Source organism: Akebia trifoliata, chromosome 3 (genome assembly GCF_017979445.1).
Source record: "Akebia trifoliata isolate Shusen 1 chromosome 3, ASM1797944v1, whole genome shotgun sequence".
NCBI lineage: Eukaryota > Viridiplantae > Streptophyta > Magnoliopsida > Ranunculales > Lardizabalaceae > Akebia > Akebia trifoliata.
Genome location: NC_141377.1, coordinates 42,290,101 through 42,362,189, shown reverse-complemented (window position 1 = coordinate 42,362,189; position 72,089 = coordinate 42,290,101). Strand labels below are relative to the sequence as shown.

At 33.5% G+C, this 72,089-nt stretch overlaps 3 protein-coding genes, 1 long non-coding RNA gene, 1 other non-coding gene and 1 pseudogene across 5 annotated transcripts in view; 2 read left to right on the top strand and 4 right to left on the bottom strand.

The window, feature by feature from the left end:
* Window positions 1-8,994: 8,994 nt before the first annotated feature.
* Window positions 8,995-10,353, top strand: LOC147407089 (transcription factor MYB44 pseudogene; annotated as a pseudogene).
* A 29,157-nt stretch (window positions 10,354-39,510) lies between these two features.
* LOC147407088 (uncharacterized) lies at window positions 39,511-41,123 on the top strand. The gene is made up of 2 exons (XR_015176703.1): window positions 39,511-39,900; window positions 40,365-41,123. It is a non-coding gene; the product is annotated as an uncharacterized LOC147407088 (long non-coding RNA).
* A 4,030-nt stretch (window positions 41,124-45,153) lies between these two features.
* Window positions 45,154-49,005, bottom strand: LOC147407087 (putative cinnamyl alcohol dehydrogenase 1). The gene is made up of 5 exons (XM_086435478.1): window positions 48,812-49,005; window positions 48,604-48,717; window positions 48,255-48,482; window positions 47,730-48,169; window positions 45,154-45,573 (listed from the first exon to the last, which is right to left on the bottom strand). Exons 1-5 carry the CDS (start codon window positions 48,898-48,900, stop codon window positions 45,368-45,370), a joined length of 1,077 nt encoding a protein of 358 aa, XP_086291604.1. The 5' UTR covers window positions 48,901-49,005; the 3' UTR covers window positions 45,154-45,367.
* A 4,243-nt stretch (window positions 49,006-53,248) lies between these two features.
* Window positions 53,249-55,988, bottom strand: LOC147407086 (putative cinnamyl alcohol dehydrogenase 1). The gene is made up of 5 exons (XM_086435477.1): window positions 55,822-55,988; window positions 55,621-55,734; window positions 55,270-55,497; window positions 54,733-55,172; window positions 53,249-53,673 (listed from the first exon to the last, which is right to left on the bottom strand). The coding sequence occupies exons 1-5, from the start codon at window positions 55,908-55,910 to the stop codon at window positions 53,468-53,470; spliced, it is 1,077 nt and encodes a 358-aa protein (XP_086291603.1). The 5' UTR covers window positions 55,911-55,988; the 3' UTR covers window positions 53,249-53,467.
* Window positions 55,989-61,851: 5,863 nt separating this feature from the next.
* Window positions 61,852-61,976, bottom strand: LOC147407085 (U6atac minor spliceosomal RNA). The gene has a single exon (XR_015177133.1). It is a non-coding gene; the product is annotated as a U6atac minor spliceosomal RNA (small nuclear RNA).
* Window positions 61,977-66,472: 4,496 nt separating this feature from the next.
* The window catches only part of LOC147407084 (Pseudouridine synthase family protein), an 11,201-nt gene continuing 5,584 nt past the window's right edge, over window positions 66,473-72,089 (bottom strand). Inside the window, exons 9-10 of the mRNA XM_086435476.1 lie at window positions 67,331-67,377; window positions 66,473-67,205 (exon numbers count right to left, since the gene is read on the bottom strand). Coding sequence (XP_086291602.1) covers window positions 66,852-67,205; window positions 67,331-67,377 — 401 coding nt within the window. The 3' untranslated portion in view covers window positions 66,473-66,851. The remainder of the gene's footprint in view (window positions 67,206-67,330; window positions 67,378-72,089) is intronic.

The window sequence follows — 72,089 nt, the reverse complement described above, 5'->3', positions numbered from 1 at the left end:
GCGAGAGGTTATAACTTTTCACAAGTTGGGATGCACCTTACCTGAATCAAACCACTACAACAAGGATCTCAATTCCAAGTTACATCCTACGTCCCAGAGTAGAACTTAGACTCACGATCCAAGATATCTGTCACCGATAACACTACCCACTCAAGGGCCTTGATTCCTGACCTATTAATACTAGAAAGGGTTGAAGGATAGAGGATTAAAAGCTAGGCCATAACAATCACCATTGTTTTCTAGAGGTGATACCACCTCTCATGGTCAACCAAAGAGAAAATTGTTATTAGGGAGAATATGATCTACTAAGTTGATACCACTAAACACGTGTTATAAAAGAAAGAAAATCATTCTTGAGACGTGATGTTACAATTCATGACAAAGCTTCAAAGACCTGTAACAACAAAACGTATAAATTAAAAGAAATGCCATTTGGCAAGAATTGCACAAAAACGCTCATGGAGATTCACCTCCATTAAGTTTCAAACAAAACTAAATCGATCGACACATGTAGACATGCGAAAAGACAATTCTGAAACGTGGCATCAAATACATATGTAGTCAAAGATCACGATATGAGTAAGAAAATAAATGATTCAACCAAGGACCAACAAAAATCTATAAATATAATTTCCATCATAAAAATATAAAATATTTATCTTTTTTGGTTTGTTAACTTCTAATTTTTTTAATTTATCCAAACAGTATACCTTTTAATGCACTTTTTTAAAGTATTAATTTTAAAATATTTTAAATTTTTTTAAAAAAATTGCAAAACTGTCGAAATGAAGATAATAAAAAGAGGGATACAGGGAAAAAAATCGCAGTTGGAAACCGACTTGAGATAGAGTCATATTATTGTACGAGCAATAAAGACAAAGAAGTTGATGCTCCAACATTTAATCTCAATATAAAAAATGAAAATACGAATAAAACACATAGAAGTCCGAGTGACGAGATAGGGACTTGGACGATCGAGAAATAAGAGAGAGAAAGAGTGAGTGGTTAGTGGGCAGTATCACAGCTACATTTCTTTATCTTTATCAACTTTATTAAAAACAGCCTCTCTTGTCTTGTCTCGATGTTATGTGGTAGACAGTTAGGGAGATGGCAGTTTCGAAACACCACTTGGCTTTCCTATTATTTAAACTAGAGGTGGCATGTACTTAAAAAATAATTGGATTTATGCATGATTAAACTTTGTTATAATTAATTTAAAAAATTTCAAATCAATAGTATAATTTTATATAATATTTTATTATTTAATATATTATAAATATCCTTTTTATAATTTAAAATATTAAGTAATATATTGAGGTAATTTTGAAGATAACATAATAAAAAGATATAATGTAATTCTAAATATCCTAATGCTGCCATTTAGGGTTATGTGCGCACCTCCACGTCAGAATTGTAAGAATCACAGGAAATACTGTGTCGCCTCGACTCTTCTAGAAAACTAAGAAACATGATTATAGGGATTGTGAAAATGTAATATTATATTATATATAAAGATTTCTTTGTAATTTAAAGTATTACTAAGACGATTTTAAAAATTAAATAATAAAAGATTTTTTTTGTAATTTTAGAAAACTTAACTATCATGATTATTATTTTATTCATCTGGACAAAAATGACCTTGATGATAATAAAGTTAAATGTAAATGTGGGGTTTTTTGGTCTTCCAAATTTTAGCGTTGAACCATTGCAAGTTTCTGTAGATTTGATTATGATACACTTGTAACAATTCTAGCCTCTCCAAGCATTGGATCCTAAGATACTCCATCAAACTTTCATTTGTGGTCCAAGTTAGGCTCCTAAATGCCTAGTAGGAGTAACTCAAAAAGAACTTACTCCATTCAAAAGTAACGTTGAATAAATAATGGAAAATGTGGTATCAAATTCTCTCTCCGTTTGGGCCATCAATCTTCAAATTTCCCCATTCTTCTCCTCCAACTCTCCACCTAGTGAACCTCGTAATCACACTTCAACAATTAAGTAACATTTTTGGTAGAATAATGGGGCCATGATTAAGGATGCGAATAGGTGCCAATTTACTTGATGTATTCCAAACCGATTGATTAGTTTAAGATCTACCATCATGGACTCCATCATTTTAGGGTAGTCATGTTAAGGACTAAATAATATTCAGCTCTTTTTTGGGTACCCAACTAGTAAATTTATTGTACTTAAAATATTTGTAATAAAATTAATAGTTAATTTAATTATATAACAATCAATGGATATCTTGTAGTTATTTAAAAGTAAAATATTAAGAGAATGTGAAGTCTTTATTTTTTAGCATCCATCTATGTAAACATCCATTCATTTTCCATATTCTCATTCAATTTCAACAACAAATATCCATACCATAATTTCTTAGATTTTCTTCTCAAAAGTTTGATTTACTTGAAGAATTCATTGTTGATCTTAACTTTCAATTGAGGAATTCAAGTTAGATTATTTACATTTATAAATAATTATCGATTTTATTAGATACTCATCTTTTTTTCTCATTAAAAAAAATTGTCTTTCTTAATGGGTATTTAATGGTTATTGAGTATTTGTAGGTTGGATTTTAGTTTAGAGGATCTCATACCCATACTTGAAATTGATGAGAAACAAAACTGAGATTTTATTTAGGTTTCGCTAGCTTATGGATATATGAGGAACCTACCCAAAATTGACGTATTGACACCCCTACCCATGATAGAAATTCGCATGCTTCTAACTTTGAAAATGATTCCCTATTGCTACAACTAAAATAATGTAGATTAATAATCCCAAGTGTAGAGTGTGTAAGGGAGTAAACAAAAAAAAAAAAAAAAAACTCGAGAGTTCTAAATCAATCCACAATAATTGTGTCAAAATAAAATGAAAGCACGTAAATTAAAAGAGATTTGACCTAAACTACTAAAAATGATAAATTTTTCATACTTTTGTATGAAGTAAAAAAATAAATAAATTTAAAACAAAAAATACAAAAGTGTTTAGGCAATCAAGGATCCACTTTTCTGGTTAGTTTCGAATAAAAATTCTCCATAACCAAATGATATGTCAATTAAACAAAAAAAAAAAAAAAGAATTGCTGAAATATTTTGAAGTTGCACGTGTAATACATTCATATATCACAAAGATTTAAAAAAAAAAATCAATGTAACAATTATCCACAATAAATCAATTTTTTTTCTCAAACATTCAATGTGGTGATTATAAACAAAAATTCAAAAAGAATTTATAGATATGAAATTAATTAAAAGAAATAATTCACCTTTAAATTAATTCAAAAATATAAAATTATACATGATTGTTAAACAAAATAAAATTGTAGATCTTTAAGCTTCGCCCTTAGCCTTAGTTAGGGTTTTCAACAATAATTTTTAAAGAAAAATTCATCAAAATTATTTAATAAAAATTTAGAAATAAATTTAATATAAAACTAAAAGATAGACTAGAAAAGAAGAGGGATTAAAAAAGAAAAAAAAGTGAAAAGTAGAAAAGATGAAGTATTTTCTAGAACATAAATAAAAAATTAAGAGAATAAATAAAATTAAAAATAGAAAGAGAAGGATATGGAAGGAAAGAGAAATTGACATGTGGATGAAAGAGATAGAAATAAAAATGTGTGAGAGAGATGTTAAGAATATTTTAGACAAAACATAAAATAGAAGGATGGGGGAATATGTGTAGTATACAAGAACGAGTTTTTCTTCTTTTTGGAAACATTTTTTTTATTCTTTAACCATTCCTTATATATTTATCTTATATTACTCATCCACCATTTTGCAAGTTTTCTTCACCAAAAGTCATTTTCTAGGTCTTCTCTCATATTTCATGCCTTTAACACCTACAAAAATAAAATTAAATCAAATAAGCTCAAATGACCAAATTAACATTAATTAATCACCATAATTGGGGTAAAAATTAGTATTTTATGCATTAATAACTTGTGTAGTTGATTCCTAGTTCTAAGAACATTTTAATTGCATACAATACTATCTAAAACTCATGTATTACCTAAATGGACTATCTTAATTTAGGCTTCAAAACTCAAAAAACTTGAATCTAACTCGAATGCCAATAGAGTCTTGTCAACTCAACTATTGGTGCATTGACTGGGATAAGTCCTTAATCTAATGTACCCTTATCTATTTTATGGGTTTATATCACTTTAAACCCCAATTTAACAATTATCTTATGGTACCATTCTCTTACCTTCTTTCATGATCTATAGGATCTATAAATATCTATTTTCAAATTTTTTGTTGTTAGTTAAACTTTTGGATTGTTACCTTAAATTGAGGATAAAGGGATAAAAATGAAAAATAACAAAATGGGTTAAAGGGGGTAGGGAATATAGTAAAATTAGGACGGTGAAGAGGAAAGACAATTAAGTGGATCCCACAAAAATGTAGTTCAATGGCATATTTATCCTTACAAAACTGTAGTTGGGATGAGAAATTTATTCTTAATAATTATGGGTCCTACAGTTGTGTTTTATTATATAGACTAGAATTAGTTCGTGCCTACAACACAGGCATCCACTTAAAGGGTTTAGAGGGTAAAAGAGGGAAAATAATAGAATTTGAGGGGGATTATTAAAAAATCGTTGGGTTTAAAAGGGTAAAAGAGGAAAAATAATAAAATTAAATGGGTATTGTTGAAAAATGGAAGGAGTGGGGGAGGAGAGTAAAGATAATAAAGTTTAAGGGGTAGGAGAAAAGTAATAAAGTGGGTCATTGTAGTTGAATGAGAGGTTTATCCCCACAAGTGAATCTTACCGTTGTATTTTATTATATAGAACAATTGTGGGTTCTATAGCTGTGTTTTATTATATAGATGAATGCATAATATATAAATTTAAAATATATTTGCAAACGGTGCAAATTATGTCAAACTAGTTTGGTTATTATTAACCCCTAATCTTATCAAAATTTACTAAATTAAAAAGGAAAAGTGCTACTACCACATGTTAATTATACAAATTGATGATATTTACTCCCAAATTGGATGGGTTAATTGACGTTCATTTGGTTAAGTGAGTCTAATTAATTGAATTTTCATTTTTATAGCTGTTAGAGGTTCAAAATAGGAGAAATTGCTAAAAATGAATATTTAATGAAGAAAGTATGCAAAATGGCGGATGAGCAATTATGAGACAAGTTAAAGGAATGGCTAAAGAAAAAAAGAAATTTTTTCACAAAGTGCTTCACACATTCTCTTATGTATCATACAAAGTATTTCCATTTCTATTTTGTATTATTGTAAAAAGTCTCATACATATCTCTCATATCTTTTTTTATTTCTATTTATTTATTTATTTTTTCCCCACATGTTAAATTCTTTCACCTTCTATTTAGTACTTATTATATTTTATTATTTGTTTCTATTTTGTTTATTCTCACACCATTATTTATTTTCTCTAGACCTCTCATTGTTGTTACGGTTGTTCTTTCTCTAATCTCTTTCTAGTTTTCTTTAAAAAAAATTAGTTTATTTTTCTAATATTTTTTATTCAATCATTTTGATGGGTCCGTATATGAAGACTGTTGGCTAAAATCCTAGTTAGGGTTAAGGGTGAAACTCAAAGATTTGTAATTTTATTTCGATCAACATTGATTGATTAAGTTTCATATTTTTGGATTGATCCAAAATGAGTTAATTAATTGATTTGATTCAATATCTATAAATTCTTTTTAAGGTTTTGTTTATTACTATCACATTGAATGTTTAAATTTTTTTTCTTAATTCACAATAGATGAATGTACACTAATTGCTTACAGAATCATTGTAATATGTAAATGTGTTACACGCAGGGGTACACATTGGATTGGGTAAATCCGAGAACCGAACTAATTCGAAGTCTTTTGGATTAGATTGGTTCGGATTGAACATGGTTTGGCTCGGGTGTGGATTGTATATAAAGAAATCCGATTGATTTTGTTCGATTCCCGATTAGGGGTATAATAGAACCGAACTAATCCGAAGTATATATATATATATATATATATATATATATTTAAAAATAAAATTATTTTTTAGTTTCGTTCTTATATTATATATTTCTCTCACTCTCAATTGTGTTAGTATGTTACGATGAGGTAACTCATCAAAATCTTCAACTTCATCTCCTCTATTTTTTTTTAAAAACAAAAACTCATAAAAAAATGTACACAAATCACTCTCTCAACTCTCAAATAGATCAACTCATTTATGAAAAAACTTTTTCAAAAGTATGATTCCTTATTTTTTTATGAGAACCCTTTATGTCGTGTTTGTTAGATGAAATACACTATACAAACCTAGATTTGGATTAGTTAATCTACCATTTATGGATTAATTTCCTCACTAATCCATCCAAAATACCAATTTAAAATTGTAATTTTTTTTTTAGTCTCATTGAGCTTCCTCTAAGTTTTAATTTATACAGATTTCAGTCAAAATTTAATTATAAAATCATTTTCATTTTAAAAATAGGTATTATTTATGATCTGATCTAAATGGTTTCTCTTTTGAAAGAAAAAATACTAGTTTTTCTATTTTGAAAGTATGAGAACCAAGAACCGATCCGAACCAATGTTAGTTTGGATTGGTTCGATTTTATAGGGTAATTGGATTGGTTCAGTTCCAAATTTGTTGAATCGATCATATTTTGTTCGATTCTAATTTTGCCAAAATCCGAATCAATTCAAACAATGTGCACCTCTAGTTACATATGTTTTCTTTCAATTTTTACATAATGCTCGTGAATTTATCTCAGACCTTCAGGATTTTATTACTTCCTTATAACCTTGCACATGGGGTATTTAATCTATGTTATTTTAGTTGTAGCATCACACCAACGTTTGCTAATGCCATCGAATTCCTATGTAAAATACTAAAGAATTGGACATAGTTGAGTGGCGTTGGCAAAAATTGGTGGGCGCAATGACAACTCTCTAAAAGAATGTGAGTGCTAATATTCCAACTAGAATGTTTTCACTCGATCAATACTCGACTGATGTATTACGAAGACGAAACATATATATATTTTCTTGCGATACACAAATGCACATAACACGTTCACGGAGTTTTGTACGAGTGAAAGACTTCCTAGTTAAGAAATTATTATTAAAACAAATATTGAGTCCGACTTTATTTTTAGATGATCGAGTTTTTTTCTTTTAACCAAAAAAATATATATATATTGTAAGGTGACTTATTGGCAGTGTCTCGGGAAAGCAATCTTTGGTTTCTATTATTGTTTTCTCCCAATTCGAAGTAAATGGATTTTAAAATTCACGGTGCCGATTGTAAGGAAATGTCCTCGATCTTTCTACATCACGTGCGTTTATTCATCTTATTTACCTAATTAGCCCTATAAAAACTTTCGCTATTCGCAAAGGATGTAGCAAATAGATGGGGCAAAATTGTAAATTTAAAAACTCAAGTCAAGACGGTTGAGTCGTCTCAATCTGTTACCAAAAGACAATGCATGCCACACGTGTCTCTCTCCTGAGACGTTTTTCTCTCTATGCTAGTCGTCTTTATACGACGATGAGTACATCTTTCCTACGTGTTACATCCGCACGTGCCATCAATAGGACAAAAGAGGTTAAAGTTAGTGTCATGCGAGTAAGCCAGCTGTTCAAGTGTGACGGCTACACGCTGAAAGTACGATTCTCCATATCTCTTTTTTTTTTTTTTTCTTAAACTTTTCTTTTTCACTTTTCGTTTTTACAGTTTTGCTATTTATTTTGAAAATCAATTTTAAAAAAGAAAAAAGAAAAAAAGAAAAAAAGAAAAAAAAGAAAGGTGCAGTTCACATCCTTCAATGCAATACTTTATTAATGCTTTAATAAAAAACTAAAACGAGAAAATCAAAAGCCGCGTTGTTTATATATATATTATTTTCTGACTGTTAAAAATATAGTTAAAGTCGACTAATTTATTAAATTGTTATTGCCTCCCTAGAAAGAGGAGTAAAATAAAATAAAGTCTAAAATGGAAATAAGTAGGAAGTTTCTTACACCACGCGTGTAAGTTTTCTATTTGTTCAACGTTATAGGCGAGAAAATCTCGCGCGAGATTTAGTTAGCAGTTATCACCGACCGAAAGGGAAGTTACTGTGAAGATGGGAGCATGGGAGGTTTAATACATCATGTCAGTCAAAGTTGCAATATTTTTCAAAAATCAAAACCTACCCAATAATATCACTAACAGGGGGCGTTAGGTAGTAGGTACAGTGTACGATAAACAGATAGATACGGATCAATTCAAACCAATCTTTTCCATTTATTTATCCTCCCTCCACACTTAATTAATTATTCTTTAGTCCCTTATTTTAAACATTAATGTTAAAAAAGCAAGTCGGCAAAGCTTGAAACACGAGAGAAAAGAGAGCTGGGTAGGGGTCCGTACAGGTAACGAAAAAGAAAGTCGGTTTTGGCAGTTTCGAAAACGAGGGTTAGTAACTGGCAAGTGCCGGTTAAGAGAAGGCCGTTAAGGTACCTTTCAGAGTGGCAGGTTTACAGGCTGGATTGATAGAATGCAGTAACGGTCCGCTGTGACCAAATTTGTCGTTATTGACAGCTCAGCAGTTCCGTGCGTTCGTTCAGATAAAGAAATACCTCACAAAATGCTCTCCAGCCTGGCTTAGTCAAACTCATCTGTTACTCTCTCTCTCTCAACAGTATTCGTTGTTACCCTATAATTTCAAATTTTCGTGATATTTTCGATAACTTCCTCTAATTTTGTATCTCTACTCTTTTATCTCTCTTTGTCAAGTTAAAAAACCTACCCTAACTTCCAAAATAGATTTCTTCGAGAAATTAACGAGATCTATGTAAATATCTACGATATAGAAGTGACGCGTGTTGCAATTACAGCTGTATGCAAGAAACCGCTTGCCTGGAAGAAGCGGTGCTCTCTTGTTGCCCATGACTAGTAATGCAACCGGCTCATCCGGTCCTCTCTGTCCTTCCGTTATAAACCCTCTCTCGATCGCGTCTCTCTTCGCAAGAATATAAGGGAGAGAGTCTCCCCCATCTCTATAGTTCTCTTTCTTTATAACACAAGTCAGTCTCTTTTTTTTTTTTAATTTTTTTTTTTTGGTGCCTTCTTTGGATCATTTTAGGTTCTAGGGTTTTGAATTTCGATCGATTAACTTGAATCCATGGCTTCATCAAGGAAAGATCTGGATCGAATCACAGGTCCATGGAGTCCTGAAGAAGACGATACGTTGCAGAAACTCGTACAGAAACATGGACCAAGGAACTGGTCTCTGATAAGCAAATCGATTCCTGGTAGATCGGGCAAGTCATGCCGTCTCCGATGGTGTAACCAGTTGTCTCCACAGGTAGAGCATCGAGCCTTTACTCCTGAAGAGGACGATATGATCATCCGTGCTCATGCGAAGTTCGGGAACAAATGGGCGACGATCGCTAGACTTCTGTCTGGTCGTACAGACAACGCGATCAAGAACCATTGGAATTCGACTCTCAAGAGAAAATGTTCTTCATCAACGATGGATGATAGATCCATGGAAGGACATCCGCATCAACGGTTGAAGAGATCTGTGAGCGATGGCGCGGCTGCGCCTGTTTCTGGATTGTATTTTAGCCCTAATAGCCCGTCTGGATCTGATGTAAGCAATTCTAGTCTTCCTGCTTCGTCTTCGTCTCATGTCCATCGACATGTGGGAGGCGGAATCATGACTTCTTCTTCTTCACAGCTTGAAACGTCTGCTTCGATCAAAGATCCACCGACTTCACTCACTTTATCACTCCCTGGATTTGATTCATGTGAGGTTTCGAATCGCATTTCAGTATCTAATCATGCAACGGCAATCCCATTAAATCTTACTCAAAATCGGTTTCAATCTTCGGAGCCACCGCAAATGCCGTTACAACAATTTGTTTCAGAACAGATCCATCTACAACATAACTATCATCATCAGTATTATGAATCAGGATCATCAAATGAAAAATCATTTATGCCTTTTATTCCAGATGGATCATTGAAGGAAAAAGCATTTCTGCCTTTTAGTCCGGATTTCTTATCTGTGATGCAAGAGATGATTAAGAAGGAAGTTAGAAACTACATGTCCGGTTTGAACAGAACGGATTGTGCTTGATGGAAGGGATTGGTATAAGAATTGAGAATTGAGAAGTTCGAAAAGTTAATCGAACAGAATCGAAGAAGTAAATAGATGGAGAATAGGAAAAAAAATAATCATGTTTTTTTTTTTTTTTTTTCTTTTCGTTTTATTGTACATAAACTGAGATCGATGAACGATGAGGATATGAGACAAGATTATCAGGACAAAGAAAGTTCGCCTGATTTTAATGGAACACAAACTGAAGTTTCTCTTTCTTTGCCTCAGAATCCGATCACTTAAATAAATAAATAAAAACGTTTTTCTGTTAAAACTTTTTATTTTTTATATTAATTATGTGGATGTTTTTCTTAAAAAAAAAAAAAAAAAAAATTTAAATTCTTAGTAAATAATGAGGGGGATAAATGACCCGTTTTGTCGCATGAGAGTTCGTTTTTCGTTTTGTTCTAACAAAGAATCAAATTAGCGTTTTGAGCTTTTCTTAATAAGCTGGATATATGTAGTTCTAGGATCCCCACAGCACCAATAACAATGACCATAAGAACCAAATTCTCCTCATACTCATACTCGAGTGGGGTGTGATAGGGTAAAAACAATAGGATCCCCTCTAAAGCAATCTTCCAATTAATCATTCAAATCCTCTACGTGAAAGTACGTATAATCCTTCAGTCTCCCTTTGTTGCGGTGTGAGATACTCGATACATAATTCTTGTTTTTTGAGTTAGAATTGACCTTGTTTTTGACATTGAAGCTGTGGTTCTTGGTTTCAATAGCTATTTGTAACTTCTTACCCAGGTCAACACTGGGTCGGTCAGCCTCACAGCTTATGAGCCCTTTGTTTCCTCCCCTTCCTTTTGGTAGTAGTTTAGGGAGGCGGGGCTCTATGGCTGTGAGCAGACCTCTATCTAGAGAGAATTCAAGTTTGCTTTTGTTTTGTTGCTTCATTACCCCCAGAAACTAAATCTAGATGAGGATGATACATCAATCACACTTTTTTTCTTTTTTAAGAAATTGTGAAATTTTAAAAAAATCAAATCAAATAGGGATTGCCTTGATCATAAGAAGAAAGTTGCTCAAGTTTTTTTGTATCAGGCTTGAGGGGCCTAGTTGGGAGGTTCTGGCTGGTCGTACAATAGCTCATATGCAGCTCAACTGAAGATCATAGGCCCAATAAAAAAAAGGACTTGGACTGGATCTTTTGTCGCCAGTGAAATTAATCTGCTATTTAAAATCTGTTATCCGAATGGCTGTCAAATGGATTATTCTTACGAGGAGTTCAACTCCTATCCAAGTCAGGTAAATGCTTCGTCAAGGAGTACAATTTGACACTAAAATTATGTTACAATCCAATGTTTTATTTTTTCTAAAACTTGGAGAGAATGCTATTTGGGTTATATTTAAAATGTAAACAACAGATTAGATGATGATTGATGTAACAACTAGTCAAGCAACCAGCAAGTAGTTTCACACCAGGCCAACTGAAAATAACAAGTAACTCAATAGAATATACGGTGATCATCCAATACATACATGACCGAGCTGATATTGTGTATGCTTGTAAATTTAAGAAGAGCAGCAACACAATTAACATAAAGGAAAATGTAGAAAAAACTTAATTGGTACATGGGCAGAGGCACATGCTCTTCATGTTGACCTCTACTGTGGTCGAAATCACATCGCTTACGAGACTCTTGTTGTGTCACCTCCTACTACATGACAGCCATTCTCCCTACAGACTATCACAATTCATAGAGTCAAACACGGTAGTAATAGTCATAGATAACCACCCTTGTAAAATAGACAAGATTTGATAGAGGTGGAAAAGGAGGTCTGGTTCTCTGTTATAGTCCTCCATGCATCTCAGGCATAGTAAAGTCATCTAGTTATAGGGAAAGCTCGAAGAGGCATCTATTCTAATTAAGAAGTATTATTCCAACTTAGACAAATGATTGAGAAAAGAAAAAATCTCCACGTTGTTTTTTTTTACTTATCTAAGCATGAGATGTCAGTAAACCAGTTTATACTTTACGGAGCTGAATGTTTGGAAATCAAGAAGCAACATGTGCATAAATTGATGATAGCGTAGATGAGGATGCAAAGATGGATGAGCGGACAAACTGGGAAAGATAAAACATGAAAAAAAGCATTTAGTAAAATATGAGTAACCTCAATAGATAATAAATTAAGGGAAAGTCAATTGAGATGGTTTGGTAATGTGCAACTAAAGCTGATTACAGCCCCTGTTAAAAGGAATGTGCAATTGCAAGGTTCTAAAAGAGCAAGAGGAAAACCAAAGGAAGCAATGATCGAGGTGGTAAGAGTGGATATGAACATTAGACTTAATAGGGATGGTGTGGGGGCGACGCTATCTTCTCCTCAAGACTCACCCCGCAAGGGTTCGAAACCCAAATCAATGACAACGTCCACATGTATCATGTATATTACATGTTGGCTCTTCTAACCAACTCCCAAGATACCCAAAATCCCATCCCTTCACCCCCCAAACCCCCCATTATCCTCTAGAGATTTTCTCTCTTTTTATAGTTCAGTCTGGTAAGTGAGATGTCACATCAACATGCCATGTTTAGGTAAGTTAAGGTTGCCAGCCTCACCCTAGCAGTCACCGTAATCTCCACATTTCTTAGGATCTATTTGATAGATGCATCTTAAGATGCCATGTGTTCGAGCTACATAGAGTGTAATTTTTTACACACATAGTGTCAGACATGACTGAATGTAAGAACACTAAATCTGTTCAACCAACCCAAATTTTAGACTAAGGCTTTGATGGCGATGAATATTCTCTTAAAATGGTAAAAAGAAACACACACATACATATCTGTGTGTGTGGTCCTGCGAAATATTGTAGGTAGAAAATCAACCACTCACTTATTTATATTCCAGTACTCCATAAACTATTCTTAATGATTAAGAAGTCTATTTTGACAGTTACTCATGCATGATATTTCACACTTCATTGATAAGAATTGCTTTTATGCTATTCATGGTTGGCAAACAGGTTAATGTTTGCTTTGGATTTTGATAAAAATATTGTGGTTGGTTTTTTCCCAAGTGACAAAATTCTCCGATTTTTTGAAAAAGTCACAATTAATTCACACTTCTTTCAATCAATTCAATCCTGACTAATTCACAAAACTCTGAAAAATATATTTTTATATTATATTTTATTAAGAAATTTTGTAATTTTTTTAAATATTGTATTAAGTAATAATATTTTTTTCTAGACTTTTACTGAATTTTGCCGATTTTTTTCTTCAAAATTTTCCTTTGCCGAATTTTTCCAAATCCCGACTTTGTCACTATGGTTTGTTCAGAAATTGCTTGCACGTTAATACAGGCTATACAACAATCCTCACAATGTTGATGAATGGACAATAGTGAGTGAAAAAAAATGTAAACTAGACTGTTTATGTTTGGGTTTCTGCAGAAAACTCAAGAAAATATATAGGAATAATCTCTAATAGTAAAAGAATGAGGAAAAAAAAAAAGCTCATTTAATGTGATTAAATAAAATCAAAACAGGCATAAGTGATCAGCTCACATAAGTTAGTTTATAAAACTTGAAAACTTATCATTTAGACTAGATCAAGCTTAAAAGGGATTAAAATAAATGTAGTCAGTGTAAATTATCACACAGACACACACACACACGCTGGGCAGCTTCAACACCAATTTTTTCATTCAAAAATGGTTTAAGGGATACAAAAGGAAATGGAAATCCTGTCCACATATGTCTGGATGATGGATCCACAAATAAAGCTAACATGTTCAACCTCCAACCAACTAAATTAAGGGTTCCTTAGAGTGTAAAAAAAAATACATAGATCTCTAGCTCTGACCCTAGCTTCGGGAGCAATGTGGATCCGGCTTCTGCTTTTGGAAGGGAAGGTTCGGCTGCTGCTGCTGCTCCGGCACATGGAGAATTAGAAGCAGCAGAAGGGAAAACATAAGAAAAGGATTGAGCGAGAGGAAGGTTCATCGGTTCGGTCGGGTAGGAAGATTAGATCTCTAGCTCTGACCCTGGCTTCGGGTCGTTATCTACAGCTACCGTCAAAGGAAGGAAAGAAGGTGTTATGCCCAGGCCACCACCCCCTATCTCTAAAGGGGGCTTCGACTTGATCTTATCTGGCTGGTAGTATATCCACCCTTAACGAAAGCTTTGGGTAATAGAGATTCAAGAAAGGAAGGGACATAGGTAGGTGAATTACTGGGGATCCTTGCACCAACCTATAGTTTTAGATCCTTTTGGTAGATCCACAAGTTTCCAAGTGTTATTTGCCATAATGGATCCCATTTCATCATCAATGACTTCCTTCCAAAAGACACTATCCAAAGATCTCATTGCATCATCATAGGTTATAGGATCATCTTTAATATTCAAACATACATAATATTTCATAATTTCATTCATTCTATCTCCTAAAAGATAAAGGTAATTGTAAGGAATTCAACCCGAAATTCCCAACCTGTGAGAAACAAGAAATAGAGAAAAACACACACGTCGAAAAAAAAAAAAAAAAAAACAATCACACGCACAAGACAGTATTTACGTGGTTCGGCAATTTGCCTACGTCCACGGAGTTGTAGAGATTTCACTATTTCGAGAAGAATTACAAAGTGCAGCTCAAGTCTCAAAGACGACAACCAAAAACTTAAAAAACCCTAATCACCAAAAACGACTTCTATGTACTGCGCACAAGATACACAATGGGTTACAAAACGGGCCCAAAAAAACCTATCGGCCCAAGCCTCCACTCCATGGACTAAGCCTCAGAAAATATCCCATCAAAATACCACGCAAACATTATTTGGGTCGGGTCGGGTCGTCAACCGGATCAAAATATAACTAGGCTCCACAAAGCCCAACAGTAATAATCTTTGCTAAGATTAGTTTCTCTTTTTTGATGCTTACTATAAATCAATTTCATTATCATTAAATGATATATCAATTTCTTTAGATTTAGAAAACACATTGTCTTGACTAGGTTCATTATCATTTTCATTAGTCAAATGATTAGATAATGTATTAAAAGAAGTTTCATAAAATATAGCACATCTAGATTCAATAATTACACCTTTACCAATATCATTATTATGTTCCATTACTAGAAACCTATAAGCTTTACTATTTTCAGCATAACCAATACATGCACATTCAACAACTTTCAATCTTAGTTTGGGTCTTTTAGGGTCCATTACTCTAACTAATGCTCTACACCCCACACTTTAAAATAATTTAAATTAGGTTTTTACCTTTCCAATATTCATATGGAGTAATACTTGAATTCTTATAAGGTATTCTATTTAATATGTGGTGTTGTTAATAAAGCTTCTCCCACAAATTAATATTTAAATTTGAATTTACTAACATAACATTTATCATATCCTTTAATGTCCTATTTTTTTTTCCACCACTCCATTTTGTAGTGGACTATAAGAGGCCGTTTCTTCGTGTCTAATTTCATGGATTTCACAAAATTCAGATAATTCATTTAAATGATATTCTCCACCACTATCAGATCTTAAAGCTTTAATCTTTCTATTTAATTGATTTTCTACTAATGCCTTATAAGTTTTAAAATTTTCAAAAACTTCATCTTTTGTTTTTAATAAATATGCTTGAACATACCTAGAATGATCATTTATAAAAGTTACAAAATATCTTTTTCCTCCTCTACTTATCATATTATTAAAATCACAAACATCACTACGAAATTGTTCCATCTTTGTGGTTAACCCTTACTTAGACATATGCTCACGCTAGGAATGACTCACGGATCTATGAGTTTTACCAAGACATTGCCTAGGATACCCAAGGAACACAGAATGTAGCCGATAAATTTGAGTTTTTCCAGTTCCGTTGGGAGTAGCTTTCTCATTATGAGTCTATGACTGAGTTATCTGCAGAAGCAGCCGGGTTTGTGGTTAAGAGGATTGCTCGACATCAGACATAACAGTTTCTCATGGGTTTACGCCCTGAGTTTGAGGCACTTCGGACCCAGATCCTTAATACCACTCCTTTACCTCCTTTATTTGAGATATTTGCGACCATTAACATTGATGAGTGTCATCGTCGTATTGTTCCTTCTCAGACTCAAGTCCCTGGCATTCTTTTTGCTTCAACTACAGATCAGATGGCTCTAGCAACCAACTCGAGTTTTCCCAACTCTCGTACCCCGGGATCTGGGAATCATGGCCATGGTAAAGCGAGTGGTCTTACTTGTAGTCATTGTGGGAAGGATGATCATGAAAAGGCCCATTGCTTTCAACTCTATCCCCATATGTTGCAATCTCCTGCCACTCCATCTTAGAGACAGTCTGCTCCCCGTACTGCTACAGTGGAGTCATCATCTATTTCTCTCATTGATCCTCTATCTTTACTTGCTACTATTGATTTGCAACAGCTACAGACTCAGATTGCCGCTATTGTTCGGGATCAGATTTATGCTCACTCATTCATCTTTGACAATGGCCTCAGTTACTGTACCTCTAGGTACATCTTTTGCTTTCCATGCCACTTAGTCTGGCTCTGATCATCTGACATGGGTTATTGATTTTAGTGCTTCTAATCACATGATTGGTGAGTCTAGCCATTTTACTTCTACTTTTCCTATAACCCATAGGATGGTTTGCCTTGCTGATGGATCTCTTACCCCTATCCACAACAAGGTTATCATCCCCTTATCCTCTAGGATTTCCCTAGATTATGTACTTCACGACCCTTACCTATCTCTTAATCTTTTGCCTGTGAGTAGTATTAGTATATCTCAAAATTACTCAGTTATTTTTTTCCTACTCGCTATATTTTTTAGGACTTAACTTCGAGGAGGATTTTTGGCAAGGGGTATGAGAGGGATGGACTATACTTGTTTGGATCTCAGCCTACTGATATCCCGGCCTCTGTGCTTCCGTCTTCTAGAAGCCACACGTTTTCATCTCAAACTCTAGATTTATGGCATGTTCGCTAAGGACATGTCAATTTTTAGCACTTATATTCTTTATTTCCTACTTTAAAAACTACTTGTACTGGACACAAATTTCAGTGTTCTTTGTGCGAACTTTCTAAACACATATGCACTTCTTATATTCTTCATATGAATTGCATTACTGCAATATTTGATTTACTTCATTCTGATGTATGGGGGCCTTCTCTTGTTACTGCTTTTAATGATTCTAGATATTATGTTGTATTTATAGATGACTATTCTCGTTGCACTTGGGTTTATCTAATGCGTTCTCGTTCTGAGGTGCTCCCTATTTTGTTAACTTTCTTAAAAGAATTCAGACTTAGTACAATATCACTGTTAAATCCCTTAGGTCTGATAATGAAGGGGAATATATATCTAATAGGATTCGTTCCCATCTTCATGAGCATGGTATGCTTCACCAATTGACTTGTCCTTATATTCCTGAGCAGAACTGGGTGGCAGAACGCAAAATCGCCACCTCATGAATATTGTCCACTGCTATCTTCGCGGAATGCATGTTCCTAGGGCATATTGCAATATGACAGTTCTCACTGTGGCTTTTCTTCTTAATCACATTTCGAGTTGCACCTTAGAGAGACATGTGCCTCTTCATATCCTTCAACCTGATAGTTTTTTCTTCCCCGTTACACCTCGAGTCTTTGGGTGTACGTGCTTTGTTTAGGACAATATGGGGGAGTCTTCTATGTCAAAGGGGTATTGGTATTATAATCCAGTTTCTCACCGTGTCATACACTCTCTTGATGTTATTTTTTTTGAAAATGTTTCGTACTTCTATCCCACATCTACTTTGCAGAAATCGACTCCTATAGTGCTACCGTCTCCAGTTTTTTCCTCCACTTAAGGTTTACACTCGTTACCCTTGCCCTTCTACACACCCTTACCAACCTCCTCCTTAGATTCAGGTATATCATCTCCTACCTCTACATATATACCTATTCTTATCCCTTCTATTTCTGACTCTCACTTACCTATTGCCCTTCTCAAAGGTAAGCAGGTGTATGTTACTGATCATCTTATTGCCAAGTTTGTTTCCTATCAGGGTATTTCTTCCTCTTATTAGGCTTACCTTGCAGTTACTGATTCTATTCGAGTTCTTCGGTCTGTATCAGAGGTTTTGCTAGACTCTCAATGGACTAAAGCTATGACTATTGAGATTGATGCTTTATAGAAAAATAATACCTGAGAACTAGTTACTCTTCCATCTGGAGAACGAACCGTTGGTTGTAAATGGGTCTTCACTGTGAAATATCTTGCTGATGGCATTGTTAATCGGTGTAAGGCCCGCCTAATTGGTGCCACGTTTGCTCTTGCTGCCAAACTCTCCACTGTTTGACTTCCTTTTTAGCTGCGTGTAACTCCTGGCCACTTCACCAACTTGATGTGAATAACGTATTTCTAAATGATGATTTGACTGAGGTTATTTATATGGACTCTCTTCCTGGGTTTCGTCTTTAGGGGGAGTATTTTGGAAATGCATACCACCTTAAATCCATGTATGACCTGAAGCAGTCCCCACAAGCCTGATTTCAATGATTTTCTGAAGTTTTCTAGATGCCACTCAGATCATACTTGTTTTGTTTGTCGAGAAGTGAATAGTCGTTGCAACATTGTCTTGGTTTATGTTGATGATATTATCATGATTAGAAATGATGCACAGTGCATTGACAGACTTAAAGTGCTATTGGGTCATGTTTTTGAAGTTAAAGACTGTGGTCCACTCAAGTACTTCTTGGGGGTAGAAGTGGCTCGCTTTCGTCGTGGTATTATGCTATCTCAGCGTAAATACACGTTTGATTTTCTTCAAGACACTAGGATGCTTGGTTGTCGTCCTGCTTCCTCTCATCTTGATGTCGTTTATCGTATTCTTCACTACATAGTATTCGATTGCTCAGTCGCATTTGTCTTGTTTTACAGATGCTGATTATGCTGGTTCTCTCACAGATAAGAGATCTACCTCTGATTTCTGTATTTTTTTATAGTAATAACCTTATCTTGTGAAAAAAATAAGAAATAAAATGTGGTTTCTCATTCTTCTGCTGAAGCTGAGTATTGTGCTATGGCCCTTGGCACATGTGAGCTAATTTAACTTCGATATTTGCTGACAGAGTTGAGATTTCTTGTTTCTGGTTCTTTTACTTCGTTCTATGACAACAAGTCTGCTATCATACTTGCTTTTGATTCAGTTCTTCACGGAAGAACAAAGCATATTGAGGTTGATATTCAATTTCTCAAGGAGAAAGTTTGATTTGGTGATCTTCAAACAGTTTTCGTACACTGACATACTTACGAAGTCTGCTAGTCTTTCTATCACTAATTCTCACCTTGTCAAGCTAGGTTTAGTTAATATATTTGCCCCAACTTGAGGGGGAGTATTGGAAATAAGCAAATTGTCTAGTCGTTATTTTAGTCTTAATTATTATTTTAACTTTCATTTATTTATTCTTTGTAAGGGCAGTTTTGTCTTTTGACTCTATTATTATAAATTCCTGCCAAGCTCTCAGATTGAGACTTGACTATTATTCTTCTAAAATAAGTTCAACAATTTAGAAAAAGGAAAGGATAAAAGCTTTTTTAAAAGTAAAGAACAAGAATCATTGACAATTTAAAAAAATGCTGGAACTAGAATAGAGAATCTATCATTTTTAAAAATCTAAAAGGAGAAAATCAAATGCTTTTAAAAGGGAAATAACAAAGCATATGTTGAGACATAATAAAACATAATTTTTACAATTCTAAAAATGTTGTGTCTCAAAAGAAGAACTCGAATGCTTTAAAATGAGAAATACCATAACTTTTGAAAAATAAAACTTGGAGAAACACTAAAGCTCTTGAAAAAATGTTACAACTTAAAAAGACAAATCTTCAATTTTTGAAAATCTTAAGAGGAATTTGATCGAATTTAAAAAAAATAAAAAATAAATAAAGTTTCTTAAAACAAAGAAATGGTAACACTAACAATTCCGAAAGAAAATTGGACTATAGAGAAGTCTACCTTTTCAAAAATCATATAAGAAGAAAATCATTTCCTTTTAAAAGAGAAACAACTAATTTTTTGAAATATAACGAATGGGTATTTTTTAAACTTAAAAAAAAAAACATTGGAACTTAAAAAGAGAAATCGTTCTTTTTTGAAAATCTTAGAAAGAGAAACTTTAATGCCTTCAAAAGGAAACAAAAAAGTTTTGGAAAAATAAGATAAAAAGGGAACATTGGGACATCTGAAAAAGCGTTACGACTCGAAACAATAAATTTAACATTTTGAAAAATTTGAGAGGGAGAAATTTGAATATTTTCCATTGGGAAATAAACATTCTTTAGAAAAATAAAGAAAGGGTTTTAAAAAATATTTCTTGAAAACTTTTAGAAATCCAAAGGAGAACTCAACCCATTTAGAAAATATCAAAAAGAGAAAATCCAATGTTTTCAATTGGGAAATAGGAGAGCATTTGAAAAAAGAGTAAGGGTAAAATTGACTTTTCGGAAAGAACGATTTACAACTTAAAAAGAGAGATTGGCCATTTCAAAAATCTTATATGGAACAACTTTAACGAATGAAAAAGGAATGACGAAGCTTTTTAAATGTAAAAAAAGGGTATCATTTAAACTTTTGAAAAATGTTAAAACCATAATAGAGAATCTACCATTTTTGAAAATCTTAGAAAGAGAAAAGTGTATGCTTTCAAAAGGGAGATGAAAAAGCGTTTGAAAGATAATGAAACATATCTTTGACAATTTAATAACAAAACATTGTGCTCAAGAGGAGGGACAAAATAACTTTTGAAAAATGGAGTTGGGTAAGATAGAAAATTTTGGAAGAACGTTGAAACTCGAAAATTAGGTGGAATTTCAATGAATTTAAAAAAGACGCAACAAAGCTTACTAAAACCAAAGAAATGGTAACACTAACACTTCAAAAACGAAGTTGGACTATAAAAGAGAAATTTACCATTTCGAAAATTTTGCAAAAAGAAACTCAATTTCTTTCAAAATAGAAATAACAAAAACTTTTAAGATATCAATAATGGGTATTTTCAAAACTTGTGATGAACATTGGAATACAAAAGGAGTACTCTTTCTATTTAGAAAATCATAAAAAGAGAAACTTCTACGTTTTCCTAAGGGAAACAACAAAGTTTTGGATAAATAAGAAAAAGTAACGCCAACACTTTTGAAAGAACATTAGACTAGAAAAAGCAAATCTAACAAGTATGGACATTTGAGACGAGGAAACCTTACTGCTATTAATTGGAGAAAACAAAATATTTTGAAAAGTAAAGTAAGGTTGACAAAAAACATTTTGAAAGATTGTTAGAAAATCAAAGGAGAACTATACCATTTAAAAAAATATTATACGAGAAATTCAAATGTTTTCAATGGGGAAATAAGCAAACTTTTAAAATAAAGAAAGGGTAAAAAATTTAAAATTCCTAAAAGAGATTAGAACTAGAATGGAGAAATCGGCCAATTTTGAAAATCTGAAATAGAAAAAAGTTCAACAATTTGGAAAAAGCAAAGGACGAAGGATTTTTAAAAGTAAAGAACGGGAAACATTGACACGTTTAAAAAATGCTAGAACTCGAACAGAGAATATACCATTTTCGAAAATCTTAGAAAAAGAAAATTAAATGCTCTTAAAAGGGAAAAAACAAAGCATTTGTTAAAAGATAATAAAACATAATTTTTGTAATTCTAAAAAGCATTGTGACTAAGAAGGAGAACTCGAATGCTTTTAAATAAGAAATACCATAACTTTTGAAAAATGAAACTTGGATAAACACTAAAACCGTTGACAAAACGGTTTTTACTAGAAAAAGCGAATCTTCAATTTTCAAACATCTTCGGGGGAACTTTAACAATTTTAAAACAGAAAAAACAAAGTTTTCTTAAAACAAAGAAATGGTAACACTAACACTTCTAAAAGAATGTTGGTCTATAAAGGAGAAATTTACCATTTCAAAAATCAAACATGAAGAAAATAATTTCCTTTTAAAACAAAAACAACTAAAATTTTGAAATATAAAGAATGGGTATTTTTTAAACTTTTTTAAAAATGTTGGATCTCGAAAGAGCATTAAGACTTGAAATGATAAATCTAACATTTTGGAAAATTTGAGAAGGAGAAATTCAAATATTTTCAATTGGGACAAAAATTCTTTAGAAAAATAAAGAAAGGGTTTTAAAAAATATTTCTTGAAGACTTTAAAACTCCAAAGAGAACTCAACCTATCCAGAAAAATTGAAAAGAGAATCGAACGTTTTCAACTAGGAAATAGGAGAGAATTTGAAAATAAAGAAAGGGTAAAATTGACTTTTCTGAAAGAACAATTTATAACGTAAAAAAAGAGATTGACCAATTTCAAAAATCTTATATGGAAAAACTTTAACGAATTAAAAAAAGGAAATGACGAAGCTTTTTAAAAGTAAAAAAAGGGTTAGATTCAAACTTTTGAAAAATGTTAAAACCATATAGAGAATCTACCATCTTTGAAAATCCTAGAAGGAGAAAAGTGTATTCTTTCAAAGGGGAGATGAAAAAGCGTTTGAAAGATAATGAAACATATCTTTGACAATTTAAAAAAACAATGTGAGTAAACGAAGGACAAAATAACTTTTGAAAAATGGAAATTTGATAAGAAAAGGTAACGCCGACACTTTTGAAAGAGCGTTAGACCAAAAAACGGCAAATCTAACAAATGTGGAAATTTGAGAAGAAGAAACATGAATGCCATTAATTGGAAAACAAAACTAATTTTGAAATTTAAAGAAAGAGTGACGAAAAGATTGTTAGAACATCAAAGGAGAACCCTACTATTTTAGAAAATATCAATAAGAGAAATTCAAATGTTTTCAATGGGGAAATATGCCAACTTTTAAAATAAAGAAAGGGTAAAAAAAATTGAAATCTCTAAAAGGTATTACAACTAGAATTGAGAAATCGACCAATTTCGAAAATCTCAAAAGGAAAAGAGTTCAACAATTTAGAAAAAGGAAAGGACAAAGCTTTTTTAAAAGTAAATAACGGCACTTTTTAAAAATGCTGGAAATCAAATAGAGAATCTACCATTTTCGAAAATCTAATGCCTTTAAAAGGGAAATACAAAGCATTTGTTGAAAGATAATATAACATAATTTTTAAAATTCTAAAAAATGTTGTGACTCAGACTCAGAAGGAAAATTCAAATGCTTTAAAATTAGAAATACCATAACTTTTGAAAAATGAAACTTAGATAAACACTAAAACTCTTGAAAGAATTTTAGAACTAGAAAAGGAAAATCTTCAATTTTCGAAAATTTTAGGAGGAAATTGAAAGAAATTTAAAACAGAAAAAAAAAAAAATGTACTTGAAACAAATCAATGGTAACACTACCACTTCAAAAAAAACATTGGACTATAAAGGAGAAATAAATTCCTTTTAAAGGATAAAGAACGAGAAACATTGACACCTTTAAAAAATGCTGGAACTCGAATAGAGAATCTACCATTTTCGAAAATCTAAAAGGAGAAAATCGAATGCTTTTAAAATGGAAATAACAAAGCATTTGTTCAAATATAATAAAACATAATTTTTATGATTGTAAAAAACGTTGTGATTCAGAAGGAGAACTCGAATGCTTTAAAATAAGAAATGTCATAACTTTTGAAAAATGAAACTTGGATTAAAACTAAAACTCTTGAGAAAACGTTAAAACAAGAAAAGACAAATCTTCAATTTTCGAAAATCTTAGGGGGAACTTGAACAAATTTAAAACAGAAAAAAACAAAGTTTTCTTAGAACAAAGAAATGAAAATACTAACACTTCTAAAAGAACGTTGGACTATAGAGGAGAAATCTACCATTTCAAAAATCACACAGGAAGAAATCATTTCCTTTTAATAGAGAATGGTTATTTTTTAATCTCTTTAAAAACCGTTGGAACTTGAAAGGAGAGATTGTACTTTTTCGAAAATCCTAGAATGAGAAACTTGAATGTTTTTAAAAAGGTAAAACTAAGTTTTGGAAATATAAGAAAAATAGAAACATTGAAACTTCTGAAAGAGCGTTAAGACTCGAAACAATAAATCTAACATTTTGGAAATTTTGAGAGAGAAATCATAAAATTTTCCATTGGGAAATAAAAATTCTTTACAAAAAAAAAGAAGAAAGGGCTTAAAAAATATTTCTTGAAGAAAGAAAGGGAAACATTGACACTTCTAAGAAATGTTGGAACTCAAATATAAGATCTACCATTTTCAAAAATCTTAGAAGGAAAAAATCGAATGCTTACAAAAGGGAAATAACAAAGCATTTGAAAGATAATGAAATATAAGTTTGAAAATTTTAAAAAACTTTGAGTTAGAAGATCAATCTCAAAAGGAGAAACTCGATTGCTTTGAAGATGAGATATACATAAATTTTGAAAAAAGGAAATTGGGTAACACTAAATTTTTTTGAAAGATATAACTTCAATTTTCGAAAATTTTTGGTGGAACATCAAATGAATTTAAAAGAGAAACAACAAAGTTATCTAAAAACAAAGAAATGGTAACACTAACACTTCTAAAAGAACATTGGACTATAAAGGAGAAATATACCATTTCAAAAATCACACTAGGAGAAACTCATTTCTTTTAAAAGAGAAACAACAAAACTTTTGAATATAAGAGTGGGTATTTTAAAACCTTTTGAACGAACGTTGGAACTCAAAAGGAGAATTCATCCTTTATCAAAAATCTTAGAACGAGAAATTTGAATACCTCTAAAATAGAAACAACAAAGTTTTGAAAAAAGAAAAAAAGGGAACATTGATACTTCTGAAAGAATGTTAGAACTTCAAATATTTTCGATTGAAAAAGAAAGGGTTTTAAAAAAAAATTCTTCAAGACTTTTAGAACTTCAAAGGAGAATCTACCACTTTAGAAAATATCAAAAAGAGAAAATCAAATCTTATCAATTCGGAAATAAGAGAGCTTTTGAAAAAATAAATGGTAAAACTAACATTTCTAAAAGAACGTTCCGTTTAGTAAGAAGAAATATACCGATTTCGAAAATCTCAAAACGAAAAAACACTAATATTCAAAACAAAGAAAGGACTAAGCTTTTTAAAACTAAAGGAAGGGATAACAATGACACTTTTGCAAAATGAAGGAACTCGAATAGACTACCTACAAGTTTTGAAAATCTTAGAATGAGAAAACCGAATACTTTCAAAAGGGCAAGAACAAGGCATTTGAAATATAAGTAAAAGATAACTTCGACAATTTTAAATAAACATTGGAACTAGGAAGGTGAAACTCCAGTGCTTTAAAATGATACACAACAAAACTTTTGAAAAATAGCAAATGGGAAACATTGAAACTTTTGAAAGGATATTCAAATTCACAAGAAAAACTCTTTAATTTTAAAATTTCTTAAGAGGAAGAACTTGAATGCATTTAAAGAGAAAAAAAAAAGAAAAGGTAACATTGACGCTTTTTAATGAATGTTGGACCCTAAGAGTCGGAGCTTCAAAGGAAAAGTTCAACTTCATGAAAATCCTAGAATGAGAAACTTGAACGCTTTTCAAAGTGAAATAACAAAGTTTATAAAAGTAAGGAAAGGTAACATTGACACTTCTAAAAGAATGTTAAGACTCGAAAGGAGAAATCAAAATATTTTGGAACTCTAAGATGGAGAAACTCGAAAACTTTCATTTGGAGAATAACAATGCTTTAAAAAAGAACGGAGAAAAAACACTTCTGAAAGACCGTTAAAACCTCAAAAGAAAACAATACCATTTTAGAAAATACGAAAGAGTGAAAATCGAATGTTTTCAAAAGGGAAATACACAAGCTTTCAAAAATTAAAAGAAGGGTAAAACTAGCATTATTGAAAGAAAGTTTAACTAGAAAGGAGAAATCTACCAATTTCGAAAATTTAAAATGGAAAATTTTCAATGATTTCAGAAAAGAAAAGGACAGTTTTTTAAAAGTGAAGAAACGGTACAATTGACACTTATTAAAAATGTTGGAACATGAATGGGGAATCTACTATTTTCGAAAATCTTAGTAGGACAATACTAAATAGTTTAAAAAGTGAAATAATAAAACGTTTGAAAAACAAATAAAAAACAACTTTGACAATTCTAAATAAATGTTGGGACTAAGTAGGAGATACATTCGACAATCTTAGAAGGAAAAGCTTAGTTCTTTAAAACGAAAAATGACTTTTAACTTATAAAAAATAGAAAATGGTTAACATTGAAAGTTTTGAAAGAACATTAGAACTCGAAAAGACAACTTTTCTTTTTTCAAAAATCTTAGGAAGAGAAACTTAAATGAATTTAAAAGAGAAACAACAAAGTTAAAAATAAAGAAAAGGTAACACGAACAATTCTAAAAGAATGTGGAACTGTAAAGGAGAACGCTACCATTTCCAACATCTTAAAAGGAGACACTCATAAGCTTTCAAAAGAGAAAGAATAAAACTTTCGAAATATAAAGAATTGGTAACTTTTGTAAAACGTTGGAACTCGAAAGGAGAACTTTTCCTTTTTCAAAAAACTTAGAATGAGAAACTTCAATGTTTTTTTAAGGGAAACAAGGATTTGGAAAAATAAGAAAAAAGTAACACCAACACATCTGAAAGAACATTTGACCTGAAAGGGTAAACCTATCATTTTTAAAAGTTTGAAAAGGAGAAATTTAAATGATTTTTATTATAAAATAAAATTTCTTTTGAAATATAAAGAGGGTGACAAAAAAACAATTTTAAAAGATTGTTAGAACTTCGAAGGAGAACTCTACCATTGTAGAAAATATCAAAAAGAGAAAATAGAATGTTTTCAAAAGGGAAATATGCGAACTTTAAAAAAATAAATAATAGGTAAAACTGAAATTCCTAAAAAAAATGTTTTAACAAGAAAGGAGAAATCAATCAATTTCAAAAATCTTAGAAGTAAAAACTTTAACGATTTCAAAAAAAGAAAAAGAAAACTTTTTAATAGTAAAGAAGGGGTAACATTGACAAAATAGAGAATTTATTACTTAAAAAAATCTTAGAAGAAGAAAACAAAATTCTTTCTTCAAAAGGGAAATAACAAAGCGTTTAAAGATTAAAAAATATGACTTTCACAGTTTTAAATAAATCATTGTGACTCAAAAGAAGATCTATACCATTTTCGAAACTCAATTTCTTTAAAAAGAGAAACGACATAACTTTTGAAAAATAAAAAAATGGGTAGCAATGAAGCTTTTGAAAGAACGTTTGAACTTGAAAAAACAACTCTTCCATTTTTTAAAATCTTAGGAGGAACGTGAATGGATTTAAAAAAAAATTTCTAAAAACAAAGAAATAATTACACTAACACTTTTAAAAGAATGTTGGATTGTAAAGGGGAAGTCTACCATTTCAAAAATCTCATAAGAAGAAACTCAATTGTTTTCAAAAGGGAAACAATAGAACTTTTGAAATATAAAGAATGGATATTTTTTAACCTTTTTAAAGAATATTGGAACTCAAAAGGAGAACTCTTCCTTTTCTCCGAAAATCTTAGAATGAGAAGCTTGAATGTTTTTAGAAGGGAAACAACAAAGTTCTAAAAAAATAGGAAAAGGTAACACCGAGACTTCTTAAGAACGTAAGACTCAAAACAGTAAATCTAACATTTTTGAAATTTTGAGATGGAGATTTTCGAATGCTTTCAATTGGAAAATAAAAATTCTTGTGAAAAATAACGAAAGGGTGAAAAAACAATTTTGAAAGATTGTTAGAACCTCAAAGGAGAATACTACCATGTTATAAATATCAAAAAGAGAAAATCAAATGTTTCCAAAAGGGAAACAAGCGAGCTTCTAAAAAAAATAAAGAAAGGTTAAAATTGTTTTTTTTTTCCAAAAGAATGCTTTAACTAGAATGCAGAAATTGACCAATTTCGAAAATATCAGAAGGAAAAATCTTAATGATTTCAAAAAAGAAAAGAACCCATGTTTTTAAAAGTAAAGAAATGGCAACATTGACACTTCTAAAAAATGCTAGGAGAAAACCGAATACTTTCGATAACAAAACCTTTGAAAAATAGAGAATGGGTAACTTTTAAAGTTTTGTAAGAATATTGGAACTCAAATGGAGGACTTTTCAAAAATCTTAGAATGAGAAACTTGAATGCTTGTCAAAGTGAAGTAACAAAAATTTTGAAAAATAAGGAAATGGTAACACCAACAGCACTGAAAGAACTTTAGACTAAAGAGGAGAAATCTAACATTTTTGAAAAATCTGAGAAGGATAAACTTGAATACTTTCAATTGGAAAGTAACAATGCCTTTGAAAACTAAAGAAATGGTGCCAAAAAACACTTCCAAAATATCATTAGAATTTGAAATGAGAACTCTACCATTTTAGAAAATCTCAAAAATTAGAAAATTGAATACTTCAAAAAGGAAATAAGCAAGCTTTTGAAAACATTAGGATGTCATTATAACACTAAATATGGTGAAAACATTAGAGAGGTATGCACTTGCACTCAATATCACCCGTTACAAATAACATTGTAATATTTGGAAACACGAAAGAAACTAATATAGGATTCTTTAAAAAATATGGAGCCCAATGCTAAAAAAGTAACTGATGCACTTCAATTAAGTTATGAATGTCACCAAGAGAAACTCAGTGATTTGTGAACATGATGTAACAAATCATACATGCCTTGCAAATGAACCAAATCAAAGGCCAATTCTTAACTACACTACATATCATTGAGAAGAATAGAAGACAAGATCATATTAAAGGAGAAAAAATTAGAGCTTCTCATTAAACTACAAACAACAGATAGATGCACAAACACACAAGAATAGGTGAAAGTAAAGTGAAATACCTGTGATTAGATAATGCACCAATGATACACAATCCATAACTACTACAAGTGCTTTCAACATTTTTTAGTGCAGCAATATATCTTAGTATCTCTACTGCCACTGCAATCACATCAAGAAATAGTTCTCAATAATTTTCCCTTGGAAATGCTACAAACCTTAGATAAGTTACATCACATTATATAGATAGTAAGAGCTATAATAAAGACATGGTAACTAATAAAACCCAAAATATCATACAAATATTTGAAGAAATCAGCATAAGAGAACCAATGAAAGGGACAACTAGATCTATCAAATATAAAATGAGGTGCTACAACGCAATACAACAGTCCAATTCACAAGCAAGGAAATTATGAAACAAATGATTGATTCTGGCTGCAAAATGACCATGCATCTGAAAGTAATATCATGTTCAATGTAGAAATCCCAGATTTTAGATAACTACTAGTTAGAAATCAGTGTGTTGAGCTATTTTCCAGATTATGTTATTAATATATGTCAAGCACATGTGTATACTCGTTACAAGATAATCAATGTCACTTCAAACAAACTCTCTAAATGGCCTTCATTCGATCGCACTCTCGAGAAAGCGGTTCAAGTACTATTCGTATAATCCAAGGCTCATGATATTCCTCAATTAGAAAAATAACTAAATTAAAATTAATCTGTCAGCGATAAAACTTCATCCAACATAATGTACTATAAAGTTATCAATGCTATATAAATTATTGCACCCCAATTCCCTAAATTATTTATCACCCCAATTAAAGATTAAAGCACACCATTCAAACATTACAAAGGTTTGGCTCAAACTATTATCTCAACATTATAACACTTGTTTATAAAATTCCAGTAGTTGTTTACAATTATGATCAGGCTCATATAAAATCTTAAACCCAAAAACCAGAAATCTAGAGCAAAAAAAAAAAAAAAAATACAAGCGAGAGCTTCTATTGGCACCCCAACTTTTTTATTTATTCTCAACCATTTATTAATTATATTTATTTTTAATGGGGGTGTAATAAGTAAATTTTGGAGTGCCAGTAGCAGCTCTCTCTATATATCAACCCGATTTTTACCAATTTCCCAGACATCGATGAATAAGAAACTCAATAGTATACCAAAGTCTTCAATTAATAATGATTAAGTTAGGTCCAACTGCAGCCCACTACACAAAATCCGACTGAACAGAATCAAAATAGTCAAAAGAACAGAGAAAAGCAGATCAAACAATTATACAAATCCAAGTTCTTTCTGTTCTGTTCTATAATATCTACTAGATATTGTTCAATGCTGTCAATTTAAAACTAACCAAATATCATGGGTTTGTTCAACTTGAGATTTTTCCACTCTCAAAAGTTCTGAAGAAGTTGGAAACTTCTAAAAAGGTTCAAAGTGTGTTTGAGCAGTATGAACTACTCTGGAAAAATCTAGATGGTCAAATAATATTTATGTTTAAGTCTAGATAGTTATATTGAGAATTCTAAAGTTTTCTGACTGCAAAATGACTATGTGCTGCTGAAAGTAATATCATGTTCGATGCAATTTCTTTCTGTTCTGTTCTATAATATCTACAAGATCTAGAGAAGAGATTTCTGTATAAAAAAAAAATCAATGGAAAAGAGGGGGTACCTTAGTAATTTGGAAAATTGATGGGGCCCAGAAGAAATTGAGCTTCCCCACATATAGGAAGAACAACTGACGCCAACTTTCACTATTTTAATGGTTTCTGGACGAAAGATTAGATTAAATTGGATTAGAGATTTGATTTCAGGTTTAATTTGGATCAATAAATTACAATAACAAGGTGGCTTACAGACTACATGGATATAAAGAGAAATGGGGAAAGATCAAGAATGTTCCGTACATTTTTACCGCCCAAACCCTCGTACACAGGCTTGTATCTCCCGAAACAACCCATAAATCACTTATTTCAAGGATGGTGGAGACGAAGGCTTCTTTTTAGTTGTACATATTTGTAAATAGCTCTTTCAACTCACACCTATCCTCCTTGCAGCCCGGTTGGTTGATATTAGTTGTACATATTTGTAAATAGCTCTTTCAACTAAAACTTCTTCTCGTAAGGAGTAGAAGGAGAACGAATAGTGATCTTGAAGGTTCTCCATTATCTTCTCCACCAACGACCGACTTGGAAATCCAATCTTTGGTGCGTTCCACCATTGTTGGCTAGCAGAAGCTCAATTCGAAACCCTAACTCTCGCCAAAAAGACTGATAACGATGCCAAAAATGCCTCAAAACTGACGCCAACTTTCACTATTTCCTCTCTACTCTAGTGGTTTCTGGACGAAGGATTAGATTAAATTGGCTTAGGGATTTGATTTCAGGTTTAATTTGGATCAATGAATTACAATAACAAGGTGGCTTACATACTACATATATACAGAGAAATTGAGGATAATCGAAGAGGGTTCCGTACATTTTCCTCCGCTTAAAACCTTGCTTCTGTCTCCCGAACAGCCCATAAATCACTTATTTCGCAGATGATGGAGATGAAGGCTTCTTCTAGTAATCCGAATCGAAGGAGTATAAGAAGAACGAATCGTGATCTTGAAGGTTCTCTCCATTACCTTCTCCATCAACGACACCGAATTGGAAATCGAATCTTCTGTGCGCTCCACCATTATTGGCTAGCAGAAGCACGATATTCGAAACACTAACTCTCACGAAAGTGACTCTAATAAAGATGTCAAATGCCTCGAAACTGCTCCTTCTCTCTCTCTCCTTTTCTCGCTCGTTCGCTCTCTCTCTCTCTCTCTCTTTCTCTCGTTACAGACTTACTGTGAGTTTGGCTGGAGTACCTATTTGGGCATTTTATGGCAAGAAAAAAGAGTCTTGGTTCGGAGTTCGAAAATAGAAAGTTAGGTTCGGAAAAGTCGAAAATTAGAAAGTGAGGTTTAACGAACCTCTTGGTTCGGAGTAATTCGAAAATGATGAACTATAACGTATCTGGCGCCCTTTTGCACGACGGACGTTAAAATCGACGGTATGCATTTCAGTAACGTATCTGGCGCCCTTAAATCTATTTTTTCCATGAGGTCCGTTAGTTACTTTAAGACGTCACATACGTGAAACTAAATGTCACACGTGGCTATAATTGAATCGATCACTCCCACGTGGCCAAAATTATCATAACAAGTAAACTCCTGATAATATGACTCGTCAATCGGCATACTCAATCGACTCACTAACTTTGAACAAGTTGGAAACCGCAGATCCTTTCACCTCAGGAGACACTTTTTATGAGGAAGTGTAATCGTGTACATCGAGGCGTATATATCTACGATTCCGTATGAGTCACATTGATGAGTCAATTGAGTATGCCACTTGACGAGTCATTTTATCACGACTCTAATAAGCATTAATTGTTTTGACACATTTGTAATTCTATTTCAACTAGGGGTGCAACTTGGTCCGGTTCATATCGAGAACCAAATCAAACTGATAGTTTTGGGATGGTTTGGTTCGATTTCCAGTTGAAGACTTGTATATAACCAAATTATATCGAGAACTGAATCTTATATAATAAATAAATTTATTTATTTATGTATTATGAATTATTTTAGGAATTAAGACATAAACTAATGATTTCTTTATGGATAAATTAATGATTTTTTTATGAATCCATTAAGGACATTTTACCAAATAATTCCATAGGTTTAAGTGAACTTTTTTTTAATATGTGAAAAGGTCGAAATGCTAAAGTAAAGCATATGAATTGACTAAAATACCCTTTTATTAATTTTTCAATATTTTTAAATTTCTCTATTATCTTCAACACTATAGATCGAACCAAAGAGGGAAAAGAACCATCTCTCTCTTTACCACATTTGATACCTTGGATTATTTGGAATATCTTCAAGAAACGAAGAAGAAGATGGTAGAATTAGCTCTTTATCATGTTCTATCGAACCCTAATCTTCTTCTTCTGTAAGAAACGAAGAAGAAGAGGTTTTCATATAGAAGTTTTTTCTCTTTTCCATTTTTTCAAACAAAATACCAAGATTAATTATGTTTTGAAACAAATGAAATTATTTATTCAATTTTTCTAGTTTCTTTCATACTTTGGTTGAAGATGAGTTACAAATGAAACCGATGTTCGATGATTTATAACTATACGTTGAGGTTGTACATATCCAACATAAAAAATTGTCGAACTTCGATTGTAACTAAATTTATCTGAAATTTGTAGAAATTCTTTTTAAAGATTAAAACACCATCTTTTACTTATTACACCCCAATGTCTTAAATTATTTATCACATCCCAATTAAATATTAAAACACCCTCTTCAAGCATTGCAAAGTTTGGCTCAAATAATGATCTTGACATTACAAAATATTATAACACTCATTGAAACGATTTCAATAGTTGTTTACAATTATGTTTAAGTTCATATAAAATTTTAAAACCAAAAAAGCTATAAATCTAACTAAATAACTATTGGCATCTCAACTTATACTTATTACACCGCATTCGCTTATTTTCATTATTTTTCATTGGGGTGCAATAAGTAAAAGTTGGGGTGCCAATAGCAGCTATCAAATTTATTTGATGGCTGGCACATTTTATGCACATGTATTTCAAATTTTAAGTTGACACTATTAAAATGGTTGAGATTCAATTGATTGACAGACGTCAAGGTTTACTTTTAAGTGTCGACGCTCAACATTGATAGGGTCTCTTTTAGAATTAAAATCATTTTTGGGGGGTGAACATTCCAAATACGTAATGACATGTGGCAGACACTCGAAGATACATGCAGACACTACTTCGACACATCAACACATATGCTTTCAAAGATAGATCACTTGTGTGCTTAACCTAATCAAGTAAATGGACCACCTTAGACTATCCCGACACATCCTAAATGACTTTGACACAAACCAAATTGATACATCAGAGACCTGTTCAAAGTTGGACCCAAAACAGACCAATTTCTATGAAATAAGGTTTTGCAAGCAGCCATTGTAGGTGCCACCGTCAAAATTGGCATTTCTAATGCACTGAAGGTGGTAAAATGTTGATGTTATGGGTGCCATCGACATACTTGAAGGTACCACTTACTGGTCCTGTGGCACGTGCAACACCCGCACATCACACGCACCAAGTAAATGAAGGTGCGCCCTCGCGGGTTGCCCCTGAGGAATTAATACTGATACTAAGTATCAAACCCATGACCCCCTAATGAATTAATGTTCATATTAGGTATCAAACTCACGACCTATGGGTATTAACCGCTTATTGGTTTGAAAATGCCATTGAGCCAACCCCTCGAAATTTCATATTGAACTTGTTTTAGCAAATTCGATAAGTACTTACCATTACCAAACAAATTTGGTAGGTGCCTACCGAACAAAAATTTTCCAAATAAATTTGTGTTCAGTATGCTAGTACCAAATATTTATGTATAAGATCAATAGATACCTATCGAACATCACAAAAATATTTCAATACTAACATATCGAACATAAAAAATTTGTACACAATTTCTCATAGAGAGTTGGAGGTAGAGAAGAAGGGGAGAAACAAGAAAAAGTGTTCGGTGGTCACTTGGACAGGTGCAATGAGAATTAAGTAAAAACTAGTGAATTAAGTGTGTGCAATGAGACATTTTGTCTTTAAGGTGGGTACAATGAGCCATTTAGGTGCCACCCTTTGATTAGAAATCTAATTAATGATAGCTCATGATTATGCAAGGATTTTTGTTCCACAATTTTAAAACAAGAAGATTCCATCTATCAACTTGAATCAATAAATATTTTTAAATTTATTTTTGATAATTTAAACCTAAGTTTATAGAGAGATTTACCTGACACCCAACTGTTGCATTTTTATTACAAGAACAAACAAAAATTAATTATTATTATTATTATTTTTATTTTAAACTATAACTTATAGGGAGATTTGCCCGACAAACCCAACTGTTACATTTTTATTACAAAAACTCCCTTGAAATTCTAACAACTCCAAGGGAATCTTTGTTAACTACCAAAACTCACTTTATCAAATTTGTTATTAAGCAAACACTCGAGTAGGGATCCACATCTTAAAATTCAAATTTATGCGGTTAATTTGTTACTTAACATATCTTAGAGTGGATTCTAATTACATTAACTTGTGGTATCTAAAAACATGATTTGATGCCATAAGGTTATAAAGAACAAAATTATAAGAATTTAAAACAAAAGACCAAAAAAAAAAAAAAAAGATCATCATTGAATTTTAATTTTAAATTTGAGAGTTCGATAATCATCCATTTTCAACACCTAGATCAAGTTCAAAAATGTTTTTTTTTTTAATTTTTTCTTTTAAATCTGATTTTTTTTTTCATGAAATCTATAAGTCCGTGCCATTGGATTACTAATTTGATAATCCATGTGGGCCCAATGACTCTTAGTAAGATTTGAAATCTTACTAAATTAGTCATGATAACGTCATTCATAAAATAAGGTTTATTCAAATGACAAACTCGATAAGAGGTTTTGTAATAAAATGGCAATAAACAATTCTACCCGGTACATCTCTCTATAACACCCGATCCCTATCATGTAAACAGAAACACTAAAATCCATCACTAAAGTAATTGGTATATAATGACGGGATCCTAGCGTCACGTTCTTGCTATTACTGCGTCCACTATTTCTAGATGAAAGTACCATAACCTTAGCCACTTGCCCTTCAAGAGTCAAATACCTCATGTCGCATCACTAAATAGCTGTCCGCAATCACACAATAAAATCCAATAAATTGTAAAGTTTCTTTTTCAAAATCAATCCAGTTGACATGGAATACAAAGATTTACATCGTCCATAGTACTTTTTAATAAAATACTTGGACTTTGCGTGGCCTTGCCCCAGGTAAAGTGACAATTACCAAAACAAGCACAACTTTTGTTGAAATTATCATTCTAGTGCACTTTTCATTTTTATCCAAGCAAGTTTTTGGGCATAAAATGAATTGAATTTTATCCAAAATTCGAGTGATTCGAATTTGAATTTAACGGATTTAATTCATTGGAGTATATCGGAATAAGAAAATGGGTTGGATATGAGTTAATGTCTCCTTACCAGAGTCGGATCCAAGTTAGATACAAATCTATCTTTATATCCGCTTAGATCTAAATGACATAACACTTTAAAAATTATATTTTTATATATTTCAAAAAATATTTCTTATACTTTAATATAACATAAATTCTTATAAAATAAAAGAATTATAATGATAAAGTAGAATAGTATAACAATTAAAAAAGAAATATAACAAAAAATGTTGAACGGTCTAAAATTATTCGACCTGAATCAAGCTATTCAGCTAGGTCGGAACCGCATATGAATTTTGTGAAAGTAAAATAATTCAGATGTGGTTTTAGCTCCAAGGATCCGACTCATATACATATCTAAATCCGAATAAAAAATTCATATTTGGATATACTTGTATCCGACTCGAACCCGATTCATTTTAAGTCCTAACGAGCTTTTTTAGGTATTTATTCAAATTTTAAAATGACGATCACGCTAATAAGAATTAAAACATGAGGTAGCAATAATGTGACTTAATAAGTCAAGTATTTAAAGTCAAATATTGTTTGGTATTTTAACAGTGAGATCACTAGTATTTATTCTATATGTGACGATCTCGTTGAAAAACAATTCCCAAAATATGCAAGTGTGTTTTGGGAATTAAAATGAATAGTGTAATGGAATAGAAATTTTCCCATATTAAGCCCATGAATTGATAATTTACCCCAGTAAAAACATTGTCAAAACTAATTTTATTGATATTTTCACAATTATTTATTTAAAAAGCAAGAAAAAAAAATCATCTTGAATTTAGTACAACATGAAAATTCTACTGTTCTTAATAAATTCGAAAACAATCCACTATAATTCTTTTGAAACGTGCTAGAGTGACCTTAAGATTATACCTTATATCGCATATCCTGACGTGACAATGTGTAGGAATCATAGATGTTTTTTGACTTGTATCTCGATGAAAGAGAATCTATGGTACTTACACACTTTAATATTAGGATGTGCGATACTAAGCACAATCTTGAGGTCACTTCCGCATTATTCAATACTTTTAGGGCCCATTTCATCTATATTTTCACAAACTCCCGGTAGGTTGATGTGTCATCAACCAAGTCTTATATTATATAAAAGATTTAGAGTTTGGTTGAATGAATCCTATTTCATCATTAAAGTGGTCTAGGGTAAAATCTTCTACTCTTGACTCTTGAGGTGTATCCCTATCATAATATTCTTGAATTGATATTTAATCCTTTTATGACTATTCTAATCTCCTATTTATCTTTTATTTATATTAAGAGGATAAAACTAGTAAAGGCATGGTGTGGTGAATTTAGGTGCACCTCACTTGTACCAACCATAATAATCCTTTGTACCTTACATATATATGAGGGGCTTTATATTATTTTGCCCATCTATTACAAATAAGGATTTTATCCCTCTTGTAAAAAGATATAAATATCCTAAAAGTAATTTTTCACCTTGGAAATTGTAATCTTCTTTCTCCCTTGTTCCCATCAAATTTGTCCATTTTTTCCACTCTCTTTCCTAAAATAATTTTTAGCATTTGATTTTTCAATTTCCTCATCAAACCTTGGGATTTTGTCTCCATTTTCTTCTCATGACCCCTTTTTTTTTTTTTAAATCTTCTTCCCAAATGATAAGTTTTATTTCTTTTCCAGTGATAGTGCTAAATCTAAGCTATGGCCTATAGTTTAATGTTGTGCCAAACTTGAATTTAAATAGAATATAAATTTTGATATGGGCATTTATTTGGCTATTAACATATATAATGTAACTTGTGAAGCTCTATCCATCTATACTATCGTAGCGACCTTTGCACTATCTTAACGAATTTCTATGATTCTTATATTTATATTTTGGACTATTTTAGTAGTTTTTTGGGAGATAATGTTATTTTGCATGGTATCGAAGTGCTATACTATGTAATGATTTATACAATGTCGTAGATAGTCATACTATCATAACAATAATATTACAGTATGTGCACATTACATCATCTTTACCGATCACTTCTTTCCAACTAATAATTGTATCAAACCATTCTTTTATATAAATGATACTAAAATATTTCAAACCTATCTTTTACATTTCATTTTCGATAAAAAATTTGAGCATTATTTGATTCCATCAAGATCTAGAATTTCCATTGAATTTTTTTTTTCAAGTAGTTGCTTTGGAGGCTTTGATGACAAAAACGATTATGTTTTCAGTGATTGTATGTAGTGGATTTCTTACAAGGAAGCTCAATAGAAACTTCATTGCAAGAGGTTGTAAAGATCCAGAATGACCAAGTTGCAATCACAAAACCTAAATTAAATAGAGTATATTGTTTATATGGGCATTCATTTGACTATTATTATATATATTTTAAGATACCTAGTGAAGATCTATTCAAATAACATTATCATAGCGTTGTTTTAGTAGTAGTTCTATGCCTTTTGCATTTTAGAGTTGTTTTAGTAGTTTGGGGGTAATTTCAATTTTTAGGCAGTATCAAAATTATCACTATAAGATCAAAGTGATCAGTTTGCCATTATAACTATAATATCGTAACGATTATTACACTGTAATGTCATGCTGAATCTAAACTTATATAGAATGTAGTTTAATCCGGACGTCCATTTGATTATTGTTATACAGTCTTTAGGATGACTTGTGAAACTCTACGTAGTCACACTCTTAAAGTGATTGCTATACTATTGTAGTGATTGATACAAGTGTAGCAATCTTTATGGTATCAATAGTTTAACAATCACTAATATAGTATAGCTAAATAAATCTTTGCGAGATATCTACAAACACAATTATAATAAGGAAAATTCTGAAGTAACATTGAAATTGACATCGGTTGAGACATTGCTGACATGGATGTGTATATATATAGAATCATAAACACTTCCATCGAGATAAGAGTGAGAAGCATCTATGGTTTTGTGGAAACCAATGTCCCAAACGATGTGAATTTCAATATTACTCTAGCACAACTCTTATAATTATGGTCAAATGAATGTTTAAATCAAAGGTTACGCCCTGTTTAAGTTTTGTTCAGCACAACATCAATCACTTAGATTTAACGCTAGTATTGGAGAAGAAGTACTATTTATAATCGGAGAAGAAGATGAAAATGATGCCAAGGATTAGTTCTCTTTGCTTCAAACAATTTCTTTTGGGGATCCACGACAAAAATAATAACTACGTTTTTTAAGTACTATGAGGCAGTAAGGCCATGTTCGTTTGGGCTCTTGGAGCCAGCTTTTTTAGCTTTTCTAATTTTTAAGCCCAAAAAGCCGGAGAAACCATGTTTGTTTGGGCTTTTCTACTCCAACAACTTTTTATTAAAGCCAAAAAATGGCTCTTTTTTAGAGGTGGCCCAAGCCCGCTTCTTCGTAAGGCTTTTGTGCGAAGCCAGTTACCGAAAAACGGTTCAAACATAATTACTTAAATACCCCCACCTTTAACTGAATTTTCAACCCAAATATACCTAAAATCGAAAGAGAAATCAGATTTTCTCTGTCTCACTCTCTCTCATGTCTTCTTCTTCTTCTTCTTCTGTAAATCTCCATCTCACTTGTCAAGGATTTTAGCAAACCCCAGAACGACTCACTTCTGCTCGAACAAGAACCCAAACTCTTTTCTCTTCGCATCTATATGGCCATTTCAAGGTAAGAGTATCCTTCTCAACCCTTAGTTTGATTCGATTCTCACGATTTGCAGAATTCCTGATTTCTGGTAATCCTCATACCCACCTCCCTTTTAAATTCATTCTCATAGCAGAACTTATCAACTGATCTCATTTATTGGCAATTTATTTTGGTAGTTTTCTAGATCTGAAATCCGTCAAAATGGATTTGATTTGCAGCATAATCTGGTTCGAATCAGGTCCACATATGAGGTATTTTGTGATTTAAGAGAAAATCTGATATGAATGTGATCTTATATGCTAATACCTTAATTAGAGATTTAGGGAGTATTTGGTAGTGGAAATAAGTTAATTCCGATAGACTTCCAACCTTAAAAATGTTGTAAATTGGTTGGTTTACTTGTTTTATTTAGTTACAGGCCTATTTTAATAACCTCAAACTCACACACACACACATGCATGGGATAACTGATAAGAGTCCCATACAAGATTCTCAATCATGCAATTGAAAACAAATGGCTAGAATTATACAATACGAGAACTTTGGGTCCCATAGATAATCGCCTCATTTGCGTAAAAAAAAAATCCTTCCTAGAGTTGTTTTTGAGAAAAATATAGCTTTTTTTCTTTTTTTTTTTAATAAATGGATGGGCGTTCATCCTATGAAAATTATTTTTATTACACTGATTTTGATGCTTATTAGTTTCTTGATAAAGGATGCAGAGTGCATGATTTCATTTGATGGGTGGGGGGACAATGACGGGATTCCTGGGGACAATTCTTACTTACTATCATCAAGTGGTGAAGAGAGTGATATAGAGATTGTAATAAATCCAATTGGAGATGTTGACTTGCCTAGCATCAAAGAGCATATTGACTCATCTGATGGGGCTATGGCCGTGACTGCTCATTGCTTTACAATGCTTCGAAATAGACGCAAGAAAAATAGGCAAAGCATACCATTTACTATTAAACTTTAAATCTTTCTTGATCCTTGTTGTGAATAATAATTTTAATTCTTTAAAATGGTTTGTTATGATCACTCCATAAAGTAAAATGAATTTTAATTTTGGAAATGATTGGGGCACACCTTACTTTGAAGAGCACTTTGGATTCCAGTCACTTTAAAATAATTAGAATTAACATAATGTATATGGAGAGCAACTTTAGAGTTAGACATGAAGAGGAAAGACCAATAATAATTTATTGCTCATAAATATCCTAGAGTGGTTTTTTTTTTTCATTACCTTGGTTATATTATCCACAAGGTTAGCTATATTGAGGAGGATATTTGTAGAGTTAGAGCTAAATGATAAAAGTATAAGTGCTTCTGGAGTGCTATGTGATTGACACATCTCAATTAAATTAAAAGAAATGAATTATAACATGCCAGTAATATTGGATATGGTTTACGTTTTTTGGCAATCAAGAAACAATATGTTCATTAGATGTGGGCGATAGAGATGAGGTGTTGAGGCTGAATGGTATGACTAAGAAGATATATTTAGAAAGGAATGCATTTATGAAGTGCGCTGGATTTGGTTCTGAGATATTTCGAAGGTCTGAATATGGGTCTTTGGTAAGTGGCTCTGGAGATTTGGAGAGGATTAGTAAAGCCATTGGATAGAAGTAATAGGAACCGAAAATGCCTGTTTATTTTTTTAATGTTTTCCTTGGATTGTGTAATATTCTCGTTATTTCGATAGAATGTGTTTGTTTGTTTGAATGTTAATGTGTATGAGATGTTATATGGATGTTAGATTATGTATGGGATGTTATATGTGGATGTCGGATTGTGTAAATGTTATATGAATATTAGATTGTGTATTATGCAGGTATTTTATTTATCAGGAAAATTTCATATGTCCATTTATAAGAGGAGATGCTGTCAAAATTTCGATAGAATTATAATATTCTGATCATTTTTGTGCATTATCAATATTAAGGGTATTCTGGTCATTTTACCAGAATCCAGTAATAAAAAATTATTAAACAAACAAGCTTTTCTGGTTTCTGTGTTTCTGTAACAAACAAGCTTCTACTGAATATGACTTTTTAGGCTCTGGACTTCTGCTTCTTCCAGAAGCCAGCTTCTGGAGCTGAAGCTGGCTTCTGTAAAGAACAGACCCTAAGTTTCTTATAATAAGTCAATGTAAAGGATTACCTTAGATTGAGAATGATATGGGTAGGTAAAAAAAATAAGAATAATGGAAGGATGGATAAGAATTATTTTTTACTGGTTGTAGTAATTCGCATTATTTTCTTTGAATATGAGGGCAAAACATCATATCACAAGGAAGGGGGGTGTTACTGACTAAATCAGAAAATTAAATGACATCACCAAGGTCAAAGTATGCGTCTTGATGACGTGTTCATAATAGGTGACGGTGGGATGCAAAGCTCTAAAGTATGGATGGATCTGACTAAGGTTTCAACTTTTTATAAGTCGTTCACCTAACATTTTTAATTATAAAACCTCCAATATGCTTCCAAATAAATGTATTAAAATAAGTTTATTGGATATCAAAACACCAACTAATAAGGCATATTTGCCGTGCCCTCGACTTGATTTTTTTTAAAAACTAAAATCTTGGCCCTTAACTAAGCTATCCTATTATGACATCCGGACTAGTAAGTTAAAAAACAAATAATCAAATTAAATTAGTTATGTCTAAACTTTTGATTCAATCAATTTAGTGGGTAAATTTTTTTTTATCATGTCTTTGTCTCTGTCCCTCTCTTTCAATTGATCAGAATTACTCTTATGCATTTTCTCTTCTTTTCAACTACGATGAGAAGGAGAAGGGGAAGGAGAGACTTACAAATTAAGGTTCAAACGATTAAGTTAGCCAGATTAAAACTTCAAAGAGAATAAAATTACATATCTGGCCTTTAAATAATCAATTTTATTTATTTATTTATATAGATTTAATCTTCCTAATTATATTCTTAAGAACTCGAACATTATCATTCTCTTGGGACTGACATGTGGCTTGGATAGACACGAATTGGTATTTGGCTAGTATGTTTTGTGTAATGTTAAATGACGAGGAATGATATTTAATTTGTACTTTACAAATGCATGATAGGTTACTTATCTTGATTGGTTGATAACTTCGTCAACAAACTATTCCACATAGGTGACATCAATGAAGGTTAAGTACTTCTATTGAAATACATAAGATCCATTGAATTTAATCATTTTTTCACGTAGTGTTTAAAAAAGTCACGTCGAATTTACCTTTTTTTTCCTTTGGTGTTATCTCTGGACGTGTAACACCTGTCAATGGGAGCCGATTTTTTCTGCTCTTGCAATTCTAGTATGAAAAATACTCAACTATGAATAAGGTCTGGGAGACTAATCACAGTTTCTTGAATCAGCGAGGCCATCACCAGTTTAGTTTAATATGTAGGGAGGTAACTCAAAAAACTTTAAAAAGTAATCTTCATTTTACAGACAAATCAAGCTCTTCTTGGATTCCAAAGTGAGTTGAGGAATCAAAAGTTTTCCTTTTAGAAGATGTCACCATGATTCATGACGGGGGTGGCTGAGTGCTATGTGGTTAACGTGTTCTCGTGCATTGATTGCCGATTTTCAGTTTTTTCTACTCAAAGGTCCGTATGATTTTTAAGCAAATATGATTTTCATGGAAAAAATGACAGTAAATGAATAATGTGAAGGATATTTCTTGTTAGCTACCAAGGGACGACACGTGACACTTAAGAATTCGAGTCAAGTATAAAGATACGATGGTAAGTTTGGTGACTCGGTCACAAACCAACCATGGGTTTGGGTCTCGGTTGGAGAAAAGCAGGGAATAGATCAAAATGGATTAAATCGTCCCTCATTCAGATCGTCCATTTGCAATATCAACACGTATTTCGTAGTGGACACGTGATATCATTTGAAGAGGATTCTTTTCCTTTTTAATGTAATAACTAATTTACGTAAGGGTAATCTGGTTAATTGTATCCTAATAAGGGTTAGAACTCTTTTAGGGCTTTTTGAAAAAAAGGCCTTGAGGCCATCGAAAAGAAAAAAAGGTAGAGAGAAAGAGGAGGGAAGGAGGTCATGTAATCGGGATGTTTATAATGGAATGATTCCTCGAGTCCGTGGACGTAGACACGTTTGTTGAACCATGTAAAAAATCTGTCTTCTATTTCTCTTTTTCATATTTTCATTATCGTTTTAGGGGATTGAATGAAAAATGGTGGTAGAGGTTGATTTATCCCAAAATCGGTCTCCACAAATAACATTATTAAGAAGTGAATTTTTTTTTCCAGGAGTTGGAATGAGAAAATATTTTACTTCCAAAAGGTGGAAAATGGCGTAGGGGCACTAATATCTTGGATATGTGCATTATTGGGTATTTTTTTCATTTACTTAATGGATGTAAATCTTGAGGCAACTCAAAATCTTTTCAAATGGAATAATGCTGGAGTGACTTCAAGATTGACCTCAATTCACAAATTGCTGATGTGGAGGCGTGTATAGAACTGGCTTTCATCCAGATAGAAAAGCATTTATAATCTGTGCACACCTCCTCCACACCAGCAAAGTACGAATTGGGGTCAATCTTTGAACTTACTCCAGCAAGACTCTTTTAAGTCGTAGGAGGCATACTTGATTTAGGGTGGTAAGTCGAGAAAAATAAATAAAAAAGCCATCACGCAGACATGGTAGACTTAAGACACAAAATTTGATACTACCACCACTTAAAATAGGAAGAATATATAACACGTTTTAAAGTGACACTTAAACCTTAGTCCTCTGTAGCTTGTCTTGCTCTTTTTTTCCCAAAACACCCCCTATGTTATCAGGATAATAAAACTATTAGTAAAGGTAATTTTTTTGAGCTACACCAACAGCTACTTAATTAAGATTATTTGGAAAAGCAAAAGAAGGCAAATCTTTCTTGGATTGCATACTTAATAAAATTAGCAAAAGCTATTTTACTGCAATCAGTCAATACATCTTTAGAATCCCTCACTTAAAATATCTTTTAAGGAAAATAACATTTGTCTAATGTAATTGTTGATGATGTTTTTCTTTTCTTTGTTGCTCTTCTTTGAGGCTCTTTCGGCCTCTTTCTCTCTGATCAATATATTATATTTAAAAAAAAAAAAACATTTGTCATCTTTTACTTTCCCATGTATATATATACAATTATCTAATCATATTATTCTAATGATTCGTAATAAACTAATGCTCTTTTTTGCACACTCTTTGTACTCTCTGATTTTGGCACTTTACATAATTATAAATCTTTGCTTTGTGTATCCTCAAGCAGAGGTTCTATAGTTTTATGAAGGAGAGTGCAAAAAAAAATAAAGTCAGATTACCACAATTATTTTCTAATAATCATAAGATAACATAAATATAGGCCATACAATGCTACCATTGGATTTGCCCCACCATCCGAAAAACTCACTCTCTCTTGCATAATAATAATTCTGCCTTGAAACTAAAGAAAACAAATCCCAACAAACTTACCAATATCAAAGTGGTCCTGTTAATTTGCCTCAATGAGGTCCATATCTTATTATTCATCAAAGAAGAAAAGTTGCTCATAGCGCACTTTCAAATATCTAAACCACAGCAACATAAACTTCTCATCCCCACCCAACTCACACAGAAAAATAAAAATAAAAATAGAAGAAAAACATATTATATAGTTTTGGGCTATAAAAAAGGCTGTAAAAGTTGGCTGATGCATGATTAATTGTCAAGAAGATTGCTGCCAGCAACATCAACAACGAACCTGTACCGCACATCGTTCTTCTCCAACCTCTCTAAAGCCTTGTTGACATAATCCATCTTCACCATTTCGATCATGGAGCTAATTCCCTTCTCTTTGCAGAACTCCAGCATCTCTCCTGTTTCTTCCATGCTCCCAACAAACGTTCCCGTGATTGACTTCCTCCCTATAAAAAACACAAACAAATTCAGAATTTAATAAATAAAAATGGGAAGTAAAAGTGAGATTGGGATCTTAAGTTACTTCCATTATTAATGTGGGAGTCAATCCAAAGGTAGTGCGTATATCTATATGGGTCCCGTTCGCCACCCTTAGTTTTACCACACACTTTAACAAACGCGTTTTGTCTTATATGGGTTAGAAGTTTCGGAATGAGCTGATTTTTGGTGAGGATGATCTCTATGGTGAGGAGATCATCCTCACCAAAAATCAGCTCATTCCAAAACTTCTAACCCCATCAAAATTGATTTACAAAAAATGGACGGTCCACGATTTTTCAACGTGTAAACATGGGGCTAAACATTTCGGAATGGGCTGATTTTTGGGGAGGATGATCTTCTAATCATAGAGATCATCCTCACCAAAAATCAGCTCATTCCAAAACTTCTAAACCATGTAGGACAAAAAACGTTTGTTAAAGTGTGTGGTAAAACTTAGGGTGCTGAACATTTCCCTATATATATATATATATAAACACCTTTAAAACAGGACTTTTTTTTTTCTCGAAATAACCGATAATTCTCTATTCACACGTCATTATCTTGTAGGTGTTGGACATTCAAAGGTTTCAAATCTTAAATTGTATCCACTTGATTATCCAAAGTAAACGTTAAAAAAAAAAAATTGATAGATCTGAAGGCTAGAGTAATTTACTGTTGATTAGCCCCAAGACCAGTTTGTAGAAAGACGGAACAGAGTTTAAAGATTAAAATTTGAGTGAAAGTGAGATATATGGGCTTAATAGGTTTGGATTTTAAAGGTAACACTGTTAAAAAAAAACTAGAAAAGTTAAAGGTAAAGCTTGTAATTAGGAATGACTATATATCCATTTTAGGGCATAAAACGTGTCGGATCCATCCAAATTATGTTACACAAATTCGGATCCTAAGACCATATCTGGATCCAAAATAGGTTATTAATTGAAATATCCATCTCTAAGATAGCTATTAAGTAAATAAAAAAGGAAAGTTGAAATATAGTAAAATATTTATACAAATAAAAAAGGAAAGTTGGATAGATTAGAATTATGAAGTATCGAGCTACGCCCGAGAAGAGAAGATGAGAGAATATGGACAGTGAGTAAGGACGGAAGGTTTTCGATTCGTTCATTTTACCAATCCTTGTGCAATGATGGGGAATCGTTATTCCCTCATGTTTCAATTTGGGGTCCGAAAGTGCCAAGCAAAATCGCCTTCTTCACATAGACAGCGGCTTTAAGAAGGATTCAGACAACGGACTTTTTGATGCAGCGTGGATGGTGTGGGGCGAGTTGGTGTGTGCTATGTATGAATAACGGAGAATCATCGGATCACCTTTCAATCCATTGCAAATTCTCACATGCCATTTGGGTCCATTTTTTTAAGTTATTCGGGGTCGTGACATGCTTACCGAATTCGGTCAAGGATATATTCATTGGTTGGTCGACAATTGGGTACTCGTTTGGCGGCACAAAGAGGATACTGTGGAGCATCACACCGTTTGCAATTTGTTGGGGGGTGTGGTTTGAAAGGAATAGACGAATTTTTGAGGGGAAACACAAAGATTACACAGATTCGATTATGTCTATTTTGGGTTTTATATTTTGTTGGTCCAAAGTATATACGGAACTTAGGGGCTTGTTTTTCGAGGATTTTTTGTTTAATTGGGATGGGATTTGTGGGCATTTACGTGAATAATTCTGATTTGTAAGGCTTTCCAGATTGGTCAACTCGACCGATTTGGTTTTTTTCTTGAATGCAATGCTACTTATCAAAAAAAAAAAAAAGTAATGATTTTCTAAAGCAGCCTACTCTCTCATCGCAGAACTGTAGATCATTTGCCTCGGGATACGTACAATTAGAAATCCTTTTTCTTTTTGTATTCCGAGGCAAATGAGTGTGATGACGGGAGCGTGTCAAAGAGGCGTCATTTTATCACGATTCAAGAATTATAGATATTTAAGGATCTTGGGAAAATCCCATCTCAGAAACTTTCCTTTTCCTTCCATATTCCATACTATTTCAAATACAGTAGTTTATTATTTATGAAGAATAATTTTCAGGGAGGTAAAGGAGATTTTCAAGGGAGGCAATTGTAAAAAATTGAAAAATCAGATAAACTCACCAAGCATCACCATGGGAGAGACGAACTGCAGAGGTGTTGAAATAACGCCCATCAATATCAACCTACCATCAACCTTCAAGAGAGAAAGGTAAGGCTCGAGTGGATGAAACGCAGGAACTGTATCTAGTATATAGTCGAGGCTGTCTACGGCTTGTTGCATCTGAGCCGCATCCGAGCTTACTAGATACGCGTCCGCCTCGAGATGCCCCATCGCCTCCTCTCTCTTCTTATCAGATGAACTGATGACAGTCACGTGATGACCCATAGCCTTCGCTATCTTCACACCCATGTGTCCAACCCCTCCAAGACCCAGAATCGCTCCCTTTAATCCACTCTTCATCAAACCAAAATGCCTCAATGGGCTGTACACTGTTAACCCGGCGCACAATAGCGGTGCTGCTTGTTCTGGTGCCATCCCATCTGGTATTTTTACAACAAACCTAAAAAAAAAAAAAAAGGAATGATCCAGTGTATTCCAGAGTAGAATAAATCTGTAGAAAAAGAACAAATTTATGATTGATTTACTTCTGATCAACGACCATGGCACCAGCAAAACCTCCTTGGGTTGGTTTCCCATCAGTATAGACATCATTGTAGGACCAGATTTTCTTGTTACAGTATTGTTCGATGTTTGATTTACATGGAGAGCAATCCCTGCAACATCCAACAAGTAAGCCCACTCCCACACAATCTCCAACTTTAAATTTGGTTACATCGGAACCAACCTCAATTACTTCACCTGTAACTTCATGCCTTTTTTTTTTCAAATTTATAAACAAAAAAAAAAAAAACACAAAATCAGAAAAAGAAGGAAAAAAAGAAAGAAAGAAACAGAGCATGTATTTGGGATGAAAAGAAAGAAGGGGTTACCCACCCAGGAACCATAGGATAGTTAGACATGCCGAGGTCATTCTTGGCTTGATGGATGTCAGTGTGGCAGATACCACAATAAATGACCTTGATGTACACGTCTTGCGGGCCAGTGCTCCTGTTTTTTTTTTTTTTTTTTCATAGAAAAAATTGTTAGAGAGGAGATGAGATTGATATAAGAAAAGAGATATTAGAGGGATTGTGTGTTTCACCTTAGTGAAAAAGTGTAAGGAGATAGGATCCCTGTTGGGTCTCTTGCTGCAAATCCTGTTGTCGTTCTCTCCTTCTCAAGGCTACCCATTTGAGATTTTGAGTTGCACAGCTAGAAAGAGAGGGTATTATGGGAAGAATGAGGAGGAGGGGAACAGGACTGAGAGAATTTCTATAAGAAAAAAGGAATAAATAGAGAGAGTAACAAAGCGTTTTTTGGCAATTGGAGCCACGCGGCGTATCTGTGGTGGAGAGGTGCGGTGGGTGGAAGGGTGGGTCACAATACGCTACGGTATAAGAGGCAGCATGATTGTATATACCAAATCACAAGCCCTTAATCTTTGTACCTTTTCATTATGTTTTATCGGAGATGAGCTAAGCACGTTTTTAAACGCTCTAATAAAAATAAAAAAGAGAGATTTACGGGCAGACGTATCTTGTTCTAATTTTATTACAAAAACTCACTTACTTTATCAAGTTTCTTATCGAGCCAACGTTTACTTGATGAATCAGGCAAGCATGGCTTGCTTAGTCAGATTTTAGATCTTACTAAGGGATGTGGGAATCACATGTATTATCAAAATGACAATCTAACACCGCTTACTTTCTAAATTTCATGAAAAAAGTTGGAAAAAAATCTTTTCTGAGTTTGATCCAAAAAGTTGAAAATGAAACTTCTAAATTTAAATCTAAAATTCAATAATGAAAATTAATTTCTTTCAAATTTGACTTTTCAAAATTCTTAGAATTATTTTCTTTAAAACCCTGTGACATCATATCATATTTTCTAACTCCAAAAATTGATGAGGTTGGGATCTACTCCAACATATGTTTAGTAACCAATTAATGCTTTATTTTGAATTCTATGATGTGGATTTCCACTTGTGGCTAACAAGTTTCGTATAGGGAGGTTTGGTGGCTAAGAAACTTCATAAAGTTAGGTTCCTTCGAGTTGTCAAAATGTAGACTTTAATGGTACAAATCACCATATGCCATTGGAGGAGTATTAGTAAAATTCCCATTGGGATTAGGAGGGTAAAAGAGAAAAAATAATAAAATTGGGGAAATATTATTTAGAAGAATCGTGATAATTTGACTTATCCACATGACATACTCAGTCGACACGCTAACATGACATGTTTGGGAACCATAAATTTGCTTTCCTCTAGATACATAATTGTGTTTTCCCATAAAAAATGCAATTCTGTATCTTAAAGAGCGCATATCTATGATTCTCAAACATGTGATGTCAGAGGTGTTGATTGAGTATGCCACGTGGGCAAGTTAGATTATCATGACTATATTTAAAAAGTGGTAAAGTTGCAAAAGCATCTTCTATTGCCCTTTAAGGTTAGATGGATAAGAAAGGAAAAATAATGATGTTAGAGAGGTATTATAGAAAAGGAGATACTAAAATCTAAGATCTCATGAGAATGTTAATATTATTCAATACATTTTTTTAATAATACCCATATTCACTTTGTCTTTTAGGTAAAAAAGATAAGAGTATATTGATTTTTTACATAATAAATTATTGTTTGTATTGATTGTCAAAACATTTATTATAAACAAAATATTTAAATAAAAATATTAAATATCATTTGCATTTGTTAAGTAAAAAGATTAATATATCATTGTCTTTTCCACTAAAAGATAAAATAAATAATGGTATTATTAAAGAAAAAAAGTGTTAAAGAATGCTAACGTCCCTATTAAATCTTGAAAGTTAGCATTTCTCTTACAGAAAAAAATGTGGAGAAAAGGAAAAACAATAAAATTGAATGGGTGAATAAAAAAGACAATAAAGTGGATGGTGTGGACCCAACTCTACTATAATTGGAGTGGGACCCACAATTATATTTTTAATTATTACATAGATGTTTATATTAGACTTAATTTGCACTCCACATTGAGCCCACATGTTCATCAATGTTTGGCCCACCCTATGACTCATTGATAATTACTCATCTCTTAATCCAATCTGAGTTTTAATCGTCCACGTTCAACACATGATGAAAATTGCTCAAATAAAATGATTAGAAAATAGAAATTGTTGGACTAAAAACAATCCATTATGAGAAAAAGAAAAATATTGAAGTGGCTGAGCAGGAGACTACGTTACACACTGTGTTGACATGGAGGTGTGTACAGAACCATAGAGCTTTTCCTCGAGATAAAAGTGAAAAAAACATATGGTTATGTGTGCAACTCCACATCAACACAGTGTGCCTGCACAGTCAGCCCCGACTAGTCTCAAAAAATAATCTTAAATTTATAGGGCAAACAAATCTAAGGTTGATAAAAGCTTCTTGAGATTTCTTAAGCACCTTAAATTAAATCACAAAGAATAAGGAATCTCAAATCTAGAGGGTGCAATATTTATCCTATATAAGAGAGGAAATAGCCTAATTGAGATGTAACCATTGTGACATCAAAAAACATGATCTGATGCCATGGGATTATAGAAGAAAAAAAATCTATTAACTTCGAAAAAAATTATTATTAATTTTTATTGTTAAATTTTAAATTTAAATTTGGGAATTCCATGAAAATTCACTAGCCATCCATTTTTTAAACCTTGGATACGAGTTTTTTCAACAATAAACTATGGAGACTCAAGCCAAGATCAAAGTTTGTATCCACAAAAATCATTAAAGATGGTAGTCGGTGGTGTATAATGGTCAAATGGAAAATAGAAGTCTGCCACGTGGCTAGTTTTCCAGCGAGACTCTTTGATTATTCAATAGTCCCCTGATCATTAAAGCCCGTATGATCAAGTAAAACAAAGATTGAGCAAAGAAAAGTTCAATCTTTATCTCTCGTCTAATGTCACAATCCTTTACTTGAAAATGACAATAACGTGGTAGAGTGCTGACCATTTTTCTACTCCAAGCGTATGGACTACCAACCATTTATCTAAGAAATTAGTACAAACTTCTCTCTCCCATTATTCTACATTTGCATAAAAACCTGGCCTACGCAACCAAAAATAAATAAATAAATAAGTAATAAATTGAGATTAAGATTCTTGCTCGATGTATTGCAAATGTAAAAAATCTGTCTTCTATTTCTCTTTTTCATATTTTCATTATCGTTTTGGGGGATTGAATGAAAAATGGTGGTATAGGTTGATTTATCCCAAAATCGGTCTCCACAAATAACATTATTAGGAAGTGAATTTTTTTTTTCAGGAGTTGGAATGAGAAAATATTTTACTTCCAAAGGTGAAAAATGGCTTAGGGGCACTAATATCTTGGATATGTGCATTATTGGGTATTTTTTTCATTTACTTAATGGATGTAAATCTTGAGGCAACTCAAAATCTTTTCAAATGGAATAATGCTGGAGTGACTTCCAGATTGACCTCAATTCACAAATTGCTGATGTGGAGGCGTGTATAGAACTGGCTTTCATCCAGATAGAAAAGCATTTATAATCTGTGCACACCTCCTCCACACCAGCAAAGTACCAATTGGGGTCAATCTTTGAACTTACTCCAGCAAGACTCTTTTAAGTCCTAGGAGGCATACTTGATTTAGGGTGGTAAGTCGATAAAAATAAATAAAAAAGCCATCACGCAGATATGGTAGGCTTAAGACACAAAATTTGATACTACCACCACTTAAAATAGGAAGAATGTATAACACGTTTTAAAGTGACACTTAAACCTTAGTCCTCTGTAGCTTGTCTTGCTCTTTTTTTTTTTTCCCCCAAAACACCCTTTATGTTATCAGGATAATAAAACTATTAGTAAAGGTAATTTTATTGAGCTACACCAACAGCTACTTAATTAAGATTATTTGGAAAAGCAAAAGAAGGCAAATCTTTCTTTGGATTGCATACTTAATAAAATTAGCAAAAGCTATTTTACTGCAATCGGTCAATACTTCTCTAGAATCCCTCACTTAAAATATCTTTTAAGGAAAATAACATTTGTCTAATGTAATTGTTGATGATGTTTTTCTTTTCTTTGTTGCTCTTCTTTAAGGCTCTCTCAGCCTCTTTCTTTCTTATATTCCCTCTCTGATCAATATATTATATTTAAAAAAAAAAAAAAACATTTGTCATCTTTTACTTTCCCATGTATATATATACAATTATCTAATCATATTATTCTCTAATGATTCGTAATAAACTAATGCTCTTTTTTGCACACTCTTTGTACTCTCTCTGACTTTGGCACTTTACAAAATTATAAATCTTTGTCTTTGTGCATCCTCAAGCAGAGGATCTATAGTTTTGTGAAGGAGCGTGCAAAAAAAATAAAGTCAGATTACCACAATTCTTTTCTAATAATCATAGGATAACATAAATATAGGCCATACAATGCTACCATTGGGTTTGCCCCACCATCCGAAAAACTCACTCTCTCTTGCAGAATAATAATTCTGCCTTGAAACTAAAGAAAACAAATCCCAACAAACTTACCAATATCAAAGTGGTCCTGTTAATTTGCCTCAATGAGGTCCATATCTTATTATTCATCAAAGAAGAAAAGTTGCTCATAGCGCGCTTTCAAATATCTAAACCACAGCAACATAAACTTCTCATCCCCTCCCAACTCACACAGAAAAATAAAAATAAAAATAAAAATAGAAGAAAACATATTATATAGTTTTGGGCTATAAAAAAGGCTGTAAAAGTTGGCTGATGCATGATTAATTGTCAAGAAGATTGCTGCCAGCAACATCAACAACGAACCTGTACCGCACATCGTTCTTCTCCAACCTCTCTAAAGCCTTGTTGACATAATCCATCTTCACCATTTCGATCATGGAGCTAATTCCCTTCTCTTTGCAGAACTCCAGCATCTCTCCTGTTTCTTCCATGCTCCCAACAAACGTTCCCGTGATTGACTTCCTCCCTATAAAAAACACAAACAAATTCAGAATTTAATAAATAAAAAATGGGAAGTAAAAGTGAGATTGGGATCTTAAGTTACTTCCATTATTAATGTGGGAGTCAATCCAAGGGTAGTGCGTGTATATATATATATATATCCAAACACCTTTAAAACATGACTTTTTTTTCTCGAAATAATTCTCTATTCACATGCCATTATCTTGTTGATGTTGGACATTCAAAGGTTTCAAATCTTAAATTGTATCCACTTGATCATCCAAAGTAAACGTAAAAAAAAAATTGATAGATCTGAAGGCTAGAGTAATTTACTGTGATACCCTCATAAAAAATGAGACCCACTCGATTGATTAGCCCCAAGACCAGTTTGTAGAAAGACGGAAGAGAGTTTAAAGATTAAAATTTGAGTGAAAGTAAGATACATGGGCTTAATAGGTTTGGATTTTAAAGGTAACACTGTTAAAAAAAAACTAGAAAAGTTAAAGGTAAAGCTTGTAATTAGGAATGACTATATATCCATTTTAGGGCATAAAACGTGTCGGATCCATCCAAATTATTTTTCACAAATTCGGATCCTATCTGGATCCAAAATAGGTTATTAATTGAAATATCTATCTCTAAGATAGCTATTAAGTAAATAAAAAAGGAAAGTTGAAATATAGTAAAATATTTATTTATACAAATGAAAAAGGAAAGTTGGATAGATTAGAATTATGAGTAATGATTTTCTAACGCAGCCTACGCTCCCATCGTAGAACTGTAGATCATTTGCCTCGGGATACGTATACTTACAAATCCTTTTTTTTATGTATTCCGAGGCAAATGATCTAAAGTTGTGTGATGACGGGAGCGTGTCAAAGGGGCGTCATGTTATCACGATTCAAGAATTATAGATATTTAAGGATCTTGGGAAAATCCCATCTCAGCAACTTTCCTTTTCCTTCCATATTCCATACTATTTCAAATACAGTAGTTTGTTATTTATGAAGAATAATTTTCAGGGAGGTAAAGGAGATTTTCAAGGGAGGTAATTGTAAAAAATTGAAAAATCAGATAAACTCACCAAGCATCACCATGGGAGAGACGAACTGCAGAGGTGTTGAAATAACGCCCATCAATATCAACCTACCATCAACCTTCAAGAGAGAAAGGTAAGGCTCGAGTGGATGAAACGCAGGAACTGTATCTAGTATATAGTCGAGGCTGTCTACGGCTTGTTGCATCTGAGCCGCATCCGAGCTTACTAGATACGCGTCCGCCTCGAGATGCCCCATCGCCTCCTCTCTCTTCTTATCAGATGAACTGATGACAGTCACGTGATGACCCATAGCCTTCGCTATCTTCACACCCATGTGTCCAACCCCTCCAAGACCCAGAATCGCTCCCTTTAATCCACTCTTCATCAAACCAAAATGCCTCAATGGGCTGTACACTGTCAACCCGGCGCACAATAGCGGTGCTACTTGTTCTGGTGCCATCCCATCTGGTATTTTCACAACAAACCTAAAAAAATACAAACAAACAAAAAAAAGGAATGGTCCAGTGTATTCCAGAGTAGAATAAATCTGTAGAAAAAGAACCAAGTTTATGATTGATTTACTTCTGATCAACGACCATGGCACCAGCAAAACCTCCTTGGGTTGGTTTCCCATCAGTATAGACATCATTGTAGGACCAGATTTTCTTGTTACAGTATTGTTCGATGTTTGATTTACATGGAGAGCAATCCCTGCAACATCCAACAAGTGCGCCCACTCCCACACAATCTCCAACTTTAAATTTGGTTACATCGGAACCAACCTCAATTACTTCACCTGTAACTTCATGCCTTTTTTTTTTCAAATTTATAAACAAAAAAACCCAAAATCAAAAAAAGAAGAAAAAGAAGGAAAAAAAGAAAGAAAGAAACAGAGCATGCATTTGGGATGAAAAGAAAGAAGGGGTTACCCACCCAGGAACCATAGGATAGTTAGACATGCCGAGGTCATTCTTGGCTTGATGGATGTCAGTGTGGCAGATACCACAATAAATGACCTTGATGTACACGTCTTGCGGGCCAGTGCTCCTGTTTTTTTTTTTCATAGAAAAAATTGTTAGAGAGGAGATGAGATTGATATAAGAAAAGAGATATTAGAGGGATTGTGTGTTTCACCTTAGTGAATAAGTGTAAGGAGATAGGATCCCTGTTGGGTCTCTTGCAGCAAATCCTGTTGTCGTTCTCTCCTTCTCAAGGCTACCCATTTGAGACTTTGAGTTGCAGAGCGAGAAAGAGAGGGTATTATGGGAAGAATGAGAAGGAGGGGAACAGGACTGAGAGAATTTCTATAAGAAAAAGGAATAAATAGAGAGTAACAAAGCGTTTTTTTAGCAATCGGAACCACGCGGCGTATCTGGTGGAGTGGTGCGGTAGGTGGAAGGGTGGGTCACAATACGCTACTATATAAGAGGCAGCATGATTGTATATACCAAATCACAAACCCTTAACCTTTGGACCTTTTCATTATGTTTCATCGGAGATGAGTAGACGTATCTGTTCCAATTTTATTACAGGCAGAGACTATCTTGTTCTAATTTTATTACAAAAACTCACTTACTTTATCAAATTTCTTACCAAACCAACCTTTACTTTATGAATCAGCCTAGCATGACTAGCTTAGTCAGATTTTAGATCTTAAAAAGGGTTGTGGGGATCACATGTATTATCAAAATGACAATCTAACATCACATACTTCTAATTTCACAAAAAAATTAAGATTAAAAAGGAAAAAAATCTTCTGAGTTTGATCCAAAAAGTTGCAAATGAATGACTACCAAACTCCTAAATTTAAATCTAAAATTCAATAATGAAAATTAATTTCTTTTCAAATTTGACTTTTCAAAATTCTTAGAATTGTTTTCTTTAAAACCCTGTGACATCAGATCATATTTTTTAACTCCAAAAATTGATGAGGTTGGGATCTACTCCAACATATGTTAAGTAACAAATTAACGCTTCATTTTGAATTTTATGACGTGGATTCCCACTTGTGGCCTACAAGTTTCGTATAGGGAGGTTTGGTGGCTAAGAAATTTCATAAAGTTAGGTTCCCTTTGAATTGTCAAAACGTGATCAAAATTACAAAGGAACACTACTATCCACTGGTTGATGTAGATTTCAATGGTACAAATCACCATATGCCATTGGAGGAGTATTAGTAAAATTCCCTTTGGGGTTAGGAGGGTAAAAGAGAAAAACTAATAAAATTGGGAAAATGTTACTTAGAAGAATCGTGATAATTTGACTTATCCACATGACATACTCAGTCGACACGCTAACATGACATGTTTGGGAACCATAAATTTGCATTCCTCTGGATACATAATTGTGTTTTCCCATAAAAAATGCAATTTTGTATCTTAAAGAGCGCATATCTATGATTCTCAAACATGTGATGTCAGAGGTGTTGATTGAGTATGCCACGTGGGCAAGTTAGATTATCATGACTATATTTAAAAAGTGGTAAAGTTGCAAAGGCATCTTCTATTGCTCTTTAAGGTTAGAGGGATAAAAAAGGAAAAATAATGATGTTAGAGAGGTATTATAGAAAAGGAGATACTAAAGTCTAAGATCTAATGAAGACTTTAACATTCTCCAATACATTTTTTTTTAATAATACTCATATTCACTTTGTCTTTTAGTGAAAAAGATAAGAGTATATTGATTTTTTATATAATAAATGATTGTTTGTATTGATTGTCAAAATATTTATTACAAATAAAATATTAAATATCATGAGCATTTGTTATATAACAAAGCTAATATATCATTGTCTTTTCCACTAAAAAATAAAATAAATAACGGTATTATATCTTGAAAGTTAGTATTTCTCTTATAGAAAAAAAATGTGGAGAAAAGAAAAAATAATAAAATTGAATGGGTGAATAAAAAAGACAATAAAGTGGATGGTGTGGACCCAACTCTACTATAGTTGGAGTGGGACCCACAGTTATATTTTTAATTATTACATAGATGTTTATATTAGACTTAATTTGCACTTCACACTGAGCCCAAATGTTCATCAATGTTTGGCCTACCCTATGACTCATTGATAATTACTCATCTCTTTAATCCAATTTGAGTTTTAATCATCCACGTTCAATACATGATGAAAATTGATCAAATAAAATGATTAGAAAATAGAAATTGTTGGACTAAAAACAATCTATTATGAGAAAAAGAAAAATATTGAAGTGGCTGAGCAGGAGACTACGTTACACACTGTGTTGACGTGAAGAAAACCATAGAGCTTTTCCTCGAGATAAAAGTTAAAAAAATATATGGTTATGTGTGCAACTCCACATCAACATAGTGTGCCTGCATAATCACCCCAACTAGTCTCTAAAAATAATCCTAAGTTTATAGGGCAAACAAATCTAAGGTTGATAAAAGCTTCTTGAGACTTCTTAAGCACCATAAATTAAATCACAAAAAATAAGGAGTATCAATTCTAGAGGGTGCAATATTTATCGTATATAAGAGAGGAAATAGCTTAATTAAGATGTAATCATTGTGGCATAAAAAAACATGATCTGATGTCATGAGATTGTAGAAGAAAAAAAATCTATTAACTTCGAAAAAAATTATTATTAATTTTTATTGTTAAATTTTAAATTTAAATTTAAGAGTTTCATGGAAATTCACTAGCCATCCATTTTTAAAACCTTGGATACAAGTTTTTGAATAAAATCTATAGGGGTCGTGGTGTTGGATTGCCTGATAACTCATTTGAACTCAAAAGACACTTGCTAAGAGTTAAAATCTTACTAAATTAGTAAAGAAAGCATTTTTTTTTTAAAGGAAAACTAGGTTGATCACAATGTGTACCGATGAAAATAGTTGACTTGACCTAACATCACTCTGCCAGAGTGTAAAGTGATTAATTGACCGGAGAAGGTAACCTAAGCAAGACATGGGTACTACCACGATGATGTTTGTTCACATCATACAAGTATGGGATGGACGAGCTTTGTTGGATGTCCATACGATATCTCTTTAATCACGTGTCAACATCCGAGAGTGTGGTATTGAGCTGACCAAATGATTTGTGTTACACCCAAGTATTTTAAGTCACATGGATAATGATTCACTTGAAGGTAAAATATGCAATTTTCTTGATCTTAAATTTATTATATCAAAATTTTAATTGGATTATTTAGATCCCCACCAAGGAGAAAAGGAGAAATCGATACCATTTTACAGCAGGGGAACTATAGAGACTCAAGCCAAAATCAAAGTTTGTATCCACAAAAGTCATTAAAGATGGTAGTGGGTGGTGTGTAATGGTCAAATGGGGATTAGAAATCTGCCACGTGGCTAGTTTTCCAGCGACTCTTTGGCTATTCAATAGTCCCCTGATCGTTAAAGCACGTATGATCAAGTAAAACAAAGATTGAGCAAAGAAAAGTTCAGTCTTTATCTCTCGTCTAATGTCACAATCCTTTACTTGAAAATGACAATGACGTGGTAGAGTGCTGACCATTTTTCTACTCCAAGCGTATGGACTACCGATCATTTATCTAAGAAATTAGTACAAACTTCTCTCTCCCATTATTTTACATTAGCATTAAAAACCTGACCTACGCAATCAAAAATAAATAAATTGACATTAAGGCTTTGCTCGATATATTGCAAATCATTTGCAAATGCAAATAATTTTTTAAAATAAATTTTATTGGTATTTAGTCATACAATGCAAATGATGTGTGTGGAGGCAAAATCAATCTTCATTATTCTTGATGCACTTAAATGATCAAAAACTATACAAAAAAAAAAAGAAAAAAAATCAAAGAGAAGAAAAAGAGAGAGAAGACAAGAAGCAAAATTTGTTTACGGATTCGTCCAAAAATCGGATTACGTTCTCGAACTCCAAAAAGTCACCCTAGTACTCTTCAAGTCATTACAAGATTAACAAATCCTAACCTCCTCTCATTTTTCTTTTCTCCTAAGAGCCCCCTTTCTCTTCTACCTATTCATTCCCCTTATAGAGATAAAGAGACAAATCCTAAAAGAAAAGTCAAACAAATCAGGATCTTCTACAAAATTTATTCTTATCTAGAAATAGATATTTTCTGGTCAATTTAAGAAACATTCTATTTCTGGATAAGAATATAATCTTAACCAAAAATCTAATCCAGGATATATCAATTCCTCGAGATATGCATTAATTATCATATGATTGATCATTGATATTCGTCTTATTTACACCACGTGTCCATTATCGATTTTACCCTTTACAGTTAGTCCCCTTCTCGTAAGTGGAGATTGGTAAGGCCGAGATCCACTTACGAGAATATTACACTACTTTCATGTCTTCATTTGGTTTTATAAAAATATTGCTCCCTCATCTTCCTTTGAGGAAACGATGGTCTCTTGGAACCCTATGATTAGTCAGGACATCTTAGTTATTCGGCTCTCCTCCTCTTACTACAAAATTGTCACTCGGGACATTAAGTATTCAAGACCCTTGAGCCACTCAGAATTGCTCTTTCACGCAAGATATCTTGGTTACTCATAACCTAGCTATACTAGGGACCCGACAACTCTATTCTGTCTGCGCAATCCTGCTTAGTTTACCCAACTCTACTTTGCATGCACAGTCTTGTTCAGTTCACCCTGCTATACTAGGGATCCAACTTTGCTTTGTTTATCCTATTCTGCTCTGCATTCATAGTTTTGCTCAGTCCACCCAACTATACTCTATCTACCCTACTCTGTTTGCGTAGTTTTACTCAATCCACCTAACTATATTAGGGACTCATCTCTACTCTGTCTATCCTGCTCTACTCTGCATGCACAGTCTTGCTCAGTCTACCTAGCTTTGCTCTGTCTACCCTGCTCTGCTCTGCTTGTATAGTCTGCTCAGTCCAGCCAACTATGCTAATGACTCAGCTTTGCTCTGCCACTTAAGACAGAGTAAAGTCGTGAAGACCCTACAACCCCAAAAAAGCCAAGGTCGTGCCCAACTTTGTGCTTTGCCACCCCATGATAGAGTAGAGTCGCGAAGACCCTTATTTTATACCTCCATGCTGTGCACAAACCAATTATCATGAACAGAAACTGAGCAAGGTTGGGTAGACCGAGTCAACTCTTACAAGTTGGCATTAACCGACTAAAATTGGTGATTTCCTTATGATGTATATCCTCCCAGGAGTCACAATGTCAACCACTCCCACATTAGCCTAGTCATATCTAAAATGGTCTGGTGATAACAATCCCATAAATTTTTACACCTTCTTATACGTCATACCTTTCACATAATCATGTTAGAATACCTTGATAGTATCATTAGCATTACATTTACCTTTTTACCTCATGTATCTATTTTTTTCTCTTGATGTTGATGCAACACCATATTTAGAGTTTCATGATTTGCACGTTTCTTTCTCTCGTGCATCTTTCAATGGTTATTACCCAAGAATAACACCAATTTATCACCTTGTACAATCAATCCGTGACAGACTCTAAATTGATCATGACTAATCAATCGTCGTATATTAGATTGTTGTTATCACTTCGATTAGGATTTCCTAATTTGTTTTCATAAACACCATTAGGGTTCATGTAATCATCATCAAATAATAAAATTTAATTATAATCTTTCATATCCAAAAAAGATTCACACAACTACAAAATATCGAAAGAGTCATAGATAGAGTTGTTGTATAAACAAAGGATTCTCTACTTAATCCAAGACCAGGAGAAAAACTAAGATTTGAGTAGTTCCAATCAATTATCTTCCATCAAACTTGAAGACTAGCACCCAGATCACGAGAGTAAATCAAATATCATTCTCAGGCTAAGAAAAATAGCATGGTCTAACATTTATAGGGATGATCCCAAGTATGACACATTTGCCAATTCACGAAGTGACTAGTTAAAGTGACATATAATCGTTAATCAAAAAAAAAATACGATTTAATTTCTCTCACTTCATGTATTTTTTTTTTTTTTTGCTAATCGAGTGTCCGGGCCAGCTTGCGCGCACCACGACTAATCTCGGGGAGGACTACCACAACAACCCATCGCCATGGTCCCCCAGTTAAATCATGAGAAAAATCCAAGAGGGGAATCGAACCCGTGATGTACGCCTAACCCACACTTCACTTGTTCGCCCCTACCACTTTGACAACTCATGGGTGGGTTTTAAAAATTGGGTTATAGATCCACCGATGTGGGTAGCCTTAACCATGTGTGGTAACAGGTAAGCTCGAAAGCTATTCCCATCCCAGTCAGGGGAGATGCCAACCGTCTCTCCTTTCTACGAACACTTTACTTCATGTATTATAAATGAGAAATAATGTATAGTAAGCAAAGGAAGCAGAGGGAACATGATGGTTTTTTGCACATGTATGAGTACTCACGGAAATGTATATAATATAAGCAAATATTATGTATCATTTCTATATGTCCCGTGATGTAATCGATTTTTCGATGAACCCTGTAAACATTTTTTTTGATCTTGTGCTTTTTAGATTATTTATTTATTGATTTACTTATTATAATTATAATATTCGAAAAGTTTGGGTTGAATCCCTTCACACCCTATCTACTTTATGAATAAGATGAGATAAGAGTATTTAGGTGATCCGTACCAAAGGAGATCAAAGCCTCTGTAGAGAAAATGAAAAAGTCCGAATAAATAGAATCTCTGATAAGTATTGAAAAAAAAAAAAAAAAATTCCTAACAAATCTCAAGAATTATAGAATAACATTATAAGATGAACATGTACGAGCCATTATCGAAAGATTGGCAGGCTGGAAGCACGCATGGCAGTTAAAGTTGGCAATTCAACAACCTCTCTAACTTTACTAATATCTGAAAATTGAAAAATAATTTGGTATCAGTGCATGATGTAGGAAATTGAAAAATAAATTGGTATCAGAGTGCATGATGTAGGCACCCAACCAAACTGTGCCATGTGGATGTAAGCACACATGGCAGTTAAAGTTGGCAATTCAACAACCTCTCTAACTTTACTAATATCTGAAAATGCACTATGTAGGCACCCAACCAAACTGGGCTATGTGGATGTAAGCACACATGGCAGTTAAAGTTGGCAATTCAACAACCTCTCTAACTTTACTAATATCTGAAAATTGAAAAATAATTTGGTATCAGAGTGCATGATGTAGGCACCCAACCAAACTGGGCCATGTGGTTGGAGAAGACGATAAGAAAGTTTGAACGACCTCATCTTCCGTGCCATGCTTGGATGATTCCCACCACAACACACACACACACACACACACACGCACACAATTTGCTTTTTTATTGAAAAATGGGATAAAAATTTGGTATATATCAAAAAAATAAATAAATAAAATTTTGGTCCACTCAAATGGCTGTCATTAATTGTTAACCATTCAATTACTCCAAAAGATTGATATGTTAGAGAAGGAGAGACCTATGAAAATAAGAGCTTAACTGACACATGAGCATAGAAAGATACACTCAACAACTCCCCCTCACTCATAAGGGTGGGGATTCATGTTAACCAGTCAACTATTTCAAAAGATCAATCTGTTAAAGAAGGGGAGAACTATCAATATAAGAGAGTCACGGGAGTTAATACAACATAAAAAAAAAAATTATATTTAACAGTTACAAGGTTGTCAAATTTCATAAAATTTGATGGATTAAGGAGTCAAAATTTTCATTGTCAATTTTTTTTCGACGGACTGGAATCATTAAATTAATGGAGGATGGGAGAAATTTGATGACTCTAAGCCGTCAAATTGGGGATCATAAAAAATTTCAACAGTTATAGACCATCAAAATTCATTTTTTAAAATTTATGGACTTTAGCCCGTTAAATTTTCTAGTCAAAATTTTCAGTTTTCACATAGTATAACTGGGATGTGACACATTTGAGAGTGGATGAAAATATACAATTAACATTAATATTTTTTGAAAAGTATTGATTTTGTAACTCAACCTGGTAGATAACTCAAAAACTTATTGACATGACAGGTGCAAAAATCATAGATTTTTTTCCCTCGGTTGATTTTACGAGTCATCCTTTCAGGTTGAGTTATAAAATCATTACATTTTCTTGAAATTTTTGAAAAGTCGTGATAATCCACATTGCCTGTGTGGTATACTCAATTGACACCTCTAATGTGACATATTTGAGAACCGTAGATCTGCCCTCTTTTGAATACAGATCCACTCAAATCTACCCTCCTTGATGGGAAGTGCAGTTGTGTATTCCGAGGAGGACAGATCTACACTTCCCAACATATCACGTCAGGATTCATATTTGAAATAACAGCCAACTGAGATATTTGCTAAATGTTATGATTACCCAAAAACCTATGTCGTGTTAAGCATAAATATGGCCCACAACTCATAATGTAACATCAGTAGATAATAAATTAATTAATGGACGACAGCAATTATAATCAGTACCCAACTTGATTCTTGACGTCTTTCAGATATTTGAATCCAGGACACGTGGAGTATTATTAGTATTAGTAGAGCATCCTTTCTCACACAGCGGGTTTTGCTGATTTTTTTGGTAGAAAGGTAGATGAGTATTATTGTCAAACTCCACCAACCCCCTCCCAACTCTTTTGGAATTTTTAGGCTCTAAGATTAGATAAAAGCTGCCCAACTCCCTTGATTGAGCTTTCTAGACTTTCCCCTCAATCCCATCCACTCCATTAGATAGAGTAAAGAAATGGATTTCAAGAGTTACATTTCAACTCATCCATATTTTAAATAAAAGAAAAAGCTCTTTAACCATTTAGACTAATCTTCGTTAAATAGAATTAATTAATGTAGCCTAATATAACTTACTGTACTTATACTACAATATAATTTAATATTCTAATGGAACCCTGATTTTGACCTAACCCTTAATGGACATACATGGATTTAGCATCTTTCATAATAAACTTAGGAGCCAATTTTCCACTAATCTAATAAGTTTAGTGGTTGTGCTTGTCTTTCTAGTCTGATTGAACACATGACCTCACTTTGTTTTCAGCTGAATGGAATGGTTCTCTTTATACTGCACCCGAATCCAAATTCCTAGATTCCCTCTAATCCATTTGTCTCCCAAAGATGGAACCGAAAATAAATCCACTTATTCGTTCATTGTCCTTGGTCAAAACGAAGAACTACAAGTCAAGGAAATTTTGCTTATATTGGGTATCAAACGCACAACCTATGAATTCTCATCCCTTATTAGATTCAAAATTGCCACTGAACTGCCCCCTCGAGGTTTGTGAACGAGGATGATTTATTGACTCATCTCCAAAGTTGACCCAGTGGTGATATGTGAAGTTAGATACCAACTTATTGATAAAAAAAAAAAAGTTAGATGCCAACTTTTCAAACTTCTAAGAACTTCCAAGTATTGATGTAGATTTTCTAAAAACTCCAAAACCATTCTAGTCTAAACCCTAAAATTCGTCATGAAGTTGACTCTGGCCCAAAAACCAACTCCAAGAGTCATTGTAAATATTTATTAATAGTTTAAGGGACCAACTAGTTGCACACAATGAATCGCTGGTTGCACATGAATCCTAAATTTTATTTTATTTTCTCCTTTTCTTATAACCACTTTTTTAACCTACTAATAATTGCACTTCAATACCTAACCTTTTAGGGTTAAAAACTTATTCATCTTCTAGCAACTTTGTATTCCCTACCTGTGCTCAACTTTATCTATGATCTCTATTCCTGCTCTATTTTTCTCGTGTTCTATTTGGAATCAAAGTATTTCTTGAAAATGATTTCAAAATGTGCAACTTTGTGAACATGATTTAGAAATGACCATGTACTCCTAGTAAAACTATTGAATCAACAATAATTTCTATGGGCATAAGTGAGGAAGAAGAAAAAAAAGTGCAAATTTTTTTATAATTATTTTTGGGGTGTAATCATCCAAATGGAGTGAAAATGGGAATTATTAAGTGGAGTGCAATTGGTAATGGGTGGTGTGCAACTAGTTGGTCCCTAGTTTAATCTTAGATATATAGAAATAGAGGGACAATTTGGTTACACCTCAAAAATAGGTTAATACCATGAAATATATATATTATTATTATGGATAAGACCTACATTACAACAAAACAATAAAAACATAATTTTCAAAGGAAATATTTTAATAGCAAAAGTACTTTTCAAGTCAATCAAATTAATGGAAGCTACCAACTCTTAACAACATAGAACCGGTTCAACCCATATCTGTTCCAAGTCAAATTGTATGGAGTTGCATCATAAGGGAAATCTATTCTTCTTGTCACATTCGAAGAGGTTTCTTTTTTTTTTTTTTTGTTTCAATTTTTTATATTATGGAATCAGTTTAATACTAAACTAGACCAGCTGAAATATATGTACTATCGTAAATACTAAGTTAAGACTATTATGTGATTGTCAGGGCAGCTCAATTTGCAGCCTGAATCGATGGTTTACAAGAATTAACAGTGGGCTTGCTTGCATCAAAGATCAGGCTTCATGGAATGATTAATGGCTCATATTCAAGGAGAGATTATTTGATGTATCTTGTGTAGATGCAGTGTTGGTTAGTAAAACTAGAGTGACTAAATGCAAAAATTAGAAATAAAATATTTAAAAATAATTAGGACAAAGAAGAAAATTTCAAAACAATGTTAAATCAGTTGCAAACGCCTACTAATACTTACACAATTTGGTCTTACGAGTCAAGACCATTTTTCCTCAGGTCTGTGTCCAGTAGAAGGTGAAGTTTTCTTTCCTCTCAGTCTACAGATCATGTAATTGATTAACAAAAACATGAAAGGCAAAAATATTATCATGGACTTAAATTCATTCAATATAATTAAAAAAAATTGAATGGGTCTTACAGTAATGTACAACTCAATGGCCTATCTATCTTCTCTGTTGTCAGATTTATGATTTGAAGCCTCCTTCCACTGGCTTTTGAGTTTATGTAACAAAATCGCTTGATATTCTCCTAATCTCAATAAGATTTTGTCGAGTGAGGACAAAGGCAAGTCCTTTGTCCTCATGATTGACTGAAGATTCCAACAGAACCTTACACTTAAAGGTAAAATTGCCAAGTAATTGAAAAGCAACTCATCCCTAAAAAAAATAATTACCAAACAATAAAAAAAAATACTACCATAAAAGAAGATTCCAGGATCTTTTTTGCACCTCAAGATCTCAATATGTCCCAGCTTCTTTGCATGTGCAAAGGCAAAGGAGCAGCCATGTCTAGACTCTCAAGTCCTGAAAGTTCACCATTTGAAGACGACTGCATATTTTGCAAAGCCATAGACACGTTGGGCAAAACCATTCGCTTACAATGAAGATGTAGGTGAGGCTGCTTGTCTGAGATGCTTCCACTCTTCAAATCAAGGCTGAAGGGAAGAATCTTCGACATAGGAAACTTCTCACTCCTCTCAGGTTCCGAAAAAAGTATGGGTTTCCATTTCCTGTGAGCCTGCCAGCCGTACTTGTAGTCTCCAACTATTGGTGTTCCCAAGACCTCAGCACAGTGAACACGGAGCTGCATTACCAGAAAAGAGAAATGGTAAACAAAAGAAGAAGAAAAAAGATTTATATTTTCCGGATAGATAATCTAGAAACAACAGAAGTTGAGCTGAATCTTATGCTAGTGTTTTCAATCCATACCTGATGCTTCCTACCTGTAAGTGGACAAAGCTCTAACCATGTGTAGCCTGCAGAAATACAAGTAGGAATAATATTTGTGGCACTGTCAAGCAATCCTTTAATGCATAATTCAGGAAACTTAAGCTGACTGTCAGAGAAAACCATGTTTTACTGTATCACTTGTTCATATATTCTGAACAATACAGAATTAATTGGTTATATTTAATCTATATTACCGTATCTTTGAGAAAGCCTTAAATGTACATTCAGAAGAAAGCTGGATTTTTAATTTAAAAGCATGTCATTAGAGCCCATTTATGGAGCTGAATATTGTCAATTAAATGCATTCATGAAAATGTAGGTATGGCCCAATAGGTGATAAACTAAGGCAAAGTCTATTGAGATAGTTGGTAATGTGCAACGAAGAACGATGACAAAACACAAGTTAGAAAGAATGAGAAGGTTGAACCAAGGATTAAGGGATCAAGATCCGGACTTGAATAATCCAATGCCAATCCGGAGTCCATCAGCTCAGCCTATTGCACTAATCCCAAGCCGATACTGAGTGATCCAAAAGGTAGAGTCCAGAGTGATCCCATATATGTTTACAAGTTTAAAGCTAAGATTAGACCTGATCCAAGCCCGAGCAAAGGCCTAGTCAGTATCAAGAGCATGCCAATCTTGGGTCACTTGAGTGTTTGGTATTTTTGGGTACCAGACACTGAAGGTTTTAATAGAATGACAGGAAGGCCAAGGACATCGGCATTAGATTAAGGTAGCAAAAGTTGACAGATACTTCATTTACTATAAGGTATGGATTTAGATAGAATTGAGTGGAAAAACATGATTCCTTCAACCAATCTTTAACATTTTAGCAGCTGCTCTTTGTATCACACCTGAGTAAGATTGGGTCCAAGCCATCTCAGGTCACCCGAGTGGTTGCGTTGAGTGTATATTTTCCTTCACTCTCAGCTGTGTTATACCCCAGTTGAGTCTCGTGACCCACTTATATTCATAGTTATCCCCCTCTACAACAGATCGGTCTTTTGGGGTAGTGGGTTGGTTAATATATGGTATCAGAGTGCTAGGTTCGTATAGGTCATGGGTTCAATTCTTCCCATAGTTATGGGTGAGTGGGAGCATTGTGTGCATATTTTCCTCCACCCTTGGGTGTGTTATAACCCAGTTAAGTCCCGTGACCCTCTTATATATTCATAGTTATCCCCCTCTCCAACAGATCAGTCTTTTGGAGTAGATGGTTGGTTAACAGTTTGTACTCGTAGGATCCCTTAAACCATGATTTGAAGGTTTTAAAGGAGAAATAGAAAGAACAAAATGGACGTAGATTGAGATTCTGAGAATAGATCTGAAGACACTTGAATTAACATAAGACATGGCTTTATGTAGAACCGAGAGGAGGAACATGATTTATTCAGCCGGTCCCATATATTCGGGATAAGGCATTGTGGTTGATATTCTTACGTGAATAAAAAAAATCATATTTAAATATTACTAGTTACTCTCTGCATCATCAAATTGTGCCCAAAGTTCTGTTATTTCGATAAGGATGACTAAGAGTTAAACTTGCCTCTCTACAAGCTCTGACATTGCTAGAAACACTAAAAACAATTTGATGTAGGAGTAAGGGTCGTTTGCTGCTATAAAACGGAGGGTCGTTTGGCTTTGTTAATGCATTTGTTTAACAAATCTGTTAGTTGTTATTTTGAGCACTTTCAAGTTGTTATTCTGTTTTGGATATTTTTGTTTGTTGCATAACAGATTTGGGAGGATTGTAATGACTATAAATATAGCTGGAAAGAATCAGAAAAGATAGAAGATTATTCCCCATTTCCTTTTGTGAGTTTTGTGTGAGATTTTTTCTCTATTTTAAGGGTTAGATTCGAAGTGATCTTCCCCTTCTGGTTGTTATTTTTCCAAAAATTTCAGGTCATCTTCATCAAATTGGTATCAGAGCAAGGTTTGCCTTGGTTCAGGATGGCTGGAACTGATGGAGATGGTCGCCGCACCAACAACGAAGAGCGTGGTGTGCAGGCCCTTTGGGCAGCTATTGCAAATTTGGAGCAGAGGATTGATTTGCGATTCGAGGATTTCGCGCAAGAAATCCGTCAAGCTCTGCGAGATGGCAACGTATCAGGAACTGATCCAGGTGCTAACCATAACAATGAGCGAGATATGGCTCGCAATCGTGTTGTTGGTGTCTGGAACCAGCGGCGACAACATCAAAATCGAGATCACATAGCTCCTGGTGGTTACGATGGTTCTGAAGATGATGAAACTTATCGCGATCATCATAGGGTGGTCGTTACTAAAAGTGAAGAAGAGATAGTAGATCGGGGCATGAGAAATCGACGTTTTGATTGTAATCAGAGGAATTATCGAGGTAATGAAGTCTCTAATTACAAGATGAAAATGGATATTCCTAGCTTTGATGGCCATTTGAATATTGAGGAATTTTTGGATTGGATTCGGGCTGTAGAGAATTTTTTTGATTGTTTGGAAATTTCTAAGGAAAGGCAGGTCAAATTTGTTGTGTATCGATTGAAAGGTGGTGCTTCTGCCTGGTGGGATCAACTTCTGAATCAACGTCGACGTGAGGGTAAACAACCCATTCGAACTTGGCCTCGGATGAAGCAGTTGTTGAGGTCGTGATTCTTACCAGATGATCATGAACAGATACTTTTCCAAAAGTACCAATCGTGCAAACAACGGGGGAGGAGTATCTCTGATTATGTGGAGGAATTTTACAGGTTGAATGCTAGGCTTGAATTGAAGGAGACGGATAACCAACTGGTTTCAAGGTTTATCGGAGGACTTCAAGAAAGGTACAAGGACCAATTGAGTCTGCAACCACTCTCGAAATTGTCTCAAGCTATCAATTTTGCTATGAAATTGGAAAGTAACTTTGCAAGAAACAAGGGTTCTTCCAGTCGCAGGTTTCAATATGAATCTTTGGGTGAGAAGCAACGAGCCCCCGATCCAGGAGCTGGCTCTAATTCTCATATAAAACATCAGGGAGAAACCTCATCTGCCTTATTCAAATCCTCAAACAGACTGCCTTCAATCCAAAATCGACCCAATCCGAATGCTAAACTAATGCCAGGGAGATGCTACCACTGCAACCAACCTGGACATCGCTCCAATGATTGTCCTCAACGGGCCCATCAAGCTAATCTGGTGGAGGAGAATAGCGGGTCAGAGAATGAGTATCTTGTAGAGGAGTATGATGATGGTGAACGAGATATTGAGTTTGTAGCTGGAGATGAGGGAGACCATGTAACCTGCATAATTCAGAACCTACTCTAGACTCCTAGGGTACCATTAGCAACTCAACGAAATGCCATATTCAGGACCAGGTGCACAATTAATAAAAGGGTGTGTGAGGTTATCATAAACAGTGGAAACACAGAGAACATTGTCTCTAGGGCCTTGGTGAAGACCTTGGACCTACAAACAAAAGCTCATCCTAATCCTTATCGAATTGGGTGGATTAAGAAGGGGACTGAATCTAAAGTTAATGAGGTTTGCAAGCTAACATTTTCGATTGGAAAACACTACAAAGATGAGTTGCATTGTGATGTAGTAGACATGGATGCTTGCCATGTTTTATTGGGAAGGCCATGGCAATATGACAGGGATGTTATTCACAAAGGGAAGACCAATACTTACTATTTTTAGTGGAAAGGAAAGCGAATTGCCTTATTGCCACTTGATTTCAAGAATGAGCCACCTAGGAAAGAAAACAAGCTAGTCACTGTTTCAGGAAACCAATTTCAGCTAGATGTGAAGAAGTCAAAGACACTTTTGGTCTTGGTGATGCAAGAACAAGCTGCTAAAATCCTCTGGTTCCTAAGGAGATTGAAACATTACTTTCCGAGTTTGTAGATGTTGTTCCTACAAAGTTACCGAACCAGCTACCTCATTTGCCTGGTGCTAGTCTTCCCAATCTTCCTCATTATAGGATGAGCCCAAAGGAGCATGAAATCTTACAAGAACAAGTGGATGAGTTGCTGCGGAAACAACTCATACGGGTCAGTTTGAGTCCTTGTGTTGTACCAGCGTTGTTAGTTCCAAAGAAATATGGGACTTGGAGGATGTGTGTGAATAGCCGAGCCATAAACGAGATTTCTGTGAAGTATCGCTTCCTTATTCCTCGGCTGGAGGACATGCTAGACAAGTTAGATGGGGCACAAGTCTTTTCAAGGATGGATTTGAGGAGCGGTTACCATCAAATTCGAGTTAGGCAGGGAGATGAATGGAAGATTGCATTCAAGACTCGTGAAGGGCTTTATGAGAGGATGGTACTGCCCTTCGGTCTCAGTAATGCACCTGCTACTTTTATGCGGTTGATGAATGAAGTACTCAAGCCATTTATTGGAAAATTTGCTGTTGTTTATTTTGACAACATCCTAGTATATAGCAGGAATACTGAGGATCACCTTGGTCACCTGAGATTAATTTTGCAGGCTCTTAGAGAAAACAAATTGTTCCTCAACTTAAAGAAGTGTGAATTTCTAGCCAGTCGGCTCTTGTTTCTTGGTTTTGTAGTCAGTGCTGAAGGAATTAGAGCAGATGAAAGGTAAGTACAGGCTATCAAGGAATGGCCAGAACCCAAGTCAGTTCATGAAGTGAGGAGTTTTCATAGTCTTGCCACCTTCTATCGTCGTTTCATCAAGCATTTCAGCACCATTGTGGCCCCTTTGACAGATTGTATGAAACAAGGGAGGTTCAAGTGGGGTACGGAACAACGAAAAAGTTTTGA

What these genes read in the sequence shown, in the direction of transcription:
- LOC147407087 (XM_086435478.1), bottom strand. Translation starts at nt 48,900, where the DNA reads ATGGGTAGCCTTGAGAAGGAGAGAACGACAACAGGATTTGCAGCAAGA. An exon ending in CCTTACACTTTTTCACTAAG is followed by an intron (nt 48,718 to 48,811) that starts GTGAAACACACA and finishes AAAAAAAAACAG; the next exon opens with GAGCACTGGCCCGCAAGACG. An exon ending in GCCATGGTCGTTGATCAGAA is followed by an intron (nt 48,170 to 48,254) that starts GTAAATCAATCA and finishes TTTTTTTTTTAG; the next exon opens with GTTTGTTGTAAAAATACCAG.
- LOC147407086 (XM_086435477.1), bottom strand. Translation starts at nt 55,910, where the DNA reads ATGGGTAGCCTTGAGAAGGAGAGAACGACAACAGGATTTGCTGCAAGA. An exon ending in CCTTACACTTATTCACTAAG is followed by an intron (nt 55,735 to 55,821) that starts GTGAAACACACA and finishes AAAAAAAAACAG; the next exon opens with GAGCACTGGCCCGCAAGACG. An exon ending in AACTATCCTATGGTTCCTGG is followed by an intron (nt 55,498 to 55,620) that starts GTGGGTAACCCC and finishes GAAAAAAAAAAG; the next exon opens with GCATGAAGTTACAGGTGAAG.